Consider the following 72,089-nt stretch of genomic DNA (forward strand, 5'->3'; position numbering starts at 1 on the left):
GAAGTACGACAAGATAACATCATATGAACTAAAAGGAATTTCAAAGGATTCGAGAAGAGCACGTACCTTCGAAGCCATTGGAGACTTGTCAGCACCAATAGTAACGAAGCATTTGCCAGTCACCTTCTCTTCTTCCGCGCTTTCCTCCTCATACTCAGCAAACATATCACCATGCATGGGGTTTCACATTTCCTCATCGTCTTATCCAGATGACCAGATTTGGTATGCTCCATCCCCTTCGCCATTTCCTTTTGCAACCAAGGACATCACTTTCGTCTTAGCTCTTACTTCTTCTAGCCTCTCAATATAATACGCCTCGTCCTTCACTCTTTGTTTCTTCTTTTCTCTCTTCCTTAACATGCATTCGATTGCCATATGGTTCGCACCATTACAATAATGGTAATCGAAACCAGAGTCACCTTTCAATTTCTTCTCTGGCTTCACAACCTCAGACTCGTTTTCTTTTATCTCCACCTTCATCTCCTCTCTTATACCCTTCGAATTTGATGAGTTTCCCTTAAAATCACTTTTTCCTTTAAACTTCGAATTGAATGGATTCTTGAATAATTTCTTCAATTTATTGTTTAAGTAAAAATCGACCGCTTTGTCATCAGAATTAACAACCAGACCTTCATCTTCGGCTCCATCATTCTCAGCTGATTCGACTTTAGTTTCTCTAACTGTCACCTTCGACACCAGTGCTAGACGACCTCCCAAATTCATTTTGTTTTTTCAGCTATTTCGTTGATCTCACTTTCATGAGCCTTCAAAATATTGTAGAGATCACCAAGAGAAAAATTTTCAAAACTTTGTTGGGTCTTAATCATCAGACCGATATTATGCCACTCGTTACAAAGCCCCATCAGAAAAATCAAGTTGAATTCAAGAGTAGTACGATTAACTCCATATCGACTACATTTGAAATTCATTCATTTAGACAATCATGGTAGAGTTCAATATTCTCACCTTCCTTCTATTTGAATTCTCCTAATTCAAGAAGACACTGCTTAACATAACTTTTCTTCATCTTCTCACTCCCTTGATACTTATCTTTCAAAGTATCCCAAATCTCTTTAGCCATTTTGTATCCACGAACATAGTTGTACACCACATGTGGAAGAGCTCCACGTAATTCAGGCATACAACATTTGTCATTAGATTTGTATTTTTCAGTTTGAGTAGCAACATCAGCAGATGAACCAGCATTTCCGATTCCAGCAAACATCAAAGGACGAAAGTTTCCACTCTTTACACATTGCCATAGATCTTCATCAATCCTAGTCAGATAATCTTCCATCCTATCAGTCCACTGATCATAGTACTCAGGAATCAACATAGGAATTTTGGTTGAAGAACCGAGGAGATGAGAAAATCTAGTCATCGTGTTCATGTTGAAGTTCGCCATTAATGTACGGACATAATTGATGAAAAGCTTCAGAAAGAAGAAATTTATGGAGTAAATCTTCTAGAAATCAATCACCGAACACTCGATTTATCAAACAAAAAGCAGAATCGAATCAAAACAATTGATTATAAAAGATTTTCTAGATCAAAAGTGCGGAATATTTTTGAATCTAGAACAGCGACTCAAAAACTTTTGAAACAAAGAGAAAATCAAAAAAATCAATTGCTAGAATCATGCTTTGATACCAAATGTAGTTTGTATTGATTGAGTAAATGAAATGAAATTAGAGTTTGAATTGAATCTTAGAACATTGAGTAAATATAATCTGGATGGCTCAATTAAACTCCTGAAGGTTACAAGAGTGAATAGAGTAAGAACATGAAATTGCCCAAAAGTTACTCTATCTCTAGTACATATCCCTATTTATAGGCATTACAGAAGTTTACAAAAAAATACATAAGGGCTAAATCTATTAAGCTTCGACAAACAAAGGTGCCCCTATGATATACATACAATAAAAGTTGATATACATACTTCGACATTAAGACAGACTCATGACACTTCGACACCTCACAACATAATTTGACATCAACAACGCCAGACATCCTTTCCTTTTATTTTTAGATAGTTACTCATTCTAGTTTTTCATCGTTCATATTCATCAGCAATCAGTATGGGTGCTCATATGGAACATCCCAGACCGTTGGAGACATTTACAACATATATCGGTTGTAAATTAGCCATTTTTGCAAAAGATTTTTTGAGTGACGATGGTACATAAAGACTACGTCCAGGCTTCCTAGAAATTTAAGTTACCAAGGTTCCTTACAATGATAATACGGTGAGAGTAGATAGTAGACAACCAATCTAGGCTCTGATACCAAATGATAAAACCAAGAAAATGCTCTTATGTAAAGTGACCGAAGTAAGTGCGGAAATAATAACTTAACAACTGATATAAAGAACAATAATGAAAGATCAGAAGCATAAGTAAATGAATATTGTAAGTTAACAAAGAATAATCATATATTGAGTAGATTGTCTAGCCAAATAGCCAAGAAACGTGTAAGGAGAACCACATCCTGGTTCCCTTTTATAGGCATACTATGATGGAAAAAGGGTAAATAAGTTTGACAAAAGATAGTGACATGACTAAGTAATCTATTCATTATCCAGCAATCATTACAATCCAGCAAATATTAACTACCGTAACTAAAAGACAAAACAAGAGTCAACTTATCTTGAACTTTGCAACTCCTTCTAAAATCAGAAACTTCTGGATCCCTTCACAACTTCGCTTATAACACCCTTCGGTCAGCAGGTAAAGTATTGACCTCAGCAGAGGGTCACTCTCGGGATCAACAAGATCTCTACATTTAAACCCCTTAAGTCTATAAGTTTCTTATCAATCAATTAAAATCTTAATTAATTAACAAACTAAACCCCAATACAACTCTCATGTCAGATTTTGCTCTTACTTATCCTTATATGTAACCCAAAAGGAACCTATTATTAATAGTAATATTACCTTATGATGTGACAGTGGACACTATTTTCAACATATTTAAAAATGTCAAAGTAAATCCATGTTCTATAAAGCAACAAAGGGTAAAGTGTTAACTTACCACAAATTTAAAAAATTACTAAATTAAAATAAGCATCATATATTTTAGGAAAATATTCATTAAAGTCCATGTATTTTGAACTCAAATCCAATTAAGTCATAATATTGTTTTTTTCTTAAAATCAAGCCCAAAATACTTGTAATTGTAACTAATTGGGTTTTATGCAAAAAAGTTTCATTATTTTGGAAAAATTTATATAAAGTCCTAAAAAATTTTGAGCATAAAAGTCTCGATTATTTAATATTTTTCCCAAATTAACGAAAAAATCATTATTTTTATTTTAACAAAAAATGACAGATTATCATTTAAAATTAAATAATCAGGATTTTTCTGTTCAAAAGAAATTATGACTTTATCAAAGCATTTGCCAAAATAATGGGACATTTCTGCATAAAACAATAATCAATTTCGGGTAAATAACTAGTTTCACAATAAACACTTGGTAACCATCTAATGTGATATTGTATATCTTCAATAAAATCTCTATTCTGACCTTATTTACAATTAAGCCCTAGTTTTTATTTAACAATATTACTAATTGATATTGTCTCACCTATATTTTTATTGACATGTGTTCCATGTTAAAGATTGAAGTGTTTGGACTTGGATCGTTAGTTGAGGAAGTGTGAATTTAAAGAGACTTAGACATTAGGATTAGCACCTAGCAAACACTTTAAAGTTTTAATTAATGGTATTTTTGTATTTAGTGTTGCTACGGATTTGGAATTTTGGAGACCCCAAATTATGCAATGGCATGTATTTATATGTTGAATATATTGGACTTGCTTCCATTGGACATGACATTAGTGCAACTAATATCTACTATTTTATGCTATTTCTAGTATTAAAATATAGGGTGTTATACGGCCCATGTGAAATACAAAAGAATTTCGTACAGCCTATGTGAATTGCAGAATTTCGCACAGCCTATGCTAAATTTGATTTTAACACTTCAAACATCATTTTTTTTATGGTTTTCAATGATTAGACTAATTTCTAATCTTAAGTGCACCTTTTTTAATGCATTCGTATCATCGTTACCACGATTAGATCTTGAATCAAAATGAACATTCTGAAAACTTCATTTTTAGACTTTAAAACGTAAATATGGTTGTTAGTTTAAGTTTTCATCCATGAATTGCATCGATGATGATATGAATCAATTCCTAAACATATTAAAAGGTTAATTACATGATTAATTAATAACACCAATGGATCTATGAGTGTTTTTGTCAATTTGTTCTTAAAACTCCATAGAAGCTTAAAACCTCCAAAAAAAAACTTAGAATTAGCAACATGCATTTCAAGCGCTTAATAATAGATTTCAATTAGAAAAAAAAAAAAAAAAAAAAAAAAAAAAAAAAAAAAAAAAAAAAAAAAAAAAAAGAAAAGAAAAGAAAAAGAGCTTGTATAATTTAATCATAAAGTATTATTAAGATATTTGAGTGAAATCAACGATCTACATTACATTCAAACTCCATGGATGATAGCTAAAAGCTCCAAAACATAAATTATTCTCAACAATCACCAATAGAAACTTGATTTGCAAACTTAACTAAGATTGATAATCTGGTAACTTGAAATGAACTTAGAAACCATCTAGCTACTCAATTTCATCAATGAAATTCGAATTTTAAAGGAGCTAGGGTTAGAAATCCCCAAAAACTCATTCAAACTCCAAATCTCACCATTATTATGGAAGTAGTGGATTGAATCATGAACTAGAAAGGAACAGGCAGCTAGTAACTCAACTAAAAATTTAATTGAAACCTATAAATTGAATTTGAACAATTACTTAAACCCTAGAAATGAAATGCAGAAGATTAAGGAAAAATTAATACTTTCAAGTGCAACAGATGGTGAGATTTGAACTTAATCTTCAAAGAAACAACAAAAGACCTTCAATCTTCCATTGGAGATGAAGAAATTGTCACTTTAAAAGCACTCTAGAGCAGGAGCGATTCAAACGAAAAAGGGAAGGTATACTAAGTTTGGCTTATTTTTTTTATTATTTTTATTATTTTTTGGAGTAAAAGTCTTTTGGCAAAAATTACAAAAAGACAATAGTTCCTGACTTTTCCAAAAAATCACTTCTCTATACTAATAAAAGAGTAATCATTTTGTCATGTGTCGCTATATTAAACATCTTAATTAATATGATGTCACTTGTCAATCTATTAGTCCTCCATTTTAAATTTATTAGACCTCCTAATAAATATGATGTTATTAGTCAATGTATTTATTCTCGATTTTAAATTTTATATTATTGTTTTCATTAATTCACAAATAAAAAATGTCTAATATATATTAAAAATTAATTTTATATAATTATTTGAATTAACGATTATAATTTCACATAACTAATAAAAATATATCGTGAGTAATAATTTATTTAAAATAATTAATAAATAATTTTGAAGTTTTACTATAAAAATATAATTAATTTTATATCCGTGGTTTCCACGGGTTATAAACTAGCTTCCTTATATAAAAAATCAAAAAATAGCTTTTAAAATGGTTTTACCAAACATCTTTTGCATTTTATCTTTTCCAAAAAAAACTTTTGGCTCTCAAAAGATAAGCAAACACCAGTTTATCTAATTTAATCCAAGTCAACAAAAGTTATCCAAACTTAAATAAAAAATTACTCGACACTAAAATCTTGATTTATCTCTTAGTTAATCTTTGTAATAACTTTAAATCTTAAATTTCACTAACATAATTTTATTTAATTATTTTCTATAATTTATTTTATTATTCATATTTAGCTCAATTATTTTTATTTTATTTCATTTTTAGAACTTAATCTAGTAAAAGGTCTAACAACTCTAACCCTAAAATAAGAATGTTACAAATTATTGACTAATTATGTGTCTTATTTTAATCTCCCATAATACATATTAAATTGGTAATAGTCTTGAGTTTAATTTTGGATCCAGAAGAAAAACAGAAGGTAATTTTTTATTTTGGCTTCTTCCTTTAATGAATACGACAATTTTTTATTTGTATCAACTAAGTGTAAGATTGATTAAAAAAATTAAATATAAAAGTTTAAATATTTAAGAATTTTAGATTTATAAGAAAAATAATGTATTATTAAAACTGATTTTTTTTATCTTTTAAATTTAAATAAATAAACAAAATAAACTAATGTACTTTAATTTGGAAATTTTGGAATAAAAATATAAATCTATTAATAAAATTGATATTCATTTATTACTATATTTATTGTAATTATTACACTAAATTATTATGTGAAATTTATTAAAATAAAAAAAAATAACTGTGAAAAAAAATTAATTCAAAATAACATTTGACAAATTGAATGAGAGTGACATATTACAAAAAAAAAAAAAAAAAAAAAAAAAAAAAAAAAAAAAAAAAACCTTTCATTTATTAAAGTAGATAGTTCATTTCTATACCACTCAAAACAATTATAATTTATAATCAACATCAACCTTTTATTTATTATTAACTCAATAAAGATATACAATAACACATTTATTTCAAAATAGTCTCCATATACATACCCTAAATTGCATATCTGTAACAAAACACAACCCATCTTACAAGAAGCTATACACATCCCAATGACATCATCATCTTACAACAATCAACACACACACACACATGTATACATAAACATATATATATACACCAATAATTTTATACATAATTTATTTAACAAAAACTTACACATGTTGTCGACATATAGGGCATGATCCATGTCTAGATAACCACTTATCCACACAAATCTGGTGAAACATGTGTTGACAATGAGGCAAACTTCGAGCAATTTCACCAACTTTAACATCCTGCCATGGTCAACCAAATACTTGATATCGGTCAACTCAAACATATATCATTAAAAATATATATATAGTTTTGAGGTGAGAATATAATAAACCTGTAAACATATTGTGCAACAAATGGTTTGATTCGGTTTACTTTCATCTGAAATCTTGTGCCATGGTAAGCGTCTCAATGAATCATCTGACAACCCTTTGTGTGCCACGTCATCATTAAAATCAAGTACATCAACAGGACTCATACTCACCTGCTGGAAAATTTTAATAATGTCCAAAGTATAATAATTATTATTATTATTAGATCATTTTTTTTATGTTTTGTAATTGGATTTTTGTTTGTTGCAAATTTTGACCTGAAAATGATACGCTGTTAAAAGTTCAGGTGGAAAACGTTCCTCTGAAAACCTTCCACGAAGAAGCTCCTCCATAAAATCAGCCTATAATAACCAAGAGTATGTTTATAAGATATTTATATATGTTTTGGGAAAATATTATTTAAATGATTAGTGATTATTAATTACCATTGACGAGTTTCTATTGGAAGAGAGTTCTTGAGACCAATAAGCACGTGAAGCTTCTAGAACCTCAACAGAAAGAACAGCTCCAGCAAGAGCACCGAGTCCAGCTCCACGGAGGGCCCCACAATCAGAAGCCCTACCCGCCACAGCACCAGTGATGGCACCCGTGAAGGCCCCACCTGCAACAAAAGTCAACACCAAGTCAATGCTATTGCTACGTATATGTTCATTGAGAAATCAATGATTTATTTTGACTGAATTAATGTAATATAAAATGTTCATTACTATATAAGTATAAGATCATTTTTAATTGTTATTTGTTAGCTAGTTTTTTATGTTGTATACATTAACATGAAAAAACAAACCTTATGGATCGGCTACTATGGATGGATTTCAAATACGGAGGAAATTTAGGGGAAAAAAATGTGCATTTTTGCATCATATTGAGACTGAGTGGAAGCCTTTTCATAATGTTTCACAAGAAGCATGTAATAAACACTTATGATTAACAACCTAAAAAATAATTAAATTTATAATCCTAAAATTTTATAAAATTAACAAAACATACCAAAATAAATTTCACACATAGTACAAATAATTATGTAATAATTAACAAAATAATATAATAAAATAGGGATTTTCTAATACACATATAAGATGCATTGATTGAAGTATTAATTATAAGAAATGTTACTATAATTATATGTGATTAACATTAATTATATGTAATATTACCATAGTTAAATGTAAAATATATTAATTATAAAGAATAGTATTATTATTTATAAATAATGTTTATCACATTCAATTATGGTCATATTTCGCATAATTAATATTTCTTATATGTGCCCTTAGGCTACATGGTGCGGTGATGGGGTCACCGGCGGTATCCAACATGTCACCCTTTCACCACCAGTAAACACCGCGCCATGAAGGTGGTTTTACAGCAGGTGAAATACTGTCGGTGGTCTTCTACCGTTGGCAGATTTTTAAATTTTGTGGCATTTTGGGAAAGGGGCCGTTGCCAAACGGTCTGGCAACGGCTAGTTTGTCAATTTTCAATTCTTTTTAAATCTACTATATATACAAATCAAATTTCCAAAATTTCACCACTATACATTCTTAACAAATATTTTTTTCATTGAAAATGTCTTCTTCCGACAATCCAAACTCTTCCAAACCAAAATGTTAACAACCCTTTCACACTTTTCGGCTACGATTCATCATCACCACCACCTTACCGGCCACAAATGGATTGTGTTCCTAGCTATTATTCACAATTCCAAATGCCCCAACAATTCCATTTCCAATCTCAACCTCAAACCCAATTTTCATCCCAACCGTCATTCACACCTTCAACCGAATTATTTTCGGATTCCAAGCACGAAGAACAGCAACAACAAAAGAAAAGGAAAGCTGATCTGAGAAGATGGACACAAAAAGAAGAAGTTGAGTTAGCAAGGGCATGGGTCGACATATCTGAAGATGGTGGCACGGGAAAGGGTCAAAATCGTGATATGTTTTAGTTACGTATCACGGAGCGCTTTTGTAAGGGAATGGGTCGAAATCCAAATTATCGGACCTTCGACCAATGTAACTCCAAATAGAATCTTATGAACAAAGTCATCACACATTGGAATGGAATTTACCTAAACTTTGAAAAGCAATGGGCTAGCGGAGAAAGTGAAGCGAGTTTGTTGAAAAAAACACACGCTACATTCCAAGATGATACGCTAAAGCCTTTTAAGTTTATTCATGTGTGGGAAGTTGTCAAAAGAAGCATTCGGTGGAGGGAACTTGCACCACATGAAGAAATTGCTAATCCGCCAAAAAGAGGTCAGACATCTTCATATTCAAGCTCGCAACAAGTCTCATCGGATGGTCACATAGGCGTTAATCTTAATGTTGATAACGACGACATTGAAGAAATACACCCACCTCCTCCAATGGGAAGGGACAAAACAAAAGCTCGAGCAAAAGGGAAAAGGAAAGTGACATCTTCAAATTCTTCAATCGGAACCGAGCGGTCAGCTAGATCGGAAGAAATGATAACACAAATTGCACGATTGAATTCAACTTTAGAGAGGCATATGGTTAAAACTGTCCGACTCACCGAGTATACCGTTGTTAATGCAAGATGTGAGACACCGCGACCCCCAAATATCAAGAGGCGGCTAAAGTAGTGACACAGTCGATTCGCGAAAAATATAAGCTAAACCGCAAATGAAATTTCAATGTTATGTTTTTTTCTATATTTTTTTCTTAATTTTTTACTTCATGTTTTTTTTAGGTTTTTAACGTAATTTTTAATTTCATGTTTTTTTTTTTTACTTTTAGGATTTCTAAAATGTAATTTTTAATGTTAGTATGGTTTTTCAAAAAGTTCTTATTTTTTATTGAAATTAAAAAACAAAAAATAAAAAAATAAAAACTCATAGGTAAACCATTTACCACGTCCTAGTCCGTAGGTGAAAATTGTAAAAAATGTGAAAATTCTCGTGACGCCTACGTGGCACCTTTTTACCATTGCTAAAAAAGGCACCATAGCCATTAGCCTTCCGGCACATATTAGAAAATCCCAATAAAATAACATTAAAAGAGGAAATCAAGTTAAGTAAATAAATAACATAAATATAAATCAAATTTTGATTTGAAGTGCAACGTATAAAGGGAGCAGGAGCATAGAGAATTTACAAGACATTTATTACTTGACAATTTTCAATTTCACATATTACCACAATTCACAATCACGTACCCAAATAGAGAGAGTGGAATAGAACTAAAGCGAGATTGAGACAGCCTGGTAATTAGGGTTCTTCTAATTTTTTGGGATTTAGACGAATTAACTTTTTGTGGATTTTATTGTGTATACGTTTTAAAAGTTTTGATAACTTTGGATATGATTGTTAGGATTTAGATTATTAGGATTTGTGAGATTTCGTGGATTATAAGGTTGTAAAGATTTTGGTATTTGTTACAGAAGGCCCAGAAGGAAACGTCGCTATACACAGAGTAGTGACTCAACACTTCACTAACTTTATAACAATTAATCAATGAAATCAAAGTATATGAAAAAAATCTGAATTAGGAAAACGAAGTAATAAATTACCGAATGCGAAGAGACCAGTAAGGGCGCCGGAGATAGCGCCGGAGATCAATCTGGGAATGAAATAATAAACCCTAATCTCTCCTTCAGCACCTCCAATTACAGCGTCCATTTAAAGGGTTTTGAGTTTAAATAACAAAAGAATTATCAAAGATAACGTAGCTTTTGTATACTTGAAAAGGAGAGTGAGAGAGCTCTATAGATAAGAAGAAAGAGAAAGAGAAAGAGAAAGAGAAAGAGGGAGGGTGATGTCGGACATGAGAGGAGAAGAAAGGTCGCGAAGGGGGCGATAGTCTTCCCATCGTATCAACTTTTTCTACTTTCTTTTTAACCCTCATGTACTTATCTTCTCCTAATTTAGGTCACTTGTCAAACATTATTTTCTCGTTTTTGTGGTGTTTTGGTTGTTTTTTTAATTAATTGATAATCATACACATTGTATTATTTATAAATATTTTTAAGTAAAGTAAGTTAAAAGGTCATATATATTAAAGGTCCTTTTTACTAATATTGTCCATTTTCAACTGTTAGCGCATATCACGTGCTAGGCATGTGAAAGGTATTTTGGTCTTTTCAGGTATAATAGAGACTGGATTCTCTAGACATGTAATTTTCATCCGTTACCACACATCATGTGCTAAGCATTTGAAGGTATTTTGGTCTTTTCAGGTATAATAGAGACTGGATTCTTTAAACATGTGAGGGTATTTTGGTATTTTCAAGTATCACAGAGATCGTAATATTTCGTAATTTTAAGCCATTAGCACATATCATGTGTTAGGCATGTGAGGATTGAATTTGTGATATTTAATAAACCACATAGACCATTTTTGTAATTTGTCTTGAAATTAAGAAATACAAGAAACTAAAGGGAGGAAGATTCAAACCTGGGACCTCCTCCCATTCTCCCTCGTTAATTAACACCTTAACCAATTAGGTTAAAGCCAAATTTGGTTTATACTTATAAAAACTATTTAATATTATGTAAAACCAAAATAATATAAAGAAAAAAATATATTTTTACATAAAACTTTTTTTAATAAAACAAAATACACTTTTACATATTGCAAAAAAAAATTACAAGCAGTTAATATGTTTTTTTATGTCTTTATTTTGTATAAAATATTTTTTTTATAAAAATATATTTTCGTATAATATGATATTACGTTGTTATAATCATAAAGTACACATTTATTTTATGTTAACGTCTTTAGTTGATTTAAACTAAAAAGACAAGTATATAAAATTACAGACGTTTTCGAGACGTCTTTAATTGATTTGAAGCAAAACGACAAATATACGTAAAATAAACTAAAAAATATGTTTTAATGTATTTAAAAAATAAGTTTTTGTAGTATGTGATGAGATTAAAACTCTTAGATCGATTAGATCTTTCACAAGTACGATTATGGAAATCAAACAAGTCAAAAACAATATGAGAATGAACACAGAATAGAATCAAATATATGCTTATGATTCAAAACAGAGTCACGCCTCAGCAGAGCTCGATGAAGAACTTCCGCTGTAGAGGCGAGCTAGGGTTTACAAAACTTTAAAGAAAATAAACAATGAAAGCGATAACATCTAAGTCTGCATGCATGCAGCTTATATACTAAACCCTAGTACAAAAATATGCACGGTTGGACAGGCCCAATACCGGCAATCAAACTGGGCTAAGGACCGAGCCCATGACGCAATCTAAATAGACCCAACAATCTCCCCTTTTGCGTTAAATGAGGTGAGAGATTATTTCTTATGAGTAGGCTTCACCGTCTTTATTACTTTAAACAAACGAGGAATTATAGCGAGAAGTGTCTGTCTAAACTGTATGTACCACCTTAGCATGTCAGTGAATAATTTCTTATCAGTAGCACTGCTCTGATCGCACCTTTGAATGATCTCTAAGATGTGCTCCAGGCAAGATGTTGAGAAGTGTTTGTCAACAAGAGCGAACATACATTTTTGACCTTCGCCTCTGAGGAACATAACTGTGTGATACTTTGAATCGATTTTCCCCTTGATCATGGTATTGACATTGCCAGCTCTGCCCATAGTCTTGATCGTTGTTTGCTTGTGTATGGCAGAGGCAATCTCCTGGTCCATCTTCGCTACCTCATGTATGTAGCAAACAAGCATATGCTTGACATGATCAATTATCGGCTGATACTCCAGAGGATTCGACAGAAGAATGTTATTGAGGAGTATCCAGTCATGGGGATTAAGGTTTGGTAGATCAGCGAGGGTAAAGTGGTAGACTGAGCCTTCGGTTCCTCGAGTCGCCCTGAATTTGACATTAATAAATTTCCCTACTGAATAGGGCTTCATAACCTTGACAGTGGTAATTTTCTTTGAGCTCCAAGTCAGGTATTGGGGTTGAGCAAACTCCAAGTAAAACTCCAGAAGATCCCTATCTACCTTCGGGTCTGGGGACGGAATAGCAACAGTCGAGTTGAAGCAGTGGAAGATAAATGCCTTTCGAGTGATTGGCATATAGAATTATGCATCCTTGGAGTTGTCAAGGCCAAAGGACATTATCGGCTCAAGCCAGAGAATGATTGGCTCATCAATTCCACATCTTTGAAGCGAGTCTATGGTCCACACAGGAAACATGGACTTTTTCTTCTTTAGGAGCTCTGCCTCCTTTCGCTTCAGCTCTAGCTCAGCTTGATGTTTCTTGATGTTTTCTTCCAATTCTTTTTCAGAGGTCTTAACCTTCTGGAAGGGATTCTTGGGATTTTCGGCATAGACATCATCTTCATTGTCTGTGTTGTCCTCGCCGATTTTCTTCTTCTTTTTATCCTTGTTACTGACCGAAGCTTCATTACCCTTCGGTTCAGTAGATGGTTTTGATCCGGAAGGAGGAGGTTGAGTTGTCACTTTCTCTCCCCCTTGTTTCGGTTAGACCCCGGTCACCGGAACACCCTCGATACGGCTAAGAATGTCCAATGCTGGTCTGAGCTTGTCTGCGAGATGACGCCTGACAGTTATAGTGATGATCGGATCGTGAGCCTCAATAAGATGAAGGAGGATGGAGTGAACATTTGCAGCAGAACTCCTAATGACCTCCCTTTCTGACTTGAGGTCATTAATCTCAGCATTAGCAGTACGTAGCTTGTGGGTTTGCAATTTAAGTTGTGCAGTACGTTTGTCTAGCTCATCCATAATGCGATTCTCCACAGCTAACTCCGCCTCCAGTTGAGTTAAGCGGTCATTGACATTAGCATGGAGAGTTTCGTTGGCTTCTTCAATGGCATGGCATGCCGCTTCAAGGTTTGAGCATTCAGATTGAAGAGACCTTTGAAGGTTCCCTACTGAAGCGTTGACAGTTTGAGCGTTTTTAGCAGCAGCAGCCTGCAAGGAATCTAAAAACAAATGAGCTTCAAAGACTAGTTTATCGACTTTTTCGGTCGCGTCCTTGCACTCTTTAGTAGAGGTATCAACAGCAAGACAGGCTTGTTGACATTGGGAAGTAGAGGCTTCAATTGCTTTGACTGCAGCAGATAAAGTGGCACTGTGTTCGGTGACGACAGAGGAGAACAAGGCCTTCAATGATGCTTCAGAATAGGCACCAAAAGAAGAGGATGAAAGCAGTTGATCAAACTTTTCATTTACTGCCTTGAGATGACGCCTTTGTAACCGGCTCATCGTCATCATCATCCCTCTGCACTCGGTAAGGACTGAAATACGTTGAATCAAATTCCAAGTCCTCACCGCCTAGAATAGGGGTTGTTTCAGTGGATTGTGTGGGAGATAAGGGTTTTGAAGTAGGTGGAGGTTCGGTTGTGACAGGTGGTTCGGTTACAGGTGGATTGGGAACAATAAAGTGAGGTTTTGTGGTAGTAGTGGTATCTGTGAAAATAGGAGTGGGATAGGAATTGTAGTGAAAGGCTGAGTGGTGGTAATGGGAGATATAGGAGGTATGGATATTGGGATGGTTACAGGTGGAGGTGAAGGAGTATTAGAGCGAACTGGAATTTCTGGGGTAGGGGAGCGAGGCGGAGTATCACCTCGGCCCGAAGCCTCTTCGTCAGAGCTTTCGCTCTCAGATTCTAAAGGAGGAGCGTTCTTGTGCTTAGGAGGAGCATATTCTGAATCCAAATCACTTGAGGATTGAAGAATAAGTCTCCTAGCAGGCTTCTTCTGCTTTTTCGATTGAGCCTGAGAAGTGGCAGCCTTATCACTTCTTGGGGGTTTGCCCCTTAGTTGGTTTAATGACAGGACCTTCCTTCTGTGTTTCAGGCTTCTTACCCCTCTTGGCTGGCTTGTCAGTCTCTTCAATAGAGCGAACCATAGCCGGCGTAAGCTCTCTTGGGCCAACCGATGGACGCTTCCTGTACTGTTGGAGAACGTTACTTGACGCAGAGATACGACCGGGCATTGCGTCAGGAATGGATCCAATAAAAGAAAACTTGGTTGGATCAGCGACAATTATTTTTGTCGTATGAAAGGTAGCAATGGATGAGAGAAAAGAATCTGCCATTATTGGAACACGAAGGCGGTCCATTGCCCAGTTGGTAATGATAGACCAGAAACGCCCATAGGAGATCTCAGAATGCCTGGATGAAGAGACCAAGCTTTGAACTAACTGCTGCCAGATAATAGACCCATAATCTAGGTCAATCCCATGGTACAGTCTATACAGCACCGTCATGAAGGACTTGCTTGCACCATCTGAGCCAGCGCTTCGCTCAGAAAGTTCCTTGAACAAAAATGTAAAAAGGCCATTCCATTGAGGAGGAAGGCAGGACTTCTTGAACTTTGTAATGGTGGTTAGGGTTTCAGTATACCCCATCTGATAGAACATAGAAAACAATTGACCAGTTGTAATGGAGTCAGGGTTTACCAGAGATGGATTTTGAGAAAGACCAATTAGGGAACAAAATCGATGCTTAGAGATGTAGGTCTTTTCATCGTGGAGTTCAAAGTGAATTCGTTCATTAATCTTGTCGTAGAAGGCAGTAGAGTAGATAAGAGACAAGCACGACATTGGAACAACTTCGACTTTAGTCAGCACGTCGACAAGCGGTGAGTATTTGAGACACTCAACCACATACAACATGTAGGGCTCATAGATAAATGGGGTGAGATCGATGATCAGGTTCTGTTGGGGTTTGATGGTGAGAAGAGGTTGACGAACTGAACTATCGTGAACTGATGATGAGTCTGCCATTATAGTAGCTTGGAGAAGATGATGAACAGTTGCAGAAAATCGCCGGTGTTCTTTAAGAGAAATTGGTAAGTGATAAAGGTTGAGAGAGTACCGTTCCAATTCCTTTTATACATACAAGGAAGAGAGAGAAAAATCCGGCTGAAATCTTGGATTATCTCAAAAATAGCGCCTGACTTGATGGGTGAACAATTGGCATGCTGAAGATGACGCAGGAGAGAGAAAGGATGTTTCCTTTTTACACGCCATTCCATAAAATGCACCTTTTCAAATCGCCAAACCGTTTGGATAGCCATTGAGTCAGCTTCCACTTTATCCCAATCGTTTCTTCATAATACATTTGAATCTCTATTGCCTTTAGCACTTTATTGATTAATCTGAACAGAACTAGAGTGTGGAAAATTATAACATTTCGTGCATAGGGTGTAAAAGATAAAGAAATAAAGAAAAATTTAAGGGATAATTTGTGATGTGGTAACTAGACATAAGACAATTGATTCTGGGCAAAAATCACTTCCTTCAAATTCAAGAGAGACATTAAAGTGCTTGCTTGGTTTCCTATTGAATAACGATCAATAACTTGTTGAGAAGTATTAAAAGGCATCTTTTTAAGGTTAAAAAGGGTGGCTTTCGCTTCAATTCATAATTTCGATACTTGACATAAGACCGAAACTGAATGACGTACTTGTGAGATCATTGTGATCTGTTGAACAAGTAGATAGGATAAACTTTATAGTGACGAGGGAAGTAAGGAAGTCTAAAAAAAATTAAACCGGATCTTTTAGGGTTAGAGAAGCCTTGGTGAAAGGCAAGCTCATAAAGATCACTCAAAAGAAAAAAAGAGATTTCATTAGGTAACAAGTAAGATCTTGAATTTTTGAATTCACTGTCAATTCATTGGTGGTGTTGAACTTTGGGTTTCACTTAGTACATAGTGGCATGAAACTAAGATCATGAACATAGTTTTGGTATAACCATAAACCTCACTGGTTAATACTGAAAGTCTCAGGGGTTATTTTGATGAAACGCATTATAATGGAGAAAGATGATGGAGATGGTATAAGAAGCGAATGTACCTCTGCTGAGGGACCGAGCAGAAAACTCTAAACTCAATTTGAGTAGAGTAAGGTAGCTCATGATTAGAGTGAATTTGATAGCCTGGATTGGGAAAACATGATTGGTATATATCATGTTATTAAGGCTTCACTCAAAATCGTTCGAGACTTTAGTCAACATACAGCAGCATGCTTCAAGGGACTCCTAACTAAGAAAACTATTTTTCAGCCTTAAATTCGCTATCGAGAATCACACTTATACAAAACAGAAAAAACATTAGATAAAAGAATAAAAGAAAATATTTTTGTATTTTGTGAGAATTGACAAATTGAACGAAAAAAAAAATATTTTTGGAATTTTATAAGTAGAAAAGAAGTAATGGAAAAGGTGTACATTAGAAAACAATTGAAATGTCTTGTTAAGAAAAAGAAGCGAACGAGTTTAGAAGGACCGAACCCGAAATAGACCGAACGTTCGGTTCATGGTCGAACTTCACCCGAAATAGACCGAACCCGAAATAGACCGAACGTTCAGTTCATTTCGGTTCGCTCTATTTCGCTTGTTACCTTTATGGAAGTGAAGGCGATTTCGGTACAGATTCGGCTTGCATCATTCCTAGGCCTTGTAGAATCTTATTGAAGCTTGCTTCAGGTAAGGCCTTCATGAATATGTATGCCAATTGATCAGTCGTTCTGACGAAGTGAATTTCTACGTTACCATCTTTGACGTGATCCTTGATGAAATGGTACCTCAGTGCAATATGCTTGGTCTTCGAATGTTGCACTGGGTTGTGACAAATCCTAATTGCACTTTCAGAGTCACAATATAATGGGATTTTCTTCATGTTTAGCCCGTAATCCCTAAGTTGACTTTGTATCCATACGACTTGAGATGTGCAGGATGCTGCAACAATATATTCAGCTTCTACAGTGGATAGCGAAACACAAGTTTGTTTCTTCGATTGCCAACTGACTAATTTACCATCTAGAAATTGACATCCTCCAGTGGTGCTTTTATGATCTGGTCCACAACCACCTAAATCAGCATCTGAAAATGCTTGGACAAAGAATCCTGAGTTGGCTGGATACCACAGACCGAGAGAGGAGGTTCGCTTCAAATAGCGAAAGATGTTTTTCATGACTTGAAGGTGAGGTTCTAGAGGGTTGGCTTGAAATCGTGCACAGTAACAGACAGAGAACATGATATCAGGTCTACTGGCTGTAAGATACATCAGAGACCCAATAATTTGTCGATAAAGTGTCATATCAGCTACTGGTTTCTCCAATGTGGGTGTAAGTTTAGTTCCAAAGGCCATAGACACTTTCATTCTGGAGTCTCCCATCATCCCAAATTTGGTTAATAAAGTCTTGGTATATGCTTCCTGATTAATAAAAATTCCTTCGGGTCCCTGTCTAATGTTCAATCCAAGAAAGAAGTTAATTGGACCCATTGAACTCATCTCAAATTTAGTTTCCATCAACTTTCTGAATTCAGCTGTTAAGCTAGGATTCGTGGAGCCAAAGATGATGTCATCAACATAAATTTGGACTATCATAAGGTGGTTACCTTCTCGCTTACGAAAGAAGGTTGGGTCAACCGAACCTTGTTTGAATTTAGACATTTTCAAGAAATGAGTGAGAGTTTCATACCATGCTCTGGGAGCCTGTTTGAGGCCATATACAACTTTGTCAAGGATATAATAATGACCGAGATACTTCTCGTTCACGAAGCCGGGCAGTTGCTCAACATATACAGTTTCTTCAAGTTCATCGTTGAGGAAGGCACATTTGATGTCCATTTGATAGACTTCAAAGTTCTTGTGAGCGACGTATGCAAGAAAGATACGAACATACTCTAATCTTGCAACGGGAGCGAAGGTTTCTTCGTAATCGATTCCCTCTTCCTGACAATATCCTTTGACCACCAGCCTCGCTTTGTTACGAATGACATTCCCTTCTTTGTCCATCTTGTTTCTGAATACCCATTTGAGACTGACAACCGAAGCATCCTTTGGAGTTGGAATAAGACGCCATACCTTGTTTCTTTCAAACTCATTTAATTCATCCTGCATAGCTTGAACCCAGTCTGAATGATCAAGATCTGAGTTAACAGTCTTCGGTTCAACTTTGGAAACGAAGGAATTGAACATACAAAACTCGACGTTTAAAAAGAGTGCAGCCTGTTTCGCTTTGATTTGAGAGCGAGTTAACACTGTTTCTGAAGATTCCCCGATAATTTGACTTTGAGGGTGATATTTGGTCCATTTGATAAGTGGAGGAAAATTTGGATCATAGATAGGATCCAATTCAGCATTGATTTCTTCCTCTAGTTCAGACAAAATTTCATCATCACCGACATTGGTGTTTTCCCCCTCGAAGAATGACTCCTGTTCAGGACCAGCATGTGTATCCCCTCCATTGGTTGGAATTTTAGTAGAGCTTGATGTATTTGGTGATGAGTTCTCCACCTGGAATGAAGATCCTTGATCGTGATGAGGATTTGGACCCTCCCCTGGACATTAGGACGGTCACCTGAAGGTTCGCTTGCGTCTGCTCTTTCGGTTTCTTTGGATTGGTCATCAGCCATCTTTTTAGCAGCGTCGTCGATAACTTGTTTCAGATTATCAACTTTGTTGTCTTTTGCAGTTGCTTCAGAGTCAATCGCTTTTTGAGGCTCATCAAACAAGAGCATGAATTAGTCGAAAAGATTCGAGATAGAGATAGTAACGTGACCATTCTTTGGAAAGATCTCTTGCGATGTATCTTCTGTTGATTTCATTTTCTTAACATAACTATTGTCAAAGGTGACATAGTATGTTTCTTCAATTTTCTTAGAGCGTTTATTGAGAAATCTATATGCCTTGGAGTTCAGAGAGTAGCCTAAGAAAATTCCTTCATCAGCCTTAGCATCGAACTTATTTCGATTCTCTCTGGAGTTGAAAATGAAACATCTTGAACCAAACACATGAAAGAATTTCACATTTGGTTTTTGATTGTTCAGGATCTCGTAAGGGGTAATGGAGAACTGCTTATTCAAATATGATCTATTTTGAGTATAACATGCAGCAGCAATTGCATCAGCCCAGAAATACAAAGGTAAGGACGCGAAGCATAGCATAGTGCGAGCAGCTTCACACAGGGATCGGTTTCTTCTTTCAACAATGACATTTTGTTGTGGAGTATAAGGGGCTGAGAAATTGTGAGTCATCCCCTTTCAGCAAGAAAATCTTCAAAGTCTTTTTCTTGAATTCCAGGCCATTGTCGCTCCTCGCATTACGAACCACCTTTCTTAGTTGCGTTTATATCTGCTTAATAAAGAGCTTAAGCTTTGGAGTGGCTTTAGACTTTTTCTTGAGGAAGAAAGCCCATGTAAATCTTGAAAAATTGTCCACAATAACCAGAACGTATTTGTTTCCTCCAATGCTTTCGATGGACAATGGACCACATAGATCGATATGCAATAACTCCAATGGTTCTATCACCTTAGTATTAATAATAGAAGGATGACTCAGCCTACTCTGCTTTCCTATTTCACACGCTGCACAGAGATGTTCTTTATCAAATTTTAGAATTGGACACTTCGAACATGATCACCCAATACCAACTTGTTGATATCCTTGAAGTTCAGATGAGATAGTCTTCTATGCCATAACCAGCTTTCATCAGAGTGAGCCTTTGTGAGTAAGCACACAGCTGGGTTACCTCGAATTGGGTTGAGGTTCAAGGGATACATTTCCCCCTTTCGCTTTGACTTCAACAGAATGTTGTTTGATCTCTTCTCGACAATTTCTGAGCCTTCATCGTCGAATGATACTTTCAATCCAGTGCCAACCACCAGCTGTGATACACTGATGAGACTGTGTTGAAGTCCTTCAACATAAGCTACTTTCCTTATAGAGAACTCGCCATTAGTGATCATTCCATAGCCTTTGATAGTTCCAAATGAATTGTTGTCGTACTTTACAATGCCACCATCTTTGAGAGAACGAAACTCCCTCAGTTCCTCTTTCCTTCCTTTCATGTGACGTGAGCACCCACTATCGATGTACCATTCTTCGTCAAACTGCTCGTCATGAATAGCCTGCAAAATATTAAGCAGATTTAGGAACCCAAAGTTTTTTGGGTCCTTGTGAGCCTTTTACAGGATAGGGAATAGTAAGAGAAATATCAACCATGTATGTGCGTTTAACTAAAGTTGTTTCATCTTTTCTTTTAATGGTGAAAACTTTAATTTTAGTTGATTTAGTAGGACTGGAGTTTGTGGTGTTGACATTGGTATTCCTTTGATTCTCTTTTGGAAGATTGTTATCTTTGATGGGTTTTGGACATAAGAACTTTACCTATGTGCACATACAACCCTATAGCTTGGATCTAGGTTTCACTAATTGAACATGCAACATATCCAAGACTTTCATGGCTAGATCTAATGTAAACTAACAATTAAAAACATATGAAAATAGATCTAGAAAAATACCTTGAGTTACTTGCTTGAAAACCTTCTTCTTCTTGGAGCTTAGAGTCACAAATGTCACTCCTCTAATGGCTTACAAACACCAACTAGCAAGAAGATGATTTGAGAGAGATGAGGAAGAGGGAAATCGACTCTAGGTTACTCCAATCACAAGGGTGGCCGATTTCCTCAACCCTATGGGTCTATTTATACTGTGAGCTCCTAGGGTTTCACCCTGAAACCCTAATTGGATAACTTAGCCTCAAAGCAATCCAAATCCTCTTCTAGATAATCCCTTGGACGATTTCTAGGTGATCCACATCCCTAAAATCGTCCAACCCATATCCATAAGGGTTCTTGGCTCAAAATACAACTTTCACACATTTGACAGTTTATACCCCTTTATTCAATTAATCTCTTTAAGTCACTAAATTAATTCCTAATTAATTTATGACTTATATTAATCAAATAATATTATTATTCTTTTAATAGATTATTCTTATAATACATTAATAATAATATCACTTCTCTCTAAATCACCCTATCAAGTTGTTATGGTGAAGGCAACCCAAAAGGACCATGCACAATCGGGTCAAGTACTTACCAAATATAGTTACAGCCTTAGACACTAATCCAACAGTCTCCCACTTGGATAAGTCTAGTAACTATAAACGCAAACACAATCTGATTAGCAATTGTAGCTCTCAAAGACGCTGTCAACTCTGATCATATCAGTAACCTGTCCTTTAGATAAGGGATCGTACAGTCCTCTATTTTTATATCGTGCAGACGATTTCATGAAACATTGTCATACTCATTGTCCAGCAACTATTTTCTCGATATCAGATTTATTTGACATAGAACTTAATTGAACACATCAATTCAGTCTTGACCGGGCCCGACACATAAGTCAAATCAAATCATCGAGCGGCCGAGATATCACTCTTACCCTCTTAGGATAAAAGTAACAGATAAACTTGGACTTATATGCATTTACTTATCGACTAACCAACTATACACAACAATGCGTTTTATGACATCAATTTACTGATGCGGTTTCGCATTATCCATGTACAACCAATTAGTAAATATTAAACCATATATCTAGGTTTTAAGACCATATGATATTATCATTTTGCGATCACTCCAAAGTGATTCCAGCAAGCGCGGGTTTATTCCAATGCTCAAAACTTGTTCATAAGCACTCATGAACGTTGCAGCAAACCTTTGCTATGTCTAATACCATTTAGACAATCTACACACCAATTCATGACAATCTTCATTCATACCTACTTCCAACATATGAACGATTATGGACTGTTTGAATAATTCGATTATTCTTAACAAACTCAATTATTCTAGAAGTCAAAACATGCAAAGTGAAACAATAGCTAAACAATTAACATAAGACAGTAACATTACTTATAAATAATACTCCTTTATTTAATCATCAAATGTCAATTACATTTATCTATTACACATTTCTAATACTATCTAATCTATACTAATATCATCCTTCAGCCCAATACTCCTAGCATGCTGCAAGTGCTTAACCCTGCTCAGTCCCTTCGTAAGCGGATCTGCTGGGTTATCTTCTGATGATATCCTCTTAACCACGAGGTGTCCTTCTTCTACTCGATGCCTAATAAAGTGATATTTTGTGTCGATATGTCAAGATCTACCATGATCCCTCGGTTCCTTGGTCAAGGCAACCGCTCCTTCATTATCACAGAAAATTTCCATGGGCTCCTTTATGGCAGGCACAACTCCAAGATCGCCAATGAAGTTCTTCAACCATATTGCCTTCTTTGACGCTTCGCTCGCTGCAATGTACTCTGATTCGCATGTTGAATCAACTACAGTTTCCTGTTTGGAACTTTTCCAAGTTATTGCTCTTCCATTAAGGGTAAAGACCCATCCCGACTGCGAACGGTAGTTGTCCCTGTCGGTCTGGAAACTAGCGTCACTATACCCTCACACCTTTAAGTCATCACTCCCTCCGAGGACTAGAAACCATTCCTTGGTCCTCCGAAGGTACTTAAGGATGTTCTTGACCGCAATCCAATGCGCTCTACCAGGATTCCCTTGATATCTACTGACCATGCTCAAAGCAAAGGCCACATCAGGTCGAGTACAAGTCATAGCATACATGATCGAGCCAACTGCGGAAGCATAAGGTACTCGGCTCATCTCATCTATCTTGGTTTCGGTACTCAGACTTTGAGTCTTACTCAACTTGATATTACTTTGTATTGGTAGTTCTCCCTTCTTCGAGTTCTCCATACTAAAACGTTTTAGTACCTTATCTAAGTAAGTATTCTGACTAAGTCCTATTAGTCTCTTACTTCTTTCTCTCACTATCCTTATTCCCAAAATATAGGAAGCCTCTCCGAGGTCCTTCATAGCGAAGCACTTCCCGAACTAGGACTTTACCTCCTGCAGAGTTGGGATGTCGTTTCCTATGAGCAGTATGTCATCGACATACAAAACGAGAAAGCTAACTATGCTCCTACTGGCTTTGACATATACACATGATTCATCTTCGCTTCGTACAAATCCAAACTCTTTGACTTTCTCATCAAAGCAAAGATTCCATCTGCGAGACGCTTGCTTAAGTCCATAAATGGACTTCTCAAGCTTGCACACTCTATTTGGATGCTTCGGATTGACAAAACCTTCTGGCTGAGCCATGTAAACATCCTCAACCAGCTTCCCATTAAGGAAAGCGGTCTTGACATCCATTTTCCATATCTCATAATCATGAAATGCAGCAATAGCTAGCATCACCCTAATAGATTTAATCTTCGACACTGGTGAGAAGGTCTCATCATAGTCAACTCCGGGAGTTTGAGTAAAGCCCTTCACAACCAATCGCGCCTTGTATGTGTGCACATTCCCATCCACGTCGGTCTTCTTCTTGAAGATCCATTTGCACCCAACCGTCTTACGTCCGGGCACATTGTCAACCAAATTCCAAACTTGGTTGTCATACATGGACTGAATCTCGCTGTCCATTGCCTCTTTCCATTTTGCAGACTCAGGGCCTGTCATGGCTTCCTTATAGCAATTAGGTTCATCTAGATTTATTAGTGTACTATCACTACTAATATACGTGTCCCTTTCGGTAGTAATATGAAAACCATACAACTGGGGTTGAACTCTAACTCTTTCGGAACGTATAAGAGGTATTGACTCGTCAATTGGTTCAACGGGAGTTTCCTCCTCGGGTTGAGCGCCAGCGGTAGAGGTTCCTTCATCACTCGGCTCTTGAATCTCTTCAAGATCGATCTGCCTCCCACTGTCTCTTTGGCTTATGAGTTCTCTCTCTCTCTCTCTCTCTCTCTCTCTTAGAAAACCCCTCTCCTTGCAACGAAGATAACATTGTCACTCGGTCTATAGAAGAGATATCCAAAGGATTTCTGCGGGTAGCCGATGAAAATACATCCCTCACTACGAGGTTCGAGCTTGTCATGAGTTTCTCGTCTTACAAAAACTTCACAACCCCAAACCTTGATATGTGCCAACGAGGGAGCTTTCCCCGTCCACATCTCGTAAGGTGTTTTGGAAACCTTCTTTGTAGGGACTCGGTTAAGGATATGGGCGGCAGTCTCTAAGGCATACCCCCAAAATGAGATAGGTAGTGAAGCACGACTCATCATAGAACGAACCATGTCCAACAAGGTTCGATTGTGCCTTTCTGCCACACCATTTAACTGCGGTGTCCTAGGTGGCATCAATTGCGAAACTATTCCACATTCCTTGAGATAGTCGTGGAATTCAAGACTTAGGTACTCTCCTCCTCGATCGGATCGAAGCATCTTGATTTTCCTACCCAATTGATTGTACACCTCATTCTTGAACTCTTTGAACTTTTCAAATGTTTCAGACTTATGCTTGATTAAGTAAATATACCCATATCTACTATAATCATCGGTGAAAGTCACGTAGAAGCGGTTTCCATCCTTTGTGGTGGATCTAAAGGGCCCACATACATTGGTATGTATGAGATCCAATAAACCCTCACCCCTCTCACAAGTGCCAGTGAAGGGTGACTTGGTCATCTTTCCAAGTAAACAAGATTCGCACGTGTCATCTTCCCTAAGGTCGAATGACTCCAACACTCCATCCTTTTGGAGTTGGGCTATGTGCTTCTTGTTGACATGTCCAAGATGACAATGCCACAAAGATGCTTTATCCATACTATTGGAAGAATCTATACACAACACATCATTTCCTAGGTTATCTATAACCATAACAGTTTCATAAATTCCATTACAAGGCATTGCTTCAAAGTATAAAACACCATTTAGATAAGCATAAATAGAACCATTCATATTATTAAACGAATATCTAAATCCTTTTCTAAACAAACCATGAAATGAAATGATGTTTCTTGCCATATCTGGCGAGTAGCAAAAATTATTTAAATCTAGACTTAATCCATTACTAAGCACTAAAGAATATACTCCAATCTTGGTGACAGGCGGCGATCTTCTGTTTCCCATGATTAGATTTATTCTTCTTTGCTCCACATCTCTATCTCTTCTTAGTCCCTGCAAATCAGAACAAATGTGGTAACCACATCCTGTATCAAGAACCCAAGAAATAGAGTGAGATGAATTACTAGATTTAATTGTGTATATATCTGCAAATGATGGCTTGATCTTTCCATCCTTGATGGCTTGCAGATATTCCAGGCAGCTTCTCTTCCAATGCCCTATCTTGTGGCAATGATGGCACTCTGCCTCCTTCGGGTTAGGGTTGGGCTTAGCGGGTTCAACTTTGGTCCCACTAGAAGAGGAACCATCTTAGGATTTTCCCTTGCGGTGGCTCTTTGACGGAGCTTTCCTCTTCTTGTCCCTTCCCTGCCCTATAGCCAAAACAGGAGCAGCGGTTGGTGCGGGAGTTGGTGCAACAGACTTGTCCTTTAGGTTGCTCTCAGCAGTCCTTAGGAGTCCTTGGAGTTTGCTTAGGGTGACCTCTTCCTTGTTCATGTGGTAGGTCATCCTAAATTGGTTGTAGCATGAAGGCAAGGAATGAAGAACAATGTCGATGGCCAAATCGTCCCCAAAGTTAACATTTAACTTGCGAAGACGATCAACATATCGTTGCATCTTTTGCAAGTGCACAGTCAATGATTCTCCATTTCCCATCTTAGTGGTTATCATGTTAGTGATGATCTCGTAGCGCTCTTGCCTCGCGCTTTGGTGGTACCTCTCCATCAAGTCTTGATGCATTTCATAGGGATACATGTCCTCATAGGACTTTTGGAATTCTTGGTTCATAGTAGCTATCATGATGCAATGGACTTTCGTTGCATCACGTTCGTGTGTCTCAAAGACAGCCATCTCTTTGGGAGTAGCTATTTCCGGATTGACCTTCTCGAGCTTTTCGTCGAGGACATTCTCTTTGTCCTCGTAGCGTGCAATGGTGCGAATGTATCTTATCCATTCACTAAAGTTCGTACCATCGAAGGTTACCTTTTGGCAAAGACTCATTAACGTGAATGAGTTACCAGCAGCGTTGTTTGCGTTTGATATCTACAAATAGAAAGGAGAAAGTTTGATTAGAATTTGGATCCCTAATTAAACACCCAAAAATGAAAAATTAGGGGTAGGACCCAACAACATTATTTACATATTAGAAGAGGGATGCCGTAATCCAATCATGCAAATAATTTGGAGGTAAGTGAATGACGATTCACTAATTCTTCACCACGAAAACATAACCTTAAGTTTTTATTGAGAATTCCTAGATTTTAGAGATTCATTGAACTCTTCAATGGCATGTTTAAATCTAGATATGCCCTTCTAGTTTGTGACCGGGATACCGAGGATCACAAAGCGGGTGTGAATTACCATGCAAATCTACATGGTGCCTTCATTGTTACAATCATCTATTCGATGTGCCGGTAAACCACACATGCTTCATCGAACTATGATAAACAATGAATCACCCTTTGCCACCTTTTCTTAGAACCAATTAGTGTGCCGGTAAACCACACACGCTCCACTAACTTCTTAGCAAGGGTGCAAAGTGTAATTTCATGGGATTGCATCAATTCACTTTCCCTAAAGTAACTAAGATTGGGAATTTTATAAAATAGTTTAGTTACTTTATAGATTCATTATACTTATTAATGAGGAGAGAGAGTTGCCTTATCCTACCCGTTCGGCTAACGACCCTCCACCAGTTAAGCAAGCGGTGGGTGTGAGTGTACACCCATTAAGCGCCATTTTATAGGCAGCAACCTTATACCCACCTTATAGACCGGCTTCGTGAATGAGGCCTACTAACGGTAAGACTAGCATTTTAATTTTACTTATATATTTGTTAAGCTTTTAATAATATAATAGTATAGGGTTGAATTTTAAACTTGTAAAACTCTAGGGGTTGAAATTTAAATTCTTCTAAATTAAACTATTAATCACAAAATTCAAATTTCAAAACTCCGGGATAAAATTGAACTTTTCAAAACAATAGGGATCAACTAACAAATAATTCAAATTAAACAATTAATTTCATAATTATCTATATTTGACCTAATCCAATTTTAGTCATTAGATAATTACTAAATAATCTTAAATAGTCCAATATTTATCATATAAATAATTAATATTTAAAAGATTTGAAATTATCTATATTTATGTCAAGGATAATCATTAAATTAAGTTAAAATTCAGATTTTTACATAATAAAACGATTTAGGTATCAATCCAAGACAAAACAGCAACAAAATCCCGAATTATCCTCTGTCTGACGCTCGGACTCGCCGAGTCAAGCTTTGGACTCGCCAAGTAGGGCCAACTCGCCGAGTCCAAACACTAAATCGGCGAGTTGGGTCGACAGAGGGCAAGAAAAACAATTTTCAGCAAGTAAAACAGTTAAGCATCATATTCAATTGAAACCAATCATGGCTCTGATACCACTGATGGGTTTTGGACATAAGAACTTTACCTATGTGCATATACAACCCTATAGCTTGGATCTAGGTTTCACTAATTGAACATGCAACATATCCAAGACTTTCATGGCTAGATCTAATGTAAACTAACAATTAAAAACATATGAAAACAGATCTAAAATAATACATTGAGTTACTTGCTTGAAAACCTTCTTCTTCTTAGAGCTTAGAGTCACAAATGTCACTCCTCTAATGGCTTATAAACACCAACTAGCAAGAAGATGATTTGAGAGAGATGAGGAAGAGGGAAGTCGGCTCTAGGGTTACTCCAATCACAAGGGTGGCCGATTTCCTCAACCCATTGGGTCTATTTATACTGTGAGCTCCTAGGGTTTCACCCTAAAACGCTAATTTGATAACTTAGCCTCAAAGCAATCCAAATCCTCTTCTAGATAATCCCTTGGACGATTTCTAGGTGATCCACATCCCTAAAATCGTCCAACCCATATCCATAAGGGTTCTTGGCTCAAAATACAACTTTCACACATTTGACAGTTTATACCCCTTTATTCAATTAATCTCTTTAAGTCACTAAATTAATTCCTAATTAATTTATGACTTATATTAATCAAATAATATTATTATTCTTTTAACATATTATTCTTATAATACATTAATAATAATATCAATTCTCTCTAAATCACCCTATCAAGTTGCTATGGTGAAGGCAACCCAAAAGGACCATGGACAATCGGGTCAAGTACTTGATGGGTTTTAGCCATAAGAACATCCTATGTGCTCATACAAACCCTAATGCTTGGATCTAGGTTTCTCTATTGTACATGAAATTCATCCAAGACTTTAAACCCTAGATCTAGCATATGATAAACAATATAATAGTTGAATTAGGGTTTAGATCATACCTTGATTGTTATGTAGCAATAACAATCTCAAATCCTCCTTGTAATGACTTTAGAAAGCTTAAAGTCACAAATGTCACTCCTCTAATGGTTCACAAACACCAAGAGCAAGAGGATGAAGAAGAGAAGAGAAGGAGGCTGCCCAAAACATGTGGAAACCCTAAGGATCTTGTTCACCACGTTTTTGGGGCTTAAGGGCACTTTATATACATGTAGGCTATTAGGGTTTTGAACTAGGAAACCCTAAACTGACTGCTTAACCCCTAAGCAGCCCATGGACCCTTCTCTAATAAGCCTTGGACGATTTCTAATGGGTTTCCCCATAGAATTCATCCAACCTTATATTATAAGGTAATCCATAGCCCAATTGCAATTATCTTATAATTACAATTCCAGTCCCTTAAGTTTAATTAATCTCTTTTAGCCACAAACTTAATTCTTATTAACTCTTAACTAATATTAATTAAACAATATGATTTCTCCTTTAATATATTATTCTCATAATATATTAATAAATCATAATTAATCCTTTCTCTCCATAATTCATCCTATCAAGTTGCTTTGATGAAGGCAACCCAAAAGGACCATGCACCATCGGGTCAAGTACATACCAAAATAGTTATGGACTTAGACACTAATCCAACAGTCTCCCACTTGGATAAGTCTAATAACTATTCTGCGTATGACTTCAGATCCTGATCTGCAATCGTAGCTTTCCAAATCCGTTGTCAACTCTGATCTTATCAGATATGCGTGTCCTTTAGATAAGGGATCATATATTCCTCCATTCTAGATATCGTATAGATATGACACGTGAACTTAATCATTCTCTCTATACTATTTTCTGACTTTCGATTTATGATGACTGACAACAAACTACAATTAAACACATCAATTTAGTCCCGGCTTGGCCAAGCGCTTAGGTGCCATCACTAAATCATCGGGGGGCCCAAAGATATCACTTTTATCCTACTTTGAATAAAAGGAACGGATAAACTTTGATTCAATGCTCGCTTGCACTCACTCACCGAATCACACACAATAATATGTTTTATAACATCAAGTTACTGGTGCGTGTACATATTATCAATGTGCAACGGACTCGCAAGATACAACTCACACATCACGATTTTTAGAATATAAGATATTATCGTCTCACCAATCACTCGTGATAAAATCCATGAAGTGATCCAAGTGAGCGTGGGTTTGATCCAATGCTCAAATCATATTCATAAGCACTCATGAACGTTGCAGCAAACATTTGCTTATGTCTAATACACTTTAGACAATCCACACACCAATTCACGACAGTCTTCAATCATACCTACTTCCAACATATGAACGACGGTGGTCCGTTCGAATAATTTGACTGTTCTGAACCAATTAAATTATTTAGGAAGTCAAAACATGCAAAGTGAAACACAAGAATAATACTAATCCCATATGGCCCCAAACCTTTGAGTATAAATAAAACACCTTTTATTTATCACCATATCGATTACTCATTATTTGTTGTTTCAGGTAATCAACTTCTTACTTGAATTATTACAACACTTGTCCCATGCTCTTAGCATGCACACAATGTTTACCTACGGTTCTTACTTTGTGAAATAGATCAAATGAACACATTTCCAATCATACTCATTTCACAACTCCCAATCCTTTTTACAAGTGTAAGAATATCAAATTCTTGCCACTTATAGAATATGCTAGATTTTAACATTTTATGCAATGATCCTTTCGTAATGTCATAGCACAAAAGTCACAATGACTATTGCCAATGAAATTACAAAGTTCTCTATGATTGTTACAATACAATTCCATAGACGTGATGTCTCTCACTCAAAGTACATTCCTTTGAACATCCTTTTGCATAAAATTTCTAACATAGATTCTCAATATCCAACTCCCAATATGGAAACATTTCCTTATTTTTTCATATGACAACTCATTCCTAATAGAATCTTATCTATTCATAATAATGTCGATATGGTCCATCCAATATCATACTTCCAACTACTCACAACCAACCAATCCTCAGCGAGCTTTGGATCGTCCTTTGATAGTTGTTTAATTATCTTAGTCAAAGCCGATTCTTGTCCTTTTTCCCTCTAAATGCGCTAGACATTTGGAAAATTTTAGAATGGTCAAATATTATAGCATTTGCAATCGATCCTATACCCGAAGCGTATGGGACACGATGCATAATGTCTTACATTAAGATTTGATACTTTATCAATCTTCTGCCATAATATTTTATGTGCTACGTTCTCACAATTTGAACTATGAAGAGGAATGTCGTAATCATAATCAAAATTTAAGAACACACTATGTGTCTTTGACTAAGTTTATTAACATTCCACAACCTAAGCCTTTAGTTTTGAAATGAAGCATAATATTCTCTCCGTTAATTATAGAAAAACAACTATTCAACCCTTACAACTTTGCAAAGTATAACTCTTGTTTTCTATAATTAATATTGCTAACTTGCAATAATTGCCTTAATAATCATACAAGCATAACATTTATGCTCCCACTATCACGATGATTATTATAAACATAACACTTATGCTCCCACTAGCTTTGACATGTATTCAGAAACAGCTTAATTTTCAGAAAAAAAATGCCTATTAAATTTCTTTAAGTTCATATTTCTAATACCCAATGCTGTGATAATCTTTTATCAAGGTTTCTTAAAATTATACATCTTTGCCATAGATAGCTCATATGTGTGTCTAAACAATTCAGACTAATTGCCAAATCTCACAATTCGAATCATGGAAAGGGATACCGTAACCATATTCGAATTCGAGAATACAATTTCACAATCACTATCTTCTTAAAATCTTCCTTAGTGAAAGCATTTCCTCACAATCATTTTAATGAAGGAGGAAATCTTATGAAACTTCGATTTTAATGGTGTATGTGTTCCTATACATGTGAATTTGTTAAAACCAAAGTTTATGACAAATTCAAACTCATATGGACCGAGCCTTCTCAATCTTGATTTCTTGCCTTATGGTAACACGGCTGCCCACCATGTCTTCCAAATAGTTAAGCAACTCACCCTTTCCTATCAATGTACTTTTCATTGATCAAGGTCCTTGCCTTTTATGCATTCAAATGAGAACTCATAGGGTTCACATGCATAATTAACTCAATTGGAATAGCACAGAATCAAGATAATGTCAACACGATAGGTTGTAAACCTCAACTCGTGTGCTAGTGATGATCGATAAGGTTTATTCTTGATTAGTTCTTAAACTTTTCAAGACCATTAAGACTCCCAATGACTCCTTGACATATAAGATTCTCTTGTCAATAAACATTTCTCGACAAACAAATATTCAAGAGTTAGTGTAGCTTTTATCAAGACAAAAACACTTCACAAAATTGGTCCTAGTTGGTCTTTGTCTTCTTCAAGACATCACAACTTTCCAATTTCAAATGTGCGAGAATAAAACTTTTTCAATTTCACATTTGATGAATGTTATAAACTTTCTTAAGACTTGTCACTCAATGTCATAATCTTAACTCTAAGACTTGTTTTGGAATGAAGTATGATTGTCTTCTTGATTTAACCATTTATACAATTCTTGATTCCTCTTCTCAGACATACAATTTTACTAAGACTCACTTAGAGGATCAATTGAGATATGGTTCTTAATCATTAAGACCTATCATAAAACATAATAAAAGGTACTTTCCCTTTTTCTTAGAATAGAGAAACTTTTTATCTTTCTGCCTACTTGATTCTTCTTATTCGTTATGCTGTTGATTTAAACCTTTTCAATCAATTCAGAATTACACTTAATCTTATAAGTATAATAATATTTACTAAACTTTTAGTAAATCATGACTAATATCTTTGTTACTCTTGTGGTGGACTTGATCAACACACAACTTTGTGTGCTCGATCTCCTAGTCCTTCACTTGACACTTTGTCAACGAATTAGTCTAATTTCCAAATATGAAATTTCTCATTCATCGTGCAACCAAGTTGCATGATTCCAAGTTTCTGTCCAATTGAAACTTGGGTGATGAGAAACTCTCCCTATTTGGTAAATTCTCGACATTTCCACAAACAACATAATTAAGAATCACATCCACTTGTTGTAGAAATATACGAACATCAATTTTTCATAACGATTTCATTGCAAGGAAATAAATAAATAAATAAATGATTCAAACCAAAATTTATTTTATTCATAAAAGCAGCGGAAAACATTCGTCCTTACAATGCAAAATCAACTGAAAAACTATGTAGTCAAATATTCCTAACAATTCTATCATAACTTTCTAAGCTCAAAATCTAATCTTCAAATCCATGCGATCGAGATCCATTTCTTCGTGATTAGACTCATCTTGCTCTTTCATCAAGCTTCCTCTCTTTTCACTGATCCTGTAAAACATTCAAATGCAATCTTGACACATCATGTATTAAGAATCAACGAATAGGAACTTAATGGAGTTAGATAGTGGATTTTACCTGAAGCACATCCATACTCTTTGACTCTCCCATCTTCTGGACTCTTCAGGCTCTTAGGGCAGACTTGTATCCAACACCCTTTCTCTTGGCAGCAAACACAGGTCGGTTCTCCTAGAACGTCCTCGGAAGCATGGTTGGTTGACTTTCCCAACAAATATGCTCCATTACTTTGCCAAATCATATCTGATTCAGCAGCAATGAGCATGTAAGTTAGGTCAATGAGGTTTTCGTCATGATCCATCATATAATACTTTCTTTTGAACTCATTATATGATTCAGGAAGTGACTGCAGAACCCAGTTCATAGCCAACTTATCAGGGAATGACGCACCCAACATTATCAACCTATCGATGTGTGATTTCATTCTTAGAACGTGGGCACACACTGGTTTACCATCTTCATGTTTCATTTCCAATAGGGCTTTAGTGACATTGAACCTTTCAATTCTTCGATCTTGTGGGTTAGGGGGAATAATCGGAGGAGGTGGAGGAAGTGAAGCATGATATCTTTTTCCTCGATTGAATCATGGAATATCATCTTCATGTGGAATGCTTGTTCCACGGGATTTGGGAAGACCATAGTTGTCGTTAGGGGTGCAAACGAGCCGAGCTGAGCCCGAGCCTGGTCAGGCTCGGCTCGGGCTCGTTTAAGTTATATGAGGCTCAAGCTTGAGCTCGGCTCGATTCAAGCTTTCTTTTACTGAGCTCGGCTCGAGCTCGTAAAGAGTTATACAAGCTCGGTTCGGGCTCGGGCTCGACTCGTTTTTATCGGGCGTGCCTAAATAAGCTTAAGCTCGACTCGAGCTCGTTAAAAAGCTCGTTTACTAATACCCGAAATTCATAATTTCCCTAATATGTTTTTATATTAATATATATAAATAATAATAAATAATATTATATAAAGGCTCGTTTAGGCTCGCGGGCCTAATCGAGCTTTGTGACATAGGCTTGAGCTCGAGCTCGTTTAATAAACAAGCTTAATATTAAGCTCGAGCTCGGCTTGGGCTCGTTTAAAATTGATTTCGAGTCGAGCTTTTAACGATCCGATCTCGAGTAGCTCACGAGTAGCTTGGCTCGTTTGCACCCCTAGTTGTCGTACTTTGACATCTACAAAATGGGAGAAAACAAATTCAAGTTAGTTGATTGATTGAGTCCTTAATAAATCACCCAAATGAGATATTAAGGCTAGGACCCAACACAATATTCTACAAATTAGAAAAGGGATGCCGTAATCTAGTTGCAGAATATTTGAAGGTAGGTAAACGACGATTTACCAATTTCCACCATGAAAAATGAAAAAGAAATTTAAGTTTTAAATCTATTGAAAATTTCTAGATCTTTTGATATTCATTGAACTTTTCAATGGCATGTTTAAATCTCGATATTCCCCTCTAGCTTGTGACTGGGATACCGAGGATCACAAAGCGGGTGTGAATAACCATGCAAACTTGCATGGTGCCCCCACATGTTACACTCACCTATTCGATGTGCCGGTTAACCACACACGCTCCACCGAACTATGAAAAACATTGAGTCACCCTTTGCTACCTTTTCTTAGAACCATTTAGTGTGCCGGTTAACCACACACGCTCCACTAACGTCTTCGCAAGGGCACAAAGTGTAATTTCATGGAATCGCATCAATTCACTTTTGCCTAAAGTAACTAAGATTGGGAATTTTATGAAAGCATTTAGTTACTTTTGTACTTCATTATACTTATAATGGAAGGCTTCTGTCCTATCCTACCCGTTCGGCTAACGACCCTCCACTAGTCAAGAGTGCGGTGGGTAAGAGTGGATACCCATTCAATCGCCATTTTATAGGCAATTTCCTTAAACACCCCTTATAGACCAGCTTCATGAATGAGGCCTACTAATGGTAAGACTGACTTTTACTCATACATATATATAATGTTAGACTTTTAATGTTATATATATATATATATTATAAGGTGTATTTTACACTTTTAAAATACTAGGTGGTCAATTTTAACAATTATACTTTTAATTGGATTAAATTGTGAACCAAAACTTTATGGATTTATTAAACCTCTTTTAATTATACACTTTAATTAATTAATAAATCCATAAGGGTGTGATTTGAACTTTTCATAACAATATTAGGGTTTTAGAATTTAACATTTCTAAATTAAACTTTTAATCAACTTTTAAATTCCGAAAAACATGAAGGCAAGTTTTGAAACATTTCAAAACATTAGGGTTTAGAATTTAAATATTTCAAAATCAAACCTTTTAATCAAAATTTAAATTCCAAAACTTGAGGGCAAGTCTTGAAACTTTTCAAAACACAAGGATCAAATAGCAAATAAATTAAATTAAACAATTAATCTAATTATTATCTAATTTGACCTAAAATTAATTTCTTGCAAGATAAGTTACCCAATTAATACAAATAATCAAACTTTAATCAAATAAGGAAGTTATTATCTAATCAATTGGTAATTATCTTTTGTTTAATCAAGGATATACTCAAAATATGATTAAAATTCGAATTTTAGTGACCCATAACAGTTAAGGCAAGTATCTTTGAGTAAAACAGCAAGAAATCCCGAAACTGCCTCCTTCTGACGCTCGAACTCGCTGAGTTCCTCTATGGACTCGCCAAGTAGGAGCCAACTCGCCGAGTCCACATTGGAACTCGCCGAGTTCAACAGGTAGGGGGGCCAAAAATCGATTTTACAGCTTGAACAAACATACAAGGCATCAATACAATAGAAACCAATCAAGGCTCTAATACCACTGATGGGTTTTAGCCATAAGAACATCCTATGTGCTCATACAAACCCTAATGCTTGGATCTAGGTTTCTCTATTGTACATGCAATTCATCCAAGACTTTAAACCCTAGATCTAGCATATGATAAACAATATAATATATGAATTAGGGTTTAGATCATACCTTGATTGTTATGTAGCAATAACAATCTCAAATCCTCCTTGTAATGACTTTAGAAAGCTTAGAGTCACAAATGTCACTCCTCTAATGGTTCATAAACACCAAGAGCAAGAGGATGAAGAAGAGAAGAGAAGGAGGCTGCCCAAAACGTGTGGAAACCCTAAGGATCTTGTTCACCACGTTTTTGAGGCTTAAGGGCACTTTATATACATGTAGGCTATTAGGGTTTTGAACTAGGAAACCCTAAACTGACTACTTAAGCCCTAAGCAGCCCATGGACCCTTCTCTAATAAGCCTTGGACGATTTCTAATGGGTTTCCCCATAGAATTCGTCCAACCTTATATTATAAGGTAATCCATAGCCCAATTGCAATTATCTTATAATTACAATTCCAGTCCCTTAAGTTTAATTAATCTATTTTAGCCACAAACTTAATTCTTATTAATTCTTGACTAATATTAATTAAACAATATGATTTCTCCTTTAATATATTATTCTCATAATATATTAATAAATCATATCAAGTTGCTTTGATGAAGGCAACCCAAAAGGACCATACACCATCGGGTCAAGTACATATCAAAATAGTTATGGACTTAGACACTAATCCAACAGTACTTACCAAATATAGTTACAGCCTTAGACACTAATCTAACAATCTTCAGGGTAGAGTTTTCCTTTTCCCTTTGAAGTAATTGAAGGACAAGAATTTGAATGAGAAGAGTAGAATCTAGAAGTGACTTTGGAATCCCTGTTTTTATGATTGGACTTGTATGGATGGGGACCGAAACCACTATTTCGGTTGCTATGGGATAAAGGACCGAAACTCTCTTTTCAGTTGTTACTAGATGAAGGACCGAAACCGTTCTTTCGGTTGTTACTGGAGGAAGGACCGAAACCGTTCTTTCGGTTGTTACTGGAGGAAGGACCGAAACTCTTCTTTCGGTTGTTTTCAGTCGAGGGACCGAAACCACCCTTTCGGCTCCTATTGGTCGAAGGACCGAAACCATCCTTTCGGCTCCTTTCAGTAGGGGGACCAAAACCATTCTTTCGGTTGGTATTATAGTGAGGACCGAAACTACTCTGTTGGTTTATTCCCATCGTGGGGCCGAAACTTCCCTTCCTGTTCCTTGAGTCTTCTTGTGATTTGTGCTTCCTTTCTATCCTTATAAAGTCAGGATTTTGGGAATTCCAAAACTGTTTTCTTTCTGAGAGATTCTTCTTATATCTCAGATTTCTTTGATGCTTTCTATCAGCCACCTGTTTTGGATTTCTGTGAATGTTGGCCTTTCTTTTCGAAGTATGAGCACAACATTCACTTTTTACTGAAGAAGTATCACTAGTGGTTTGCATCGGTTCGTCTAATGGAGGTTTAGTGCCACTTGTGCTCAGCACATCATACTTTGTAGGCTCATTTAGTGGTTCAGGTATGTATCTACCTTTCTCTCTCCATGAAGTTTTCTGAGAAAGACCCTTTGTCTCATCTGTGATGTCTATTGGGGCCGACCAGAAAAATTCATCACATCCTCCAGCATTGTCTTCTTCAACCATAGCTGTTAACTCTGCAGTTTGTTGTGGAGTGACACCCGGTACTGTGTAGACTTGGTTTGGAGTAGTTTGTACCTTTTGGTATACAACAACTTTGGGTTTGAGAACTTTGGTTTTGTCGGTAGACGAACGAGCAAACTCAACGGAGTTTTTAGAAATTAGGTTCTTGTGTGACTTAGGTTCGCTTTTGGCAAATTCAGAACAGTCTACCAAATCCTCTACAGAGATTTCACTCAGATCATCATCCTCATTAAGTTCAGATGCGTTTTCAACATTAATTTTATTTTTCTGAACTTAACTTGGTATTGAAAGAGTCAAATTTTTGTACAGTTTCGGTTCTCAATTTCAATCTATCATTTTCGTCTAACAGATTTTTAAGCATGTCCTTGTGGTCTTTGGACTTTATGTAGGATTCAATTTTGTCCAGACCTATTTTTTACGCTGGAGAAACTTCGTCAGAAGATACAACACTTTTACAGTTGTAGGCTTCAACATCGATTTCATCTTCCTTTAATTCAAGGAAGGGTAAAATCATGCGATGTATCTTCTTTCCTATTTCACAATCAAGATGCAACTGAGTGATGTTAAAATAGAGTCTCTTAGCAATTAAACAAAACACATTTCGCTGTTTAAGAAGTTTAAGATTGTCTTTTTGCAAATAAATAGAGTCATCCTTAGATCTAATTAACTCCTTTTCCTTTTGCTCGATCCACATCCTTCGTTCCTCACTCTTTGATGAAATCCTGTTGATTTGATCAGTTAGGTTAGAATTTGTGACACGGGTTTTGGTGAGACTGCTACTTATGCTCGAGAATTTTGACTTTAAGCTATTAAGTTCCTTTTCATAATTAGTAACAGGAATTTTTAGAGAAGCAAGAATATTTTGTACCTTTTTGATCAACTCATCACATTCGTTGATCTGTGCACTGACAGGCTTGGCAGCAAAACACCTATCCTCTCGCTCCTTTTCATCTTCAACTCCCCCATCGGTTGTGTTTCCTCTCATTTGGGACACACCCTCGGTCACCACAAAGCATCTTCCTGTTGCATGTTCTTCTTTTGCCAGCATAGCCTTTCCATGAGTGGGCTTCCAAACTTCATCATCCTTAGAATCTATGGACCAGACCTCCACACCACCAAATTCATCACTGTTGTTTGTATCCTGCATAATTAAAGCATTCATGGCAGTATTATTAGCAGCATACTTTCTTTTCTTTATTTCCTCCAGTCTTCTCAGGAGGCTCGCTTCCTCATCTTCTTCATTTGTCTTCTCTTCTTTCTTTCTCAGCATACAGTCTTTAGCAAAATGATTCTTGCCTCCATAGTAATGGCAGTCGAATCCTGAGACTCCTCCAACTTTTGCTTCCTTCTTTGACTCTTCAGACTTTGACCCCATCTTCGGTTCCTCCTTGATCCTTTCAGCGCTATAACTACCCTGCCAGTTTCGGTTCTTATTGGCCGGGAATTTCTTCTTAATGAATTTTCTTGGATTGGACACCATCATGGCGTATTCTTCACCGGTTAGATCATAATTTGCAAGATTTAATTCCTCTTCTTCTTCAACCGAACTTTTTCCTTTAGAGACAAGAGCTAAAGAACCCAGACTGGAAACCACATTTGTTTCCTTAGACAGAGCACTCTCATGGGATTTCAAAATACCCACTAGTTTTGCCAGAGAATAAGACTTGAATTGTTCATGAGCTTTAACTGTTGACACAACAGCCATCCATTCGGGTCTGAGGCCATTCATGAAAGTAACCTTTTGTTCAATAACTTTCCTTTCAATCCCATGCTTTATCATCTTACTTAAAAGGTGATTGAAGCGATCAAAAGTTTGAACAAGTTTCTCTTCAGGCTTCTGCTTAAAGTCACCAAATTCAGACATCAAGAGAATTTGGATTGAATGTTCCAAATCTTCGTCAGTGGAATATAATTCTTTCAATCTATCCCAGATCCCTTTAGCTGTAGCACAAGAACTCACTAAACGAAGCGTATCCGACTGCAGCGCAAACCTTATTATCCTCAGGGCCTTGATGTTGCATTGAAACTTCTCCTTCTCATCCTGAGGAATATCTTTGACATCATTGACAAGCTGATTGTACTCTTTCTATGTTTTAACAATCTTAGATGTGCTTGAGTGAGCGAATGGGCCTGCAGTAATCGCTTCCAAGATTAAGTATCCATTATCCTCCTATCCAATCACGTAATCTTCAAAGTGATGCATCCAAACTTCATAGTCTTGTGTATACAAGATTGGTATTCTTGTTGTAGACCCAATGCTGTTGGAGATATTGATCGGCTTGGTTTGTGAATCATCTATGGACATTGTAAAGACTTTTGATCGCTAACCTGTAAAAGATCAGACTTGTAATATATCGTTAGGGTTAGATCAACAATTAATGAGATACATCAATACAGAGTGACGACTCAATAAATATCAATCAATGCGGAATTAAAACCCTAATAACTTCTTCGACAGAAGAGATGTGTATGAATTACACAGTCTCCTGCTCTGATACCAATTGATGAGATTAAAACTCTTAGATCGATTAGATCTTTCACAAGTACGATTATGGAAATCAAACAAGTCAAAAACAATATGAGAATGAACACAGAATAGAATCAAATATATGCTTATGATTCAAAACAGAGTCATGCCTCAGCAGAGCTCGATGAAGAACTTCCGTTGTAGAGGCGAGCTAGGGTTTACAAAACTTTAAAGGAAATAAACAATGAAAGCGATAACATCTAAGTCTGCATGCATGCAACTTATATACTAAACCCTAGTACAAAAATATGCACGGTTGGACAGGCCCAATACCGGCAATCAAACTACGCTAAGGACCGATATTATGACGCAATCTAATAGACCCAACAGTATGTTGTTATGTTGTTATAATCCTAAAATATCCTTAAAAAATTACGTAAAAAAAGAACTTATTTTTTTATGAAAACGTGAAAATATGTTTTAGGATTATAATAATGTAATAATATATTATACGAAAACATATTTTTTTAATACATTATAAACATATTTTTTAGTTTATTTTACGTATACTTACCGTTTTGCTTTAAATCAACTAAAGACGTCTCGAAAATGTCTATAATTTTACATATACTAGCCTTTTTGGTTTAAATCAACTAAAGACGTTAAAATAAAATAAAAGTATATTTTATGATTATAACAATATAATAACATATTATAGGAAAACGTATTTTTAAAATACATAAAATCTATTTTATATAAAATAAATACATAAAAAAATTGTAAAAAATATTTTTTTTAAAATACGTAAATATATTTATTTCATTAAAAAAAAGTTTTATATAAAAATAATTTCTTTGTAATTTAGTTTTTATCTATATTTTAGGATTTTACATAATATTAATTAGTGTTTGGAAGTATAAACCAAGTTTGGGTCTAGCCTTATTGGTTAGAGTGTTGGCTGATGTGGGAGGGGAGGATGTGACACTTGTTTTGTTAGAACGAATTATAAATTGTGACTGATCAATAGCGTAAAATGTTGTATGTGAGTATGTTAAAGTGGGAATTTGTAATAGAAATGTTTAGACCAAAAGGGTATTTTGGTCATTTTGAGTAAATAATGAAATTAAAGATAGTAGTGAAATATTTGTTGATATAATTAAATATGATGTTTGTAATGAAGTAGTGGTATAAAATGTATAAGTATGTGTATTAAAAGTTAGATAAAAGTATTGGTAAAAGTAATTAGACCAAAAAGGGTATTTTGGTCATTTTGTGTAATTGTGAATATGAGTGGAGTTTTATTTGATTGATAAAGGAATGGTATGATTCTAAAGTATAAATAGGTTCTTAATGGAAAGGAATTAATATAATGAGAGTAGGATAAAATGAATGAGGTAAAATGGGAAAAATTATGAAGAGTTGTTGAATTCCAATATTAACGGAAGCGGTGCTACGACATGAAGCCAAAGTAGTAATCCGGTTGAAGTAAGGTGAATCGTGAGGGTGATGTACTTTGTAATGGTCACAACATGGCGAAGATAAGCCACGGCGCGAGAAAGCAGAATAACATCTTCTTTTATGACAAAAACTTTTAGCGACGGAACAGAAGTGTCATAAATAAAAGGAAAATGACGACGTGACAAAAGTAATGTCACGACGTGACGATGTGATAAATAAAATCATATAAAACGGATGAGAGGTCCTTTGCATTTCTCATTTTCCTTATACTCATTCCAGAACATAAAAACACAAAGGTTAAGGTCTTTTGGTCAGATTTTAAGGGAGAAAGAAGAAGAGATTAAGAAGGAGCTATCAAGGTATGGGTTTCTAATTTTATAATCAATAGTAAGTTCTATATATGAGTTAGATATGTGAATTAGGGCAAACTCGGATTTAAGGTTTAATTACCCCGATCATAACAATCGATTTCTTTTATGGAATTTTGATGACTAATAGAAAGTAGAAGTAGTAATTACATGATTGTAAGTGTATGGAGTGATAATAACAATCAATTTTGTGAATTTTGGGATGAATTGTTATGAACCCTAGAACTTTAAATTGATAATTTTGGTGAATTGAGTTTATAATATGTCTAATATGAATACATAGATGATTTATATAATTTATATGAATGAATTTAGTGTTTGAAACTTTTGTTACACATAATTGAGTATATATATATATATATATATATATATATATATATATATATATATATATATATGGTGTTATTGATTTTGAATAAGTCATAACACTTAAAGAATTATACCTTTGATTAGGTTTTGGTGAAGCAAGAGTTAGTTTGGGATTTCACGGGATTGGAACAAGTTCTAGTCAACCTTAACAACGTGATTTAGAGTTATGATGTTAGAAGATGATATCTTTGGAGATAGTAATATTAGTATTTCAATAAGAATTACAGAGAGTACAATTCTATTATGTTAAGAATATACCAAGAGAAGAGTGTTGTATTGGTGGAGTAATATATGAGTTTTCATGATAAATTCTTTTACAGAGTCATAGGCCTCCTATTGAGTTATAAGTTAGTATTATGATAAACAATATAAAACCTTGAAAATAGCATATATGATTATATGCTAAATGTTGTAAATAAACTATTCACTAATATTTTGTTTTATGAGTATGGTTTGTGTTAAACATGTAATGTTAACCAATGAAAAGCAAAGATGACAATGGAAAAACAATAGTTTGCTTATAAATGACTATTATCTTTTGTATAAAACATTGTAATACCAGAAAGATCTTGGGTGTGGTTTTAGAATGTATTGTGTATATTACTTAAGTTGTAATACTTAACTAAATCCAAAATTTTGATGTGTGATATTTGGAAAAAGTTTATGTGTATTTTGTATATATCGTGTGAACAAAAATTTGGCTGTTACAGAGGAGGAGGCCTCAAGTATAAATCCTCCTCTTTTCAGTTTCGTGTATATTTTTATTTCAAGACAAATTACAAAAATGGTCAATGTAGTTTACCAAATATCATGAATTCAGTCCCTGCTATACCTGAAAAAGACCAAAATATGCTTACATATGTAGCATGTAATATGTCGTAACGGCTGAAAATGGAAAGAGTGAGTAAAAAGGATTATACATGCAAGTTTGCAAATCACATGGACCATTTTGTCAAAAAAAAATTAGCATGGACTGAATTTGTGACTTTTAGTAAACTATATGGGACATTTATATAATTGTGTCTAATTTAAAAGGTCGTATATTACAAATTTACATAAGAGAGGAGAGCAAGTAAGGATTCAGATTTGAGTGTAGAATATGGTTTTAAGAGGTCTTATTTATATTTATAGAAACCAAGGTTATAAAAAATGTTCGATGTTAGCTAGTCAGTGGACTGGGGTTAAGGGATTAATCGGCTACGTGGGGATTAATCGATGACCATTAATTGCTAGTTTGTTGAATTTTAAAAAATGAAATATGACTAATATCATAACAAAGTTCGTAAATATCACTAATATCATAACAAAATAGGTTAATATGATTAATACAACACTAATCATTCATCAAATAGTTTCTATTGGAATAAAAATTCTTCAAAGTGTTAAAATTTCATCGTTTTCTATTGTTTCACTAATTGTGTATGCATAGATTAATCGCTAGGCACCCGCTAGTCGGGCGAGTAGCGCCTAGGGATTAATATAGACCTAGTCAGGATTTTTACGTCACCGACAGAAACTATAAGAAGCTTCAGAAAACATGGAACTATGACGTTGGCAATCTTATTGCGTGCTTGTTATGTGACACACATTTACCCAATTAGAAAATCAGGATGAGGTGTTATTTTTGGAAGCTTCCAAAATATTCCAAGAGTTTATCCATGAAGCCAAGTAGTCAACCCATATGACCAACTCTAACAAGGCCAGTCCAACTCGAACCTTGCTAAAATAAAGAACTCTTGAGCTCCTAGTGACGATGCAGTGTGTAAAGTGTGTCTAAATCGTGTCATATTGCAAACCTCGTGTATGTAACATCTTAAAATGTAAAGATTTAAGATGTTACAATAATTAAATAAAATAAAGTTGAACATTGAAAAATGTTGCTAGAAAATAATTTAAGTTTTTTTTTGTGAAGTGTGAAATGGGACACCTTTGGTTAAGAAATATAAAATTTATTGTTAATGTTGATTTTAAGAAATGTTATTTATGAAGTTCTTAGTGTAAATAAGTATATTTAGAATGTATATAATGGAAATTAAGAAGTATATGTAAGAGAATAAGTAAAATATAAAAAGTTTCACAAAATGGCAAGTGCTCTATTTTGAGACTAGGGAATTTAGACTTGAATGAGTTATATTTGTGGGTTAAAGCTTATAGTGTGTAGTTGGAAAGATAATGGAAAAATATTCAAGACAATTTAAGCTAAAATAAAGATTTATGACATTTTGAAGAGTATTTGTTGTAGATTTTTGAAGATTTTATGTTGAACATCATATGCCTATGTTTAAGGTGGCGGGACTTGGGCTTAAGTTCAATTGAGTAATAGTTTCTTAATTCAAGGCTGTAGCCAACACAATAAAGAACTCATAGAAAAAATCAACTCAATCTGAGTTCATATGATAGATTTATAGGTGTTTGAAGTTAAGGAAAATGTTGCATGAGCTGACTAAACAGAATGAAATCCGACCAAGTTTGGAGAAGTGCCTAAAATCACTAAGTACATACTTTGAAGCCTAAAAATTCTTACCTCCTGATGTCTAAGCTTGATTGGAATATACTGATGGATAAACCTTGCTAGAAAAAAACAATGCAAAAACAATTAGATAAGAAGTTTGAATTAGTTCAAAGTTAAAGAAAAATAATTTCAAAATAGACTGTTACACGATTGAGTCTAATTTGACTCGGATCGAGTCAACTAGTCGTGTTTCTGGGTGAGTGAGGCTCATTCTCTAAAATTTTGATATGGTCAGGTCATCGGTAAAACATGCAAACCATTATCATTTGTCCCCTATTGGCCACGATTTCAATCCCTTTTCGTTCCATTTTGGTCAACTTTCACCCAAAGAATATTGGAGAGACTTATGTGGGTGATTGCGGTGTATCTAGTGTGTGTAAAGGTATTTGAAGAAGGAATCAATGGCATATTAAAGCACTTTTTGTTAATCAATCAAAGGAGTATAGGTAACCATCAAGTATCTTTCTTATGTTGGCTTAGCCTGCAATTAAATGAAGCATTTCAAGAATCTTAGTTTTGTTGAAATTTTTTCATGTTAGAAATAAATATAATTACTATAAGATTAATAATTTTTTAATATTAGGTGCATTTTTATGCATCCTTTTTGTTCATTTTAGTTCCATTTACTTCATTACTACTTGCATTTTGTGGTGTTAATTGGAACATTTACGTTATTCATATGAATGCCCGTATTGCTCATATTTAGATGTATTTTCCAGGGTAATTGATGTGGAGCAGGATTTTAAAGGTGTATGGATGCAACTTTGACGCTTTGAGCATAATTGGAGCTACAAAACTGATAATGTCTATTTTATTCATATATTTATGACGTTTTCTTATTATTATTTTATACTATTTTTATGTTATTTAGAACTAAAAGATACTTAATGATATGTGCATGTTTAGTCATATATTTTGTATAATATCTTAATACTTTTTGGCTATTTTGTCTCAGTTATTGAACAAAAGGTACTTAATTATGTTAAAATTATATTTTCAGCCTAAAAGACGTGCTCAAGTGAAAAAGGAAGCGGGACTAGCAATCAGAAGTTCGGGAATTAAAGTTTGAAGAAATAGAGCTTAAAATGTAAAGAACTTGGCGAGTTGGCCATCAACTCGACGAGTTGATTGGAATATTCATGAACAATCAAAGTCTTGTCGTACACGGGTTTTAAGTGACAAACTCGTCAAGTCGGTCAAAGGAACTCAACAAGTTGCCCCTGTTTTCAGAAATCTATATAGAGGACATTATTTCCCGAAACCCTAAGATTTTCTGGAGATTTTGGCGACTAATTGGCGATTAGAAGTATTCTTGGAGCTCTAGTTTCCGAGAATTCAACCTAGAGATCAATTTGGAGGAGATCAAAGGCAATATACATACTGTTTTCTTTTGCATAAACTATGTGTGGATCATTTCATTTTTAGGATGTTAATTTCTGTAGATATGAGCTAAAAACTCATTACTTCTGTTTAGACTAGTAAACTTAGGAATATGGTTTGATTTTATGGTTTGGATTAATTTGATTTGGTGAATTGTCTTGTTAAGCTTGTTAATGACCCTTATGTGTTGATAATAATTAATTTCTGTTAATTATCAAGTCTATTAAGTTGCACGAACATCTTCCTAATTGTCGTTATCATATAATTTTGTGAGCACAACATTGTATGCCTAGTATTAGTGAACATGAACCTAGGGTTAACTAGAAAATAAGTACATTAATGTGTAAGCATGTATGATGAACAACCATACATGAGTTACTTGAATTGACAAATTTAGTTAGCTAATATTACAAATCTTACTTGATCCAAATCAAAACACTAGGAAACTTGTTAGTTTAACCAATTGGCCACTGTTTGAGTTAACATGTTTGCTAAGGATTAGTAATAGTGAACATGAACCTAATCACATTAATTGGTAAACAATGATATATTAATCCATTGCACTTGCCATGAAATAAACCATAAGAATAAGTGAGTCGAATCTTAACAGAATTCTCTTTTATTATTGCATTTAGTTACCTTCTATTTCCTTTAGTTCTTAATTGTCTTTGTTTGAGTGTTAGTTAATTGCTTAAGTTTCTAGTCTTGCAAAACTAGAGAAAACCCTTCTTTTTATTTATTGTTTTTATTTAGATAATTCTAGTAGTTAGTTTAATTGTTACCGTTCTCTATGTTCGATACCCTAGAGAATCTTAACTGCCTTTTGTGTGTTTAATTTGTGTTTAAAATAGTAGGATTAAAATTAGTGCATTTCACACACATCAGGTTTTTGGCGCCGTTGTTGGGGAACGACTTTAATAGTTATTTTAATTGCTAGTGTTATCGATCATTTGTGTAAGATTTATCTTGCATAAAGTTACTATTTTTGTTACTTATTTAGTTAGTTTAAGTTACAAGTTTTTCTGTTTTAGATTTAGATTTTCAGTTTTTCTGTGTTAGCATTGAACTCGTCGAGTCCATTCCACGCGACTCGACGAGTCTATCGTGTTTTTCAGTTTCGTTTTTTTCTTCATTTTGTTCGTTTTACGTGTGTTTTCTGTTTTCTTTCAAGTACGTTTATGACCCGTGGATCAAATACACCTTTGGTCCCACTACTTGAAGACCCGGAATCAGCTCTTAGGAAGAACAAGGATAAAACCGTACAAGAAACTAACCCGCAAAAGAAGTCACCTTTCAGGGACCTTAAATCAGTCTTCGGAAAGAAGAAATGAAAGAACGTGGGTGAGTCTAGTAGTCAAAAGAACGAAGGGAGCAAGATAGAAAGTTTTGAACAAAATCCTAATCCAAAAGAGACCGAATACGAAACAGAATCTAAAGAAAAATGCGAGCAAGAAAGCGAACCCAATAACACCATGGATGACATCACAGACATAACCGTGGGTCAACGACATAGCCGACTACTTCAATATCCCTAATGTACCTCGCGAGACTGTTTTGCTTCATATGCTACCAGTGCGAAAGATTGGCTGAAATCACTCCCTCAAGAATCCATCACCACATGGGCTAAAATGCGTGAAGAATTTATTGATCAATTTTGCTCTCCCTCAAAAATAGCAAAGTTGAAGAAAGCCATTGCCAATTTCGAGCAAAACAAGTAGGCGAGACACTTTATGAGGCGTGGGAAAGATACAAAGGCTTGTTGACGAACTGCCCCCACAATGATTTAAACATTCAGCAAGAAGTCTCCATTTTCTATGATGGAGTGAACGTAACAACTAGGCAGCTCCTTGACTCCCAAGGACCATTCACGAAGAAAACACCTGCGGTTATAAAGGAGCTAATTGAAGAATTCTCTAAGCACTCTGGAGAATATCATAACCCAAGGAACGACTCAACTCAAGGGTGGTGAACTCAGTTCCTGATAATATGGTAGCGGTGATGGCTAAATTAGACAGTTTGGACCGAAGAATGACGAAGATGGATCAATCCATCCATGCCATCCGGGTGGGATGTAAAAATTGTAGCAGACCTCACCTAAAGATTTTGATCTAGACGAGCATGGGAACCGAAAGTGCAAGTGTGTTATTTGAGTGGCGATAGATATGATGAGGATTGGCGAAAACCGAAAAAAGAGTGGCTACCATACGACGAGTACAAGAATGTGACATCCCCATTTTTACGGCCAGAAAAGACCGATTTTGTTTATGCTTTATAAAAATCAGAGTACATTTTTTCATAAAAATGTTGCGGAATTTGTTCCCAGAAAAATACAATAAATACGTTATCAAAACATTTTCGAAGAAACGTATTTTATTCATTTTAAATCGTTTGGGATGTCATCGTCAATACAGGAACATAAGCATAAACGGAACTTACATTTATTTACACTAGTGATCTACATCTCTTTAAGCTCTCAGTGTAATGTAACTTCGTATCAACACCTGTGATGTAAACAAACTGAGTGGGTCAGGTTGGGAAACCTGGTGAGTACATAGGGTTTTCAACCCACAATAATATAATTATTATGTTCAATCAAACAATCAACCCAATTACCCATCCCCATTATCTTCTTTATTCTTAAGGATCTACCCTAAGAATCAACCATTCCTCGTTCATACATTCCTAAGGGTCATCCTAAGGAATCGGCACGAAGTCCATCGTCATCGGGGTTTAGGCACTAAGTCTGCATAGTCGCCAGAATTTATACAACAGGCACTAAGTCTGCATAGTCGCCAGGGTTTTGGCAGCAAGTCTGCATGATCACCAGGGTCTAGGCAACAAGTCTGCATGATCACCAAGGTTTAGAGTACACCGAGCGAACACATCGTTCACAACACCTACAGGTTGTGAGCCTGCTAGTGTTCCACTAGACTGTCTAGAATAGTCCGTGGTTATCATCCATACTCTGCTGAATGACGGGGACATCGTTTGGGAAACAGGCTTCTCACATCGTACACCTCTCACCCATACCTGATGGTCTATATCACCTCTCAACTCATCGTCCAACTCATATGTCATCTATTATATCTACCCATGTTTTACCCCAACATTTTCGTAGATATAAAATACATATATAGTTTAAATAATTTAAAACATGTATAAAATCTTTCACCGAGCATAGACAGCAAGTAAACAAACAATATGCACACATAGCATGTAGTAAATACTTCATATCTATGTGTAAGTTGAAGGGGAACATGCATTCACTTGAAAGGTGGTGACTTAGTACTCGAACAGCGCTTCGATACTCTCAAAACAATTTTCCTTCGATAAAACCTAGTATCAATACCACTAGGGTTTAGTCTATCGATAACCGCGACAAATTAATAGTCTGACTATTATTATTATTATATAAGCGTTAAATAACACTCAATATAACTCATAATAATAGCCCAAATAATTATTTTTAAGGACCTAATAACATTACTCTAATTATTTGGAAGCTATATTAAAAATTGCGTAAGCGTAGCTCACTTACAGCGAATTTTATCGAAACCCGGAACTTTATTTGGAGCAGCGTTTCGAAATCGAAAGACCCTTTTTTCTCGGGACTCCGGGAGCCTCGGGTCTTCCTTCGGGTGCTAGGGGTTCACCTAGCCTTTAGGGAGGGTTAAAACCCTTAGAGAGAGAAAGTAGTGAGAGAAAGTGTGGAGAAAGGTGTGAGATTTCCAAGGGGGTTCGCATGGTATTTATAGTGTTGGAGCTGCTCGGATTACGCTGGGCGTACTCTTCGGATGTGGATGCCAGCCGAAGCCAGCTGTCTCGCACTCATCTCGGAAGGATAGGGCTGAAGGTATGCTGGGCGTACCGGATTTCGTACGCGGGGCGTAATGCGAACGGAGACGTGTCCGAATCCGAAGCGTGTTTCTTCATCAGCGATGGGTGGCCCAGATGCTGCCACGTCACCAGCTCCTCACCAGGCTTCGCAAATTGCACACTCAACTTTAAAAATACGTAACTTTCACATACGAGCTCCGTTTTTGACGTTCTTTATATCCACGTGAAGGCGGGAACGTACTCTACAACTTTCGTTTAGACTCCGTCGGCTAATTTTGAATCGATTTTAAATTTTATATTATTAACAGGCCGGGACATGATTGGTCCGTTAAATTCTCATAACTTCTTCATCCGACGTCTGTTTTCGCCCATCATTTTCTCGTTATGCTACACTTAACGAGATCTTCGATTCTCGTTCAGGTCGTGTCAGTTAAAAACCGCTCGATCTAACATTCGAATTTCGGGTTGTACACTGCTAATCCGAAACTTCGAAAAATCATAACTTCTTCATACGAAATCAGATTTGGGCGTTCTTTTTATCAATGTTCTTAGTTTAACATACTTTACGACTTTCGTTTCGATTGCTAAGGCTAAATCTCGCTCTATCGTAAATTTATATTTACGCTTCCCGGTGCCGTGCCCGTTCCGTCGCGAAACTTCGACGGGTCATAACTTCTTCGTTATAACTCGGATTTCGGCGTTCTTTATATGTACGGAAACCTTGTGACATATACTAAAACTTGGTTAAAATTATTTATTCTAAATAACATTTTGTTGAAAAGTCGTTTTCGACACTTATTGCCTCTAACTTGACTAGCCCGGGTCTACGGGCGTTACAAAGAAGGCAAAAGAGGAAAAATATAGGATGAAAACAAGAGGTTTCTATCAAAAGGAGGAACCGGTGCAAGAGAAGAAAATGGACTTTGAAGATATGCTCATAAGATTTGAAGCTGCATCCGAGAAAAGACACAAGGAAACCGATGATGCAATAAGATAACAACAAGCAATGATGAAAGAGCAACAAGCATTGATGAGAAATCAACAAGCCTCTATCCTTAACATTGAAAAACAGCTACGCCAACTTGCGCTACAAATCAACGAAAGAGCACCGGGTGGACTTCCAAGTAATACCGAGAAAAATCCGAGAGGCGCACAAATCAACATAGTGACGAGTAGGAGCGGAAAAATAATCACTCCTCTGACCCCGATCCCAAATGAAGATCCAAAATAGGTACAAGAGGAAGAGGCAGAAAACCTGAAGTCGCAAGAACCCGATGCGACTCGAAGAGTCGAAGAGAAGATCTCAACGAGTCCGCCGTCTGAATAGAAAAATACTCCTCCCGTTAAACCGTTTCAACCTCCATTGCTATTTCCAGGCCAAGCTAGACAAGACAAGCAGAATGAAGAGTATCAAAAGTTCCTGGAACACATTAAAGCCCTTCAAATTAACATTCCCTTCATCGAGGCGGTTGCAAAAATGCCTAAGTATGCCAAGTTCTTGAAGGAGCTTCTTGTAAATAGGAAGAAGATGGAAGAGGTGTCAATGGTGGTTCTTAATGAAAATTGTTCAACTGGGATGTTGAACAAATTGCCAAGAAAATGGGTGACCCAGGTAGCTTGACTTTGCCATGCCAATTCGTGAATTTAGCTACTAGTTATACATTGGCTGATTCGGGGTCAAGCGTAAACCTTATGCCATATTCATTCTTTAAGAAGTTGGACCTTCCGGAGCCAAGACCGATTCGAATGGCAATCCATCTAGTGAAAAAAATTGTGACATTTCCAAGGGGGGATATGTGAGGACTTATTGGTAAAAGTGGATAAATTCGTATTTCCCACGGATTTCATAGTACTAGATATGGAAGAAGACCATCAGGTGCCAATCATTCTTGGACGACCTTTCCTAAACATCGCACGTGCTATAGTAGACATAAGGGAATCCAAACTTACCCTTCGAGTGGGAGAAGAATCAGTTACATTTGGAGTCGATCAAGCCATTCTCGGTGGACATTTTAGAAGAACTCATGGAAGAATGGAAAAAAGACAAGTCAAGTGAATCCACCATTGCCTTTGAAGACAATTTTGATGCTGAAAAGGACCTAAGAGAGATAGAAAGACTGCTCGAAGAAGCTGAATTCGAAGAATTAATTAGAATCTCTGAAAAGTCAACTCGACGAGTTGAAGAGCCTAACTCGACGAGTTGGGGCGAAAAAACGCGATCAGACAGGAATTTTGGCCTGGACTCGACGTGTTCAGTATACAAAACACGAATTTAGAGCTGAAAACTTTTCCTGAACATTTAGAGTATGCATTTCTGGAAGAAGGTGAACAAAAACCCGTGATTATAGCTTCTGACCTCACCAAATATGAAAAAGAAGAGGTAGTCCAAGTCTTGAAGAAGAGAAAGAATGTCATTGTGTGGAAAATCGACGATATTAAAGGAATAGGTCCTTCTTATTGCTCTCACAAGATCAACCTTGAAGAAGGCGCAAAGCAGGTGGTGCAACATCAAAGGCGGTTGAACTCGAACATGCAAGAGGTGGTCAAGAAGGAGGTTGTTAAGCTCTTATATGCCAGGATCATATATTCGATTTTCGATAGTCCATGGGTTAGTCCCGTTTAAGTAGTGCCAAAGAAAGGAGGGATGACGGTCGTGGCGAACGACAAGAACGAGCTCATATCTACACGAACGGTAACCGGTTGGCGGGTGTGAATCGATGACCAAAAATTAAACGATGCCACTTGCAAAGACCACTTCCCTCTTCCTTTTATTGATCAAATGCTTGAGCGATTATCTGGCCGTAGATGTTGTTGTTTTTTAGATGGATTTTCAGGTTACTTCCAGATTCCTATTGACCCAATTGATCAAGAGAAGACTACTTTCACTTGTCCAAGTTGAATATTTGCTTATCGATGCATGCCTTTTGGGTTATGCAATGTGCCGACGACTTTTCAATGATGTATGATAGCGATATTCCACGACATGGTGGAAAATTTTATGGAAGAATTTATGGATGATTTTTCTGTTTTTGGCTCTTCTTTTAATTATTGTCTTGCTAACCTCGACTTGATGCTTGCTAGGTGTGAAAAGACCAATCTAGCCTTGAATTTGGAAAAATGTCATTTTATGGTGAAAGAAGGCATAGTTTTAGGCCATAAAGTATCCAAAGAGGGGATAGAGGTGGATTGGGAAAAATTGATTCCATTGCTAAACTACCCCCACCAACTAATGTAAAGGGCGTTAGGAGTTTTTTGGGTCACACAGGTTTTCACCACTGTTTCATAAAAGATATTTCCAAAATAACTAGACCTTTAACTCAATTGCTTTTGAAAGATGCACCTTTTAATTTTTCTAAAGAATGTTTAGTTGCTTTTGAAATTTTGAAAGAAAAATTAACTAATGCCCCGATCATGTGCGATGCAAGTGACTTTGCCTTAGGAGCTGTCCTTGGCCAAAGGATTGATAAGCACTTTCAACCCATTTATTATGCAAGCAAGACCTTAAATCCGGCCCAAGAAAACTACACAACAACCGAGAAGGAATTGTTAGCCATGGTCTATGCCTTTGACAAATTTCGTCCTCATCTTATTTTGTCTAAAACTATTGTTTTTATTGACCATTCTGCTATCAATTATTTGTTTGCCAAGCAGGATGCAAAGCCACGATTGATCCGATGGGTGCTTTTACTTCAAGAATTTAAAATCGAGATTAATGACAAGAAAGGGATGGAAAATGTAGCTATCGAACATCTATCTAGATTGGAAAATCTAGAAATGGAAGAAATGAACAACATGGGTATTGGTGATAGCTTCCCAGAAGAATACTTGATGGTGATTATGGGGGAAGAACCATGGTATGAAGACATTGCAAATTTCTTGGCTGGTGAGTTTCTTCCAAAAGGACTCACTCACCAGCAGAAAAAGAAGCTATTTTCATAAATTAAATATTATTTATGGGATGAGCCTTATCTTTTTAGGAGTTGTGCAGGTAGGATTATTAGAAGATGTGTTTTTGGAAAAGAAATCTGTGACATTCTAGATCATTGCCACACTGGGCCGGAAGGAGGACATCATGGGGTGCAATATATAGCTAAAAAGGTGTTTGATGAGGGATTTTATTGGCCCACGATATTTAAGGATGCTGCCACTTATGTGAAAGAGTGTGATGCTTGCCAAAGGACGGTTAATATTACTGCAAGGAATGAAATGCCTCAAAAGAACATCCAAGTGTGAAATATTTGATGTGTGGGGTGTGGATTTCATGGGACCATTTCCTTCATCTAAAGGAAATAAATACATACTTGTGGCGGTTGACTACGTGTCAAAGTGGGCAGAAGCACAAGCACTACCAACCAATGATGCGAGGGTCATGGTGAAGTTTCTTAAAATATTATTTTCTAGGTTTGGAGTACCCAAGACATTGATAAGTGATAGGGAAACCCACTTTGCTAATGATCAACTAGAAAAAGTGTTGCAAAAATATGGTGTACGCCATAGATTTTCAACACCATATAATCCAAATACAAATGGGCAAACTGAGATTACTAATCGAGCACTCAAGAGGATTTTGAAGGGATTGGTGGGTAGCAATAGAAAAGATTGGGCGGATAAATTGGATGATGCACTTTGGGCATTCCAGACCGCATTCAAGACACCCATTGGAACCACACCCTACAGAATTATCTATGGTAATAAAATTGTAATCTATCGGTGGAGGCTGAACATAAAGCTTATTGGGATTTGAAAACATGCAATTTTGAGCCAAATGAGTTGCATGCCAATCGAATTTTGAAAATGAACGCTTTGGAAGAATTGAGGAACGAGTCTTACACTAACTCGTTGATTTATAAAGACAAGACAAAAGGTGGCATGATGCAAGGTTGAAGGGTAATAAGGAGTTTGAAGCTAATCAAAAACTTCTTTTGTATAATTCAAGACTTAAGCTATTTCCAGGAAAATTGTGCACTCGTTGGTCCAGGCTTTTTACAATCAAGCATGTTTATCCGTATAGGATGATTGAGCTATGGAGCAAGGATGGGTCGAACTTTAAAGTAAATGGGCATAGAGTTAAAATATAAGAAGAGGGCATGCCAACCAAAGAAAGACTAGAAAAAGGGTTGGACTTGGAGAAAGCCGATGAAACGTAGAGCTGAAAGGAGTCCATCTAAAGACTCCTCAAAAAGAAGCGCTTATGGGAGGCAACCCGATATTTGAGTTTGATTTTCTTATTCCTTTTCTTTTCTTTTTAGTCTTTTATTTTCGTTTGTGTGCTTTATTAGGATTTTTGAGTCTAAATCTCTTTATTAGCTTAAAATGATTGCTTGAGGACAAGCAAAGTTTGAGTGTGGGTTGTGGTGGAACTAATTTAAATAAAGAAAAAAAATTTCAAAATTTTTCGAATAGAGTCAACAACTCGCTGAGTCCATACCCGAACTCGACAAGTTGGTTTGAAAATCCGCGATATTTTGCGAAAATGCGTCTCGACTCGATGAGTCTGGGACTCCGTACTCGACGAGTAGAATTTTATTACCGAAACAATAATAATATTTAAACTCTGTAAGTTAAGGTTTTTACCCTAAAAGAGTAAAGTTTATTCATTCCAGCCTCCACTCGCCACACACTCGACGAAAGTATTCCCTCAAGCAACCACTCTCCATTTTCATGATTTCCTTCTCAAATTCGCTAAAAGGTAAGATTTTACATGCATATTCTTGTTAAAGGTTCGATCTTTAGTAGTTTAGAAGTTGAAATTTGTTAAAATCCCGATTTTTGGTTTTGACATGGACTTTAGGGTTTCGAATTAGGCCAATTTAAAGTGTTTTAACTGAATTTTTTTTTTGTGAATTAACACTTGGTATACAACCCTAGACAAACCCTTGAAACGGATTTTGAGATTACATGGATGATTTGGTTCGAATCAAAAAGGATGTCCCGAACTGTTCTTCGAACTCGGTGAGTCCGTTCATGAATCGGCGAGTCCATGTTTCAGTTTCCTAAATTATTTTTATCTTAACAAGTTTTTTTGGTTTGTATGTTTTTCCTTGTGTTTGATTTTGCCGAAGATGTTTAGTAGAAAGGGCCAAAGTTCTCGAGGAACCAAGGGGACTTCCCTTGGTTCAACTTTCTGGAAGTTGGATCAAAGGCTAATTTAATTAGATGGAAAAAGAGGCTCGAAACACTGAAGAGCAAGGATTTCTATGTGCCCAATGAGCTGAATTGGACATGGCTCAAGCAGGTGGGTTTGGCGAACTCCTTGAACCCGTACTTAATTAAGGTCTTCATGCAAAATGGAGTTCAAATTACTTGCGATGGGTGGAGGAGGTTGTTCCGGATTCAGGAACCGATATATAGGGAGATGTGCTTGGAGTTCTTTTCCACCGTTACATTCCGCGGAGGGGATGACTATTATGAGTCGAACGCCTTGACTTTTTGTCTTGGTGGTGAATATAGGGAGTGCAGCATGGCGGACTTGGGGTGGAGAATGGGCCTATATGGCCAATCTTTGGTCATGATTGAAGCATTTGGTACTTTTTATGATAGTTGCTGCCAAGTTTTTCCAGATGGGATGAATTTGGCAAATTGGTGGACCACGATTGCCAACAATGTCTACATTCCCTCCGCTGCTCAAGAAGGGAGTATTCGGTCACCGTTTCATCGCTTGATTCATCGCCTCATTGCTAGTACAATAAATATGAGGAAGGATGATGACAAGGTGTCGAGCCTTGATGTATTTTACTTATGGTGCATTATCATGCCCAACACCTTTTGCAATATTCCATATTGCTAGGCTAGGTACTTGGGTGAGGGTACGATGAAGGAAAGGAAAACCTCCAAGATTAATAGGGGTATGTTTGTGACTAAATTGGCAAGGTCATTTGGCATTTTGGAAAGGGGAGTCGGAAATGTGCTAACTATGCTACCCACACCTCCATTTAATCATATTCTTTTTATGAGGGAAAAAATAGAGAAAGATTATGAAGGTGGCAACTTTGCCATACTGGATGAAGATGAAGTCGTGGCGCCCGAGCAACTAGGAAGGAGAGTTAGGCCAAGGCAAGAGCATGTTCAAGAAGACCCACCGGTAATCCCGGTTCATGATGAGTTGCCCATGGATTGGTATAGTGTGGAATCAATACAATATAAAGATGATTTGGGGCGTAGCATGAACTACAACCAAATGACACTCGCCCACATGATGAGCCATTTGAACATACCGCGGATGGATGGCCCCGAGTAACCATATGTTATAAGTTGGGAAGAAAGAGTGAATTCAAAAAGAAGTGGAGTAGGAGGAAGTGGATATGGTGGAGATGAGGAAGAAGATGAAGCCTGATTATCCTTTTTAATTTTTATTTGTATGGTTTGTTTAAGACAATTTTTATTTGGTTTGGTGTGTTTTAGTTTTTATTTGTTTGTTTGATGTTTGAACAATTAGTAAGTAGGATTTTTAGTTTCTTTTCCTTTTTTTTTTATTACGTGTGAGTTTGTTTTTGTTCTTTTCAGAATTAGGATGTGGGATTGAATGCGAAAATAGAGCGTGAGAGAATAACGTGAGAAGTCGAGTCTAAAGCGAGAAGATAGGAGTTTTGAGTCCGATTTAGTTTTTATTTGTTTGTTTGATGTTTGAACAATTAGTAAGTAGGATTTTTAGTTTCTTTTCCTTTTTTTTTTTATTACGTGTGAGTTTGTTTTTGTTCTTTTCAGAATTAGGATGTGGGATTGAATGCGAAAATAGAGCGTGAGAGAATAACATGACAAGTCGAGTCTAAAGCGAGAAGATAGGAGTTTTGAGTCTGATTACGAGTCCGACGATTAGAACACCTAAAAAGGTATCTTTTTACTGAAGAAAAACAAGGGGAAGAGTTGTTTTGATACTATCCTAAAAACCAGAAAACGGACCTGAAGCAGAAAGAAGATTTTTCCATACAGCACATCAACTCGTCGAGTGCATGTACATAACTCGACGAGTCCAAGTGAAAAAACACGATTTCTGCCGGCATTACGCTTCAACTCAGCGATTCCCCACATGAACTCAACGAGTTGCCCTTTCTCTTACCTTCAAGTTGATGATTTGATTACATTTGATGCGGGCAATTGGTTGTACTTTTGAAGATTATTTTCCGAGCATTTCCAAGAGGTTTTTCCTAAATATTTGGAGCTGTACCACCAATATTTGACACCCAAGGCATGGATGACCTGTTCCCATGCCTAAAAGTCAATTGAATATGAAGCTTTAAATGAAGAAGATCAACCTCGCAAGTACTATCCCAGGGGAGTTTGTTCTAATTCTCTCTTTACTTTATTTTTCTTTATCATGCATAATATGAAATAAGGACATTGCATAAATTAAGTATGGGTTAGGGGGTTGGTTATATTAGTTAATTTATAATTTTAGTTAATTTAAAAAAAATTGCATAAAATTGCTAGGACTTAACTTAGAAAATCTTGGTAAAGCAATTAGGAGTCATGCTACCTAAAAAGGCATCTTTTTACTGAAGAAAAACAAGGGGAAGAGTTGTTTTGATACTATCCTAAAAACCAGAAAACGAACCTGAAGCAGAAAGAAGATTTTTCCATACAACACATCAACTCGTCGAGTGCATGTACATAACTCGACGAGTCCAAGGGAAAAAACACGATTTCTGCCGGCATTACGCTTCAACTCAGCGATTCCCCACATGAACTCAACGAGTTGCCCTTTCTCTTACCTTCAAGTTGATGATTTGATTACATTTGATGCGGGCAATTGGTTGTACTTTTGAACATTATTTTCCGAGCATTTCCAAGAGGTTTTTCCTAAATATTTGGAGCTGTACCACCAATATTTGACACCCAAGGCATGGATGACCTGTTCCCATGCCTAAAAGTCAATTGAATATGAAGCTTTAAATGAAGAAGATCAACCTCGCAAGTACTATCTCAGGGGAGTTTGTTCCAATTCTCTCTTTACTTTATTTTTCTTTATCATGCATAATATGAAATAAGGACATTGCATAAATTAAGTATGGGTTAGGGGGTTGGTTATATTAGTTAATTTATAATTTTAGTTAATTTAAAAAAAATTGCATAAAATTGCTAGGACTTAACTTAGAAAATCTTGGTAAAGCAATTAGGAGTCATGCTACCTAAAAAGGCATCTTTTTACTGAAGAAAAACAAGGGGAAGAGTTGTTTTGATACTATCCTAAAAACCAGAAAACGAACCTGAAACAGAAAGAAGATTTTTCCATACAGCACATCAACTCGTCGAGTGCATGTACATAACTCGACGAGTCCAAGTGAAAAAACACGATTTCTGCCGGCATTACGCTTCAACACGGCGATTCCCCACATGAACTCAACGATTTGCCCTTTCTCTTACCTTCAAGTTGATGATTTGATTACATTTGATGCGGGCAATTGGTTGTACTTTTGAAGATTATTTTCCGAGCATTTCCAAGAGGTTTTTCCTAAATATTTGGAGCTGTACCACCAATATTTGACACCCAAGGCATGGATGACCTGTTCCCATGCCTAAAAGTGAATTGAATATGAAGCTTTAAATGAAGAAGATCAACCTCGCAAGTACTATCCCAGGGGAGTTTGTTCCAATTCTCTCTTTACTTTATTTTTCTTTATCATGCATAATATGAAATAAGGACATTGCATAAATTAAGTATGGGTTAGGGGGTTGGTTATATTAGTTAATTTATAATTTTAGTTAATTTAAAAAAAATTGCATAAAATTGCTAGGACTTAACTTAGAAAATCTTGGTAAAGCAATTAGGAGTCATGCTACCTAAAAAGGCATCTTTTTACTGAAGAAAAACAAGGGGAAGAGTTGTTTTGATACTATCCTAAAAACCAGAAAACGAACCTGAAGCAGAAAGAAGATTTTTCCATACAACACATCAACTCGTCGAGTGCATGTACATAACTCGACGAGTCCAAGGGAAAAAACACGATTTCTGCCGGCATTACGCTTCAACTCAGCGATTCCCCACATGAACTCAACGAGTTGCCCTTTCTCTTACCTTCAAGTTGATGATTTGATTACATTTGATGCGGGCAATTGGTTGTACTTTTGAACATTATTTTCCGAGCATTTCCAAGAGGTTTTTCCTAAATATTTGGAGCTGTACCACCAATATTTGACACCCAAGGCATGGATGACCTGTTCCCATGCCTAAAAGTCAATTGAATTTGAAGCTTTAAATGAAGAAGATCAACCTCGCAAGTACTATCTCAGGGGAGTTTGTTCCAATTCTCTCTTTACTTTATTTTTCTTTATCATGCATAATATGAAATAAGGACATTGCATAAATTAAGTATGGGTTAGGGGGTTGGTTATATTAGTTAATTTATAATTTTAGTTAATTTAAAAAAAATTGCATAAAATTGCTAGGACTTAACTTAGAAAATCTTGGTAAAGCAATTACGAGTCATGCTACCTAAAAAGGCATCTTTTTACTGAAGAAAAACAAGGGGAAGAGTTGTTTTGATACTATCCTAAAAACCAGAAAACGAACCTGAAACAGAAAGAATATTTTTCCATACAGCACATCAACTCGTCGAGTGCATGTACATAACTCGACGAGTCCAAGTGAAAAAACACGATTTCTGCCGGCATTACGCTTCAACACGGCGATTCCCCACATGAACTCAACGATTTGCCCTTTCTCTTACCTTCAAGTTGATGATTTGATTACATTTGATGCGGGCAATTGGTTGTACTTTTGAAGATTATTTTCCGAGCATTTCCAAGAGGTTTTTCCTAAATATTTGGAGCTGTACCACCAATATTTGACACCCAAGGCATGGATGACCTGTTCCCATGCCTAAAAGTCAATTGAATATGAAGCTTTAAATGAAGAAGATCAACCTCGCAAGTACTATCTCAGGGGAGTTTGTTCCAATTCTCTCTTTACTTTATTTTTCTTTATCATGCATAATATGAAATAAGGACATTGCATAAATTAAGTATGGGTTAGGGGGTTGGTTATATTAGTTAATTTATAATTTTAGTTAATTTAAAAAAAATTGCATAAAATTGCTAGGACTTAACTTAGAAAATCTTGGTAAAGCAATTAGGAGTCATGCTACCTAAAAAGGCATCTTTTTACTGAAGAAAAACAAGGGGAAGAGTTGTTTTGATACTATCCTAAAAACCAGAAAACGAACCTGAAGCAGAAAGAAGATTTTTCCATACAGCACATCAACTCGTCGAGTGCATGTACATAACTCGACGAGTCCAAGTGAAAAAACACGATTTCTGCCGGCATTACGCTTCAACACGGCGATTCCCCACATGAACTCAACGATTTGCCCTTTCTCTTACCTTCAAGTTGATGATTTGATTACATTTGATGCGGGCAATTGGTTGTACTTTTGAAGATTATTTTCCGAGCATTTCCAAGAGGTTTTTCCTAAATATTTGGAGCTGTACCACCAATATTTGACACCCAAGGCATGGATGACCTGTTCCCATGCCTAAAAGTCAATTGAATATGAAGCTTTAAATGAAGAAGATCAACCTCGCAAGTACTATCCCAGGGGAGTTTGTTCCAATTCTCTCTTTACTTTATTTTTCTTTATCATGCATAATATGAAATAAGGACATTTCATAAATTAAGTATGGGTTAGGGGGTTGGTTATATTAGTTAATTTATAATTTTAGTTAATTTAAAAAAAATTGCATAAAATTGCGAGGACTTAACTTAGAAAATCTTGGTAAAGCAATTAGGAGTCATGCTACCTAAAAAGGCATCTTTTTACTGAAGAAAAACAAGGGGAAGAGTTGTTTTGATACTATCCTAAAAACCAGAAAACGAACCTGAAGCAGAAAGAAGATTTTTCCATACAGCACATCAACTCGTCGAGTGCATGTACATAACTCAACGAGTCCAAGTGAAAAAACACGATTTCTGCCGGCATTACGCTTCAACTCAGCGATTCCCCACATGAACTCAACGAGTTGCCCTTTCTCTTACCTTCAAGTTGATGATTTGATTACATTTGATGCGGGCAATTGGTTGTGCTTTTGAAGATTATTTTCCGAGCATTTCCAAAAGGTTTTTCCTAAATATTTGGAGCTGTACCACCAATATTTGACACCCAAGGCATGGATGACCTGTTCCCATGCCTAAAAGTCAATTGAATATGAAGCTTTAAATGAAGAAGATCAACCTCGCAAGTACTATCTCAGGGGAGTTTGTTCCAATTCTCTCTTTACTTTATTTTTCTTTATCATGCATAATATGAAATAAGGACATTGCATAAATTAAATATGGGTTAGGGGGTTGGTTATATTAGTTAATTTATAATTTTAGTTAATTTAAAAAAAATTGCATAAAATTGCTAGGACTTAACTTAGAAAATCTTGGTAAAGCAATTAGGAGTCATGCTACCTAAAAAGGCATCTTTTTACTGAAGAAAAACAAGGGGAAGAGTTGTTTTGATACTATCCTAAAAACCAGAAAACGAACCTGAAGCAGAAAGAAGATTTTTCCATACAGCACATCAACTCGTCGAGTGCATGTACATAACTCGACGAGTCCAAGTGAAAAAACACGATTTCTGCCGGCATTACGCTTCAACTCAGCGATTCCCCACATGAACTCAACGAGTTGCCCTTTCTCTTACCTTCAAGTTGATGATTTGATTACATTTGATGCGGGCAATTGGTTGTACTTTTGAAGATTATTTTCCGAGCATTTCCAAAAGGTTTTTCCTAAATATTTGGAGCTGTACCACCAATATTTGACACCCAAGGCATGGATGACCTGTTCCCATGCCTAAAAGTCAATTGAATATGAAGCTTTAAATGAAGAAGATCAACCTCGCAAGTACTATCCCAGGGGAGTATGTTCCAATTCTCTCTTTACTTTATTTTTCTTTATCATGCATAATATGAAATAAGGACATTGCATAAATTAAGTATGGGTTAGGGGGTTGGTTATATTAGTTAATTTATAATTTTAGTTAATTTAAAAAAAGTTGCATAAAATTGCTAGGACTTAACTTAGAAAATCTTGGTAAAGCAATTAGGAGTCATGCTACCTAAAAAGGTATCTTTTTACTGAAGAAAAACAAGGGGAAGAGTTGTTTTGATACTATCCTAAAAACCAGAAAACGAACCTGAAGCAGAAAGAAGATTTTTCCATACAGCACATCAACTCGTCGAGTGCATGTACATAACTCGACGAGTCCAAGTGAAAAAACACGATTTCTGCCGGCATTACGCTTCAACTCAGCGATTCCCCACATGAACTCAACGAGTTGCCCTTTCTCTTACCTTCAAGTTGATGATTTGATTACATTTGATGCGGGCAATTGGTTGTACTTTTGAAGATTATTTTCCGAGCATTTCCAAGAGGTTTTTCCTAAATATTTGGAGCTGTACCACCAATATTTGACACCCAAGGCATGGATGACCTGTTCCCATGCCTAAAAGTCAATTGAATATGAAGCTTTAAATGAAGAAGATCAACCTCGCAAGTACTATCCCAGGGGAGTATGTTCCAATTCTCTCTTTACTTTATTTTTCTTTATCATGCATAATATGAAATAAGGACATTGCATAAATTAAGTATGGGTTAGGGGGTTGGTTATATTAGTTAATTTATAATTTTAGTTAATTTAAAAAAAATTGCATAAAATTGCTAGGACTTAACTTAGAAAATCTTGGTAAAGCAATTAGGAGTCATGCTACCTAAAAAGGCATCTTTTTACTGAAGAAAAACAAGGGGAAGAGTTGTTTTGATACTATCCTAAAAACCAGAAAACGAACCTGAAGCAGAAAGAAGATTTTTCCATACAGCACATCAACTCGTCGAGTGCATGTACATAACTCGACGAGTCCAAGTGAAAAAACACGATTTCTGCCGGCATTACGCTTCAACACGGCGATTCCCCACATGAACTCAACGATTTGCCCTTTCTCTTACCTTCAAGTTGATGATTTGATTACATTTGATGCGGGCAATTGGTTGTACTTTTGAAGATTATTTTCCGAGCATTTCCAAAAGGTTTTTCCTAAATATTTGGAGCTGTACCACCAATATTTGACACCCAAGGCATGGATGACCTGTTCCCATGCCTAAAAGTCAATTGAATATGAAGCTTTAAATGAAGAAGATCAACCTCGCAAGTACTATCCCAGGGGAGTTTGTTCCAATTCTCTCTTTACTTTATTTTTCTTTATCATGCATAATATGAAATAAGGACATTTCATAAATTAAGTATGGGTTAGGGGGTTGGTTATATTAGTTAATTTATAATTTTAGTTAATTTAAAAAAATTTGCATAAAATTGCGAGGACTTAACTTAGAAAATCTTGGTAAAGCAATTAGGAGTCATGCTACCTAAAAAGGCATCTTTTTACTGAAGAAAAACAAGGGGAAGAGTTGTTTTGATACTATCCTAAAAACCAGAAAACGAACCTGAAGCAGAAAGAAGATTTTTCCATACAGCACATCAACTCGTCGAGTGCATGTACATAACTCGACGAGTCCAAGTGAAAAAACACGATTTCTGCCGGCATTACGCTTCAACTCAGCGATTCCCCACATGAACTCAACGAGTTGCCCTTTCTCTTACCTTCAAGTTGATGATTTGATTACATTTGATGCGGGCAATTGGTTGTGCTTTTGAAGATTATTTTCCGAGCATTTCCAAGAGGTTTTTCCTAAATATTTGGAGCTGTACCACCAATATTTGACACCCAAGGCATGGATGACCTGTTCCCATGCCTAAAAGTCAATTCAATATGAAGCTTTAAATGAAGAAGATCAACCTCGCAAGTACTATCCCAGGGGAGTTTGTTCCAATTCTCTCTTTACTTTATTTTTCTTTATCATGCATAATATGAAATAAGGACATTGCATAAATTAAGTATGGGTTAGGGGGTTGGTTATATTAGTTAATTTATAATTTTAGTTAATTTAAAAAAAATTGCATAAAATTGCTAGGACTTAACTTAGAAAATCTTGGTAAAGCAATTAGGAGTCATGCTACCTAAAAAGGCATCTTTTTACTGAAGAAAAAACAAGGGGAAGAGTTGTTTTGATACTATCCTAAAAACCAGAAAACGAACCTGAAGCAGAAAGAAGATTTTTCCATACAGCACATCAACTCGTCGAGTGCATGTACATAACTCGACGAGTCCAAGTGAAAAAACACGATTTCTGCCGGCATTACGCTTCAACTCAGCGATTCCCCACATGAACTCAACGAGTTGCCCTTTCTCTTACCTTCAAGTTGATGATTTGATTACATTTGATGCGGGCAATTGGTTGTACTTTTGAAGATTATTTTCCGAGCATTTCCAAGAGGTTTTTCCTAAATATTTGGAGCTGTACCACCAATATTTGACACCCAAGGCATGGATGACCTGTTCCCATGCCTAAAAGTCAATTGAATATGAAGCTTTAAATGAAGAAGATCAACCTCGCAAGTACTATCCCAGGGGAGTATGTTCCAATTCTCTCTTTACTTTATTTTTCTTTATCATGCATAATATGAAATAAGGACATTGCATAAATTAAGTATGGGTTAGGGGGTTGGTTATATTAGTTAATTTATAATTTTAGTTAATTTAAAAAAAATTGCATAAAATTGCTAGGACTTAACTTAGAAAATCTTGGTAAAGCAATTAGGAGTCATGCTACCTAAAAAGGTATCTTTTTACTGAAGAAAAACAAGGGGAAGAGTTGTTTTGATACTATCCTAAAAACCAGAAAACGAACCTGAAGCAGAAAGAAGATTTTTCCATACAGCACATCAACTCGTCGAGTGCATGTACATAACTCGACGAGTCCAAGTGAAAAAACACGATTTCTGCCGGCATTACGCTTCAACTCAGCGATTCCCCACATGAACTCAACGAGTTGCCCTTTCTCTTACCTTCAAGTTGATGATTTGATTACATTTGATGCGGGCATTTGGTTGTACTTTTGAAGATTATTTTCCGAGCATTTCCAAGAGTTTTTTCCTAAATATTTGGAGCTGTACCACCAATATTTGACACCCAAGGCATGGATGACCTGTTCCCATGCCTAAAAGTCAATTGAATATGAAGCTTTAAATGAAGAAGATCAACCTCGCAAGTACTATCCCAGGGGAGTATGTTCCAATTCTCTCTTTACTTTATTTTTCTTTATCATGCATAATATGAAATAAGGACATTGCATAAATTAAGTATGGGTTAGGGGGTTGGTTATATTAGTTAATTTATAATTTTAGTTAATTTAAAAAAAATTGCATAAAATTGCTAGGACTTAACTTAGAAAATCTTGGTAAAGCAATTAGGAGTCATGCTACCTAAAAAGGTATCTTTTTACTGAAGAAAAACAAGGGGAAGAGTTGTTTTGATACTATCCTAAAAACCAGAAAACGAACCTGAAGCAGAAAGAAGATTTTTCCATACAGCACATCAACTCGTCGAGTGCATGTACATAACTCGACGAGTCCAAGTGAAAAAACACGATTTCTGCCGGCATTACGCTTCAACTCAGCGATTCCCCACATGAACTCAACGAGTTGCCCTTTCTCTTACCTTCAAGTTGATGATTTGATTACATTTGATGCGGGCAATTGGTTGTACTTTTGAAGATTATTTTCCGAGCATTTCCAAGAGGTTTTTCCTAAATATTTGGAGCTGTACCACCAATATTTGACACCCAAGGCATGGATGACCTGTTCCCATGCCTAAAAGTCAATTGAATATGAAGCTTTAAATGAAGAAGATCAACCTCGCAAGTACTATCCCAGGGGAGTATGTTCCAATTCTCTCTTTACTTTATTTTTCTTTATCATGCATAATATGAAATAAGGACATTGCATAAATTAAGTATGGGTTAGGGGGTTGGTTATATTAGTTAATTTATAATTTTAGTTAATTTAAAAAAAATTGCATAAAATTGCTAGGACTTAACTTAGAAAATCTTGGTAAAGCAATTAGGAGTCATGCTACCTAAAAAGGTATCTTTTTACTGAAGAAAAACAAGGGGAAGAGTTGTTTTGATACTATCCTAAAAACCAGAAAACGAACCTGAAGCAGAAAGAAGATTTTTCCATACAGCACATCAACTCGTCGAGTGCATGTACATAACTCGACGAGTCCAAGTGAAAAAACACGATTTCTGCCGATATTACGCTTCAACTCAGCGATTCCCCACATGAACTCAACGAGTTGCCCTTTCTCTTACCTTCAAGTTGATGATTTGATTACATTTGATGCGGGCATTTGGTTGTACTTTTGAAGATTATTTTCCGAGCATTTCCAAGAGTTTTTTCCTAAATATTTGGAGCTGTACCACCAATATTTGACACCCAAGGCATGGATGACCTGTTCCCATGCCTAAAAGTTAATTGAATATGAAGCTTTAAATGAAGAAGATCAACCTCGCAAGTACTATCCCAGGGGAGTTTGTTCCAATTCTCTCTTTACTTTATTTTTCTTTATCATGCATAGTATGAAATGAGGACATTGCATAAATTAAGTATGGGTTAGGGGGTTGGTTATATTAGTTAATTTATAATTTTAGTTAATTTTAAAAAAAATTGCATAAAATTGCTAGGACTTAACTTAGAAAATCTTGGTAAAGCAATTAGGAGTCATGCTAGTATTGTGTTTGTCGATTCTTTGAAGACCTAAATGTTTTGTTGACCCTATATACGTTTTAGTGCATTTGTGCCCCCCCCCCCCCCCCTTTATTCTATTGAAATCATGGGACAAAAACACAACCTTGCTTAGTTTGAGAGATGCAATATGTTTAACATCGTATACTAGAAATGTATCCAGGAAAGCTTAAGTAGTCATTACACACTAAGACTAATACCTTTAACCAATAAAGGATGAAGTTAAATACCCTTGTGTAAGCATATGTTTTTTTTCTCTAGGATTTTAGTTTGAGTGAAAAAGAAGTGAGAAAAAAAAAAGAAAAAAAGGAAAAAAAAGAGAAAAGAAAGAAAAATAGAAAAAAAGTGATGAAATGTTTGAAAGGAAGAATCTACCAAGCTTTGAAGATAAAGAAGAAATATCAAGAAGGAAAGCTACAAATTATTGAAGATACAAAGTATCAAGTATTTCTATCGTAATTTTCTTTTCTATGTTATTTTATCGTATGTGTGCTTGGGGGTTTAACCAAAAATGACTTGAGGGTAAGAAAGTTTTTTACGGATAGATTCGGAGGGATGCATAAAATGAGTGTTGTTCAAAAGAAGTAGGCGAGTGTTTATGACGATTGTGAGTATTTAGGATTAGGGGGGTCCTTAGGAAAAATATTAGACACAAATGGATGCGTTGCGGTCTTGGCATAATGGTTGGGTTTGATTGGGATTGTCTTATATGATGCTATTGTGCTAAAATCTAGTTTCGCTTGGAGGCAAGCAAAATTCAAGTGTGTGATATTTTGATATGTGCATATTTAGTCATATATTTCGTATAATATCTTAATACTTTTTGGCTATTTTGTCTCATTATTGAACAAAGGTACTTAATTATGTTAAAATTATATTTTCAGCCCAAAAGACATGCTCGTGTGAAAAAGGAAGCGGGACTAGCGATCGGAAGTTTGGGAATTAAAGTTTGAAGAAATAGAGCTTAAAATGTGAAGAACTCGGCGAGTTGTCCATCAAGTCGACGAGTTGATTGGAATATTCATGAACAATCAAAGTCTTGTCGTACACGGGTTTTAAGTGACGAACTCGACGAGTTGCCCCAGTTTCAAAAATCTATATAAAGGACATTATTGCCGGAAACCCTAAGCATTTCTGGAGATTTTTGGCGACTAATTGGCGATTAGAAGTATTCTTGGAGCTCTAGTTTCCGAGAATTCAACCTAGAGATCAATTTGGAGGAGATTAAAGGCAATATACATATTGTTTTCTTTTGCATAAACTATGTGTGGATCATTTCATTTTTAGGATGTTAATTTCTGTAGATATGAGCTAAAAACTCATTACTTCTATTTAGACTCGATAAACTTAGGAATATGGTTTGATTTTATGGTTTGGATTAATTTGATTTGGTGAATTGTCTTGTTAAGCTTGTTAAAGACCGTTATGTGTTGATAATAATTATTTTCTGTTAATTATCAAGTCTATTAAGTTGCACGAACATCTTCCTAATTGTCGTTATCATATAATTTTGTGAGCACAACATTGTATGCCTAGTATTAGTGAACATAAACCTAGGGTTAACTAGAAAATAAGTACATTAATGTGTAAGCATGTATGATGAACAACCATACATGAGTTAATTGAATTGACAAATTTAGTTAGCTAATATTACAAATCTTACTTGATCCAAATCAAAACACTAGGAAACTTGTTAGTTTAACCAATTGGCCACTGTTTGAGTTAACATGTTTGCTAAGGATTAGTAATAATGAACATGAACCTAATCACATTAATCGGTAAACAATGATATATTAATCCATTGCACTTGCCATGAAATAAACCATAGGAATAAGTGAGTCGAATCTTAACAGAATTCTCTTTTATTATTGCATTTAGTTACCTTCTATTTCCTTTAGTTGTTAATTGTCTTTGTTTGAGTGTTAGTTAATTGCTTAAGTTTCTAGTCTTGCAAAACTAGAGAAAACCCTTCTTTTTATTTATTGTTTTTATTTAGATAATTCTAGTACTTAGTTTAATTGTTACCATTCCCTGTGTTCGATACCCTACTTGCTTGAACTATATTGCTAATCGACAGGTAGACTTCCTTTCGTGTGTTTAATTTGTGTTTAAAATAGTAGGATTAAAACTAGTGCATTTCAAACACATCACTTAATATGCTTTGAAATGCTCAATTATAGTTAAAATGGGAGTTGGGATGCAAAAGGAGGAGAAAGGTGCTAAAAAGACGCAAAAGGTTGTTGTTGGACAGCTTGACCCCTCGTCGGTGTTTTAGCCATATCTCATGACTCGTAACTACGATTGTCGAGATTCAAAATGTTATAAAAAGCTAGACACAATTTCATATGACTTTAGTGTTTTAAGAAAATGCTAATTACCGCTCACCACAACATGGTGATCTCTAACATGACATGGTGATTAGAATTTTCGCGGCCACTAGGCTGACGTGGAGAATACGGGATTACGACGAGGACCACGACGTGGTGTGTAACGCCCGTAGATCCGGGCTAGTCAATTTAGAGGCAATAAGAGTCGAAAATGACTTTTTGACAAAAAGATTATTTAGAATAAATAATCTTAACCAAGTTGTAGAATATGTCACAAGGTTTCCGTACATATAAAGAACGGCGAAATCCGAGTTATAACGAAGAAGTTATGACCTGTTGAAGTTTCGCGTCGGAACCGGCACGACGCCGGGAAGCGTAAATAGTAAATTTATGATAGAGCGGGATTTAGCCTTAGCGCTCTAAACGAAAGTCGTAGAATATGTTAAACTAAGAACATTGATAAAAAGAACGCCCAAATCTGACTTCGTATGAAGAAGTTATGATTTTTCGAAGTTTCGGATTAGCGGTGTACAACCCGAAATTTGAATTTTAGATCGATTGATTTTTAGCCGACACAACCTAAACGAGAATCGAAGATCTCGTTATTAGTAGCGTAACGATAAAAAGACAGACAACAATGGACATCGGATGAAGAAGTTATGAGATTTTAACGGACCAATCCTGTCCCGGCCTGTTAAAAATATAACTTTAAAAATAAATTCAAAATTAGCCGACGGAGTCTAACAGAAAGTTGTAGGGTACGTTCCCGCCTACGCGTGGATATAAAGAACGTCAAAAATGGAGTTCGTATGAACGAGTTATAAAATATAATAGTATATTTACGTATTAAAATAAAGTATAAATCATATATATATATATATATATATATATATATATATATATATATATATATATATATATATATATGTATATATATATATATATATATATACAAATTTATATATCATTAGAAAGGTATCGACGATGCGGTCATTATAAGACTATGGTTGAGTATTTTCGATATTAGTTTAGTACAAAAATCGTTAAATCTATTTAAAATAATACTATAAAAGGGTGTTTAGTCGTTTATATAACTATAAGGTTATTAAGTAATTATGGAGGGTAGTTTTTGTAAATTCAATTACTATAAATAAGAGGCTTGGGCTCTCATATTTCTTGCACCATTCTCTTGATTCAAGAGTCTTTCTCTCCTTATCCCTCGAGCATTTCGGTCCCTCGTGATTCGACTTCTCTTTCTGTAGTTTTAGTATAGTAAGGTGAGCGCTGAAGCGCTGCACGAATCTTTCTTAGAAAGATTCAGCGACGAAGTTCTGCCCCTGCAGAGCCCGACTCCTAGCTAAAATCCCCTTGTAAGTAAGTTATGTTTACCCTATTTTAATATAGTTTATATTTAAAATTAGTATTGTTATTATGAACATATAATAAATATTTGAGCTATTATTATGACTTATGTAAGTGTCGTTATAATATCTTTTTAACTACTCCCGGTACGGGGAATCTGGTTTAAAGGGCCGCATAGGGTTGTTGGATTTCAGAAGTGCTATACGCCAAAATGGTCCTTCCCTCCGGTGTTTTATGTCTGGCCCTTGTCCGTACATAGTGGTTGGAAAGTATTGTTTAAACGCTTATATAATAATAATAATAATAATAATAATAATAATAATAATAATAATAATAATAATAATAATAATAAGACTAATAATTAGTCACGGTAAATATTAGACTAAAATCTAGTGGTAATAATACTAGGTTTCGTCGAAGGAAATTATTTTGAAGTAAACGAAGCGCTGTCCGAGTACC

At 35.8% G+C, this 72,089-nt stretch overlaps 1 protein-coding gene across 2 annotated transcripts; it reads right to left on the reverse strand.

Moving 5' to 3' along the window:
* Nucleotides 1–6,470: 6,470 nt before the first annotated feature.
* On the reverse strand, nt 6,471–10,763 carry LOC145103141 (RING/U-box superfamily protein). Of its 2 annotated transcripts, none has more exons than XM_079040688.1 (5): nt 10,467–10,763; nt 7,361–7,536; nt 7,193–7,276; nt 6,938–7,090; nt 6,471–6,845 (listed from the first exon to the last, which is right to left on the reverse strand). In XM_079040688.1, exons 1-5 carry the CDS (start codon nt 10,573–10,575, stop codon nt 6,723–6,725), a joined length of 645 nt encoding a protein of 214 aa, XP_078896814.1. In that variant the 5' UTR covers nt 10,576–10,763; the 3' UTR covers nt 6,471–6,722. The 2 variants fall into 2 exon arrangements, with proteins under 2 accessions (XP_078896814.1, XP_078896815.1); XM_079040689.1 differs by having other exon boundaries at nt 6,938–7,087; nt 10,467–10,732.
* Nucleotides 10,764–72,089: the final 61,326 nt, after the last annotated feature.

The sequence above is a fragment of the Lactuca serriola genome, chromosome 4 (assembly GCF_051521515.1).
Source record: "Lactuca serriola cultivar US96UC23 chromosome 4, Lser_US96UC23_V15, whole genome shotgun sequence".
NCBI lineage: Eukaryota > Viridiplantae > Streptophyta > Magnoliopsida > Asterales > Asteraceae > Lactuca > Lactuca serriola.

What these genes read in the sequence shown, in the direction of transcription:
- LOC145103141 (XM_079040688.1), bottom strand. Translation starts at nt 10,575, where the DNA reads ATGGACGCTGTAATTGGAGGTGCTGAAGGAGAGATTAGGGTTTATTAT. An exon ending in CCAATAGAAACTCGTCAATG is followed by an intron (nt 7,277 to 7,360) that starts GTAATTAATAAT and finishes TGGTTATTATAG; the next exon opens with GCTGATTTTATGGAGGAGCT. An exon ending in TAACAGCGTATCATTTTCAG is followed by an intron (nt 7,091 to 7,192) that starts GTCAAAATTTGC and finishes AAAATTTTCCAG; the next exon opens with CAGGTGAGTATGAGTCCTGT.